Source organism: Telopea speciosissima, chromosome 11 (assembly GCF_018873765.1).
Source record: "Telopea speciosissima isolate NSW1024214 ecotype Mountain lineage chromosome 11, Tspe_v1, whole genome shotgun sequence".
NCBI lineage: Eukaryota > Viridiplantae > Streptophyta > Magnoliopsida > Proteales > Proteaceae > Telopea > Telopea speciosissima.
The window spans coordinates 7,055,696-7,127,784 of record NC_057926.1 but is presented as its reverse complement, the minus strand read 5'-3'; the positions used below and the strand labels follow the sequence as shown (position 1 = coordinate 7,127,784).

The 72,089-nt window shown below is 39.2% G+C and overlaps 4 protein-coding genes across 6 annotated transcripts in view; all 4 read right to left on the bottom strand.

Moving 5' to 3' along the window:
- The window catches only part of LOC122644725 (cystathionine beta-lyase, chloroplastic), a 17,604-nt gene extending 12,027 nt beyond the window's left edge, over positions 1–5,577 (bottom strand). The window contains exons 1-3 of the mRNA XM_043838119.1: positions 5,518–5,577; positions 5,250–5,421; positions 5,053–5,165 (exon numbers count right to left, since the gene is read on the bottom strand). Coding sequence (XP_043694054.1) covers positions 5,053–5,165; positions 5,250–5,421; positions 5,518–5,577 — 345 coding nt within the window. The remainder of the gene's footprint in view (positions 1–5,052; positions 5,166–5,249; positions 5,422–5,517) is intronic.
- A 6,662-nt stretch (positions 5,578–12,239) lies between these two features.
- LOC122644594 (F-box/FBD/LRR-repeat protein At1g13570-like) lies at positions 12,240–14,590 on the bottom strand. Of its 3 annotated transcripts, none has more exons than XM_043837973.1 (4): positions 14,550–14,590; positions 14,383–14,463; positions 12,771–13,818; positions 12,240–12,691 (listed from the first exon to the last, which is right to left on the bottom strand). In XM_043837973.1, the coding sequence occupies exons 1-4, from the start codon at positions 14,558–14,560 to the stop codon at positions 12,401–12,403; spliced, it is 1,431 nt and encodes a 476-aa protein (XP_043693908.1). In that variant the 5' UTR covers positions 14,561–14,590; the 3' UTR covers positions 12,240–12,400. The 3 variants fall into 3 exon arrangements, with proteins under 3 accessions (XP_043693908.1, XP_043693909.1, XP_043693907.1); XM_043837974.1 differs by having other exon boundaries at positions 12,771–12,926; positions 13,011–13,818; positions 14,383–14,578; XM_043837972.1 differs by having other exon boundaries at positions 14,383–14,583.
- Positions 14,591–28,535: 13,945 nt separating this feature from the next.
- LOC122645509 lies at positions 28,536–29,240 on the bottom strand. The gene has a single exon (XM_043838819.1). It carries the CDS (start codon positions 29,143–29,145, stop codon positions 28,789–28,791), a length of 357 nt encoding a protein of 118 aa, XP_043694754.1. The 5' UTR covers positions 29,146–29,240; the 3' UTR covers positions 28,536–28,788.
- Positions 29,241–38,532: 9,292 nt separating this feature from the next.
- LOC122646470 (DNA replication complex GINS protein PSF3-like) lies at positions 38,533–41,637 on the bottom strand. Its single transcript, XM_043840032.1, has 6 exons — positions 41,513–41,637; positions 41,345–41,416; positions 41,171–41,271; positions 40,566–40,658; positions 38,832–38,971; positions 38,533–38,734 (listed from the first exon to the last, which is right to left on the bottom strand). Exons 1-6 carry the CDS (start codon positions 41,555–41,557, stop codon positions 38,625–38,627), a joined length of 561 nt encoding a protein of 186 aa, XP_043695967.1. The 5' UTR covers positions 41,558–41,637; the 3' UTR covers positions 38,533–38,624.
- Positions 41,638–72,089: the final 30,452 nt, after the last annotated feature.

The following is a 72,089-nucleotide window of genomic DNA, read 5'->3' as shown; positions in this document are numbered from 1 at the left end:
TTAAAAAAGAAAGAGACCAATATACCCCAAGTCCTCCCACCCTTCCAGTTACCCCATTTCCCAAATCTCTCACGAACCTTCTCACGCTGCTATCTCCTCGACCCCCCACCCTTCATCTCCGGTCGTCATCTCATCGACCTTCCATCCTTGCATCTCGGGTCACTGCTGCTAACCACCCGAGACCCTACGAGAGCCCATGGAGTTTCTCTCACGCTCATGGAGTGTCTCTGCTCTAGAAGTCTCCAAAGCTCTCTCCCCTCCTTGCATGCTCTCTAAGACTGCCAGCGGTGTTGGTTCCATACCTGAAGATCTCTTGCGAGACTGAAGAGTCTGCTACTGCTGCCTTAAACCCTTTCTCTTTTGCTTCTTCTGCAACTTCCCAGCTCGTCATGGAGAGGATAATGTCTCAATGTCGGTCTCCAGAAAATGTTGCTACTCCGCTAAGTTTCAACTTTGATCTGACTTTCATGTCTTTAACCCTTTCATTCTCGTGTCGGGCTTTCTTTTCTCTTTTCTTTGTGTCTTGATTACAACATTGATTACTGAGCTTTATAGCGTTTCTGTTTCCTGTATTAGCTTGTCCATAATGACTGAAGTTTAGTGGGCTCTACATGTTTGAATTCCATTTTCTCAAGGATATGTTTCTGCAGGAAATCCGTTCTTTGTCTTGATTTCACCATCTACCTCTGTGGCTCTATTTTGTTTCTTCCTTTGTTTCTCGTGTTTATGTCCCCAAATGTGGTTGTGAGAAGCGTATTCCCTGCAAATACCAGAATGAGGCTACTAAATCAGATTTACTATATCCTATTCTCGAGTTATCCAATCTTGTGCTTTCGTAATTTTTGTTCTCCAGCTGTTTCAAGCTTTGTTCTCTTTCAAAAATCGTATAAAAAATAGAGAAAAATAATTTTTTTTGCCTTATTTTATTCTCAATCGACAGGTGTCTTTTTCTTTTTTAACTTTTCTGTTTTATTTATTTATTTTTGTTTCCATTTTTTAGGTTTCTGTTAGAAATTGAAAATAGTTGAGTAGATGAAATATCTCTGTTTGTAATCTGTAAATTAAGCTCTCATGGTTTCTGGGTATTTCACTTGTGTTCGGCAGCAGGAAGTGTCGCCTCTTACATCGCGGGGAGGCTCTCTCACAGTAGCGGACCTTTGAACGGCTCACTGACGGATAGCCCACCAATCTCACCATCTGACATCGACGACCTTAAGGTCCGTTGTCTCATTCTGTGGCCATGGTGACTGGAGATGAAGGGTGGGGGTGGAGCTGATAGCAACCATGAGGAGATAGTAGAGGCTATTTTCGTCTTTAAGCTTTTAATTTGGGCAATATTGTCCTAGAAAAATGGTTAAATGAGTATTAACGTCTAAAACTAAACAGGAGTTAGTTTAATGGACTAATTTACATGCTTTCGATAGATGAGAGGGTGTGTTTGAAAGGTTTGGAAGATGAGGGGGTGTACATGAAAACGGGCCATAGTTGAGGGGGTGTCCCTATATTTTCCCCATAAATATATATATATACATATATATACATAGAGAGAGAGAGAGAGAGAGAAAAGAGGGAAGAAGGAAGGAATGGCAAAGAGAAGCATAGAGCAGTCGTGGCTCCTCTCTGCTCTCATGGAGGACGCCGAAGAGCTCGCAAGTCAGGGGCTCGATATTATTCATTTGTTACTCTCAGATTTATTTCCAGAATTTCTGATTTTTTGTGTTCTAGATGCCCAGTTCACTCCGGAAAACAAAAACATTTCTGTTCCTTTTTTGCTCCTGTGGAACAGAAGAACACTGGGAAACTCCCACGGAGTGTAACCAAACGGAGCCTAAATTTCTATCTGTTTATATTGAAACTTATCCCAACAATTGACTGGTTTTCAGAAGTTTGACTGCAATATAAACTCTCATTGACTTATCTGTAGATTAATGCAAATTAACTTATCCACTCAAAATTGTGGATCACTCTAATTCTTCACACCCTAGCAAGGTGCTTTACAAATCAAGAATGCAAGTGCAAGTAAATGAGCATGAGCTAGGGAATGGATTCAATGGCGCTTAAGGTGCACTTTGCACTTCAAGTACTTCTCATACTGCCACATGTAGGAGCAGCATAGTTGTCACGCTGTCACAGCGATCCAAGTCGGTGGAGGAGTGTCTGATCGATATATCGACATGTCACCCGCGGCGAACATGTCGACCATGTTTTATTTTCTCTATTTTTAATGTCATTTAGTATGCTATAATATATACCCTATAACATCAAAAACCAACATGAAAGTGTACTACTAATCTACTATGGTTTAATTCATGAAAGTGTAATATCCATTAGTGTATATGAATTATGAAACCATGGATTAGCCTATCAAATAATTGATAGCAATAGTCTTGCTGATAATAAAGTTGAAAAATCAAATGATAGGCTACAAAAGTAACAAAACAAAAAACAAATTAAAAGAACATAATTTATATTGAGTGGAATCAGTGAATAAACCTAATAAACAGCCCATGTAAACATTAAAAAAAAAAAATTGCTGATGTGAATATGTGCTTGCTGCTGTTGTGTGTGTGTGGTGGACTACTGGCTGTAATAAATCCCTTCCCCCCCCCCTCTCTGTGTCTCTCGACTCTCTCCCTGTCTCTGTGTGTGAAAAAAAAAAACACCCTTCTCTGTGACTGTGCAAGCCTGCAACTGCAAGGCAAGAAGAAGAAAAAAGAAAAAAAAAACGAGAGGTCTGTGACTGTGTGCAAGCCTGCAACTGCAAGCAAGAAGAACTGAAGAAGAAGAATTGAAGAAGAAAATGACGATAAGTGAGAAGAACTGAATTGAAGAAGAAAAGTAAGAAGAACTTTGAAGGAGAGAGTTGCCGGAGGACTGGGAGGAGGAGAAGAAGAATAACCAAATAAAAAAATAAAAATTACTAACCTGCTTGAAGAGGTTGCAGGAGGGGTTCGAAGAAGTGAAGAACTAAGGGTGTCAATTTGGAACTAGAACCGAAACCGAAACCACCCGCGTAAAACCGTATCAAACCATACTGTTGCAAAAACAGTACGGTACGATATAATCAAACGGTATTGACCACGGTAGAGTACGGTATCGATATTGGGTATAATAGCGTTGGCATGTACCGAAACCGTACCATTTTGGGGGGTATCATTGTAAAATTAAACTCCTAACAGTCCTAACTCCTAAGACCCTAAATCCTAAAATCCCTAATTCCTTTCACGCTTTCAGACTTTCAGTTCAACTTCAATCGTTTCGACTTCCCTTTCTCCTTTACGGTTACAGCTTTGCCCTTCCTGCCGTTCTTGGCTAAGCTTCCTTGCGACGCCCAGAGCAGCACTTCGGCAGAGCGGCCAGAGCCTCCTCGAGTTTCGACTGAGCAATGACTCCAGCGAGCCTCCTCGAACTCTCAAAGTAACGAGATCTCTTCAGATTGTTCCGAGTTCAAATCCCTCTCTGGCTATCTGCTACTGGATTTCTAGATTCTCAGGTAAATCATCATTGATCTCCCATCTCCGGCCATCTCCGACTTCCCTTTCCCCTTTACCCTTCTAAACTGGAAATGGTGGTTTCTATTTCTCCTTCATCGATTAAGTTCTTATTTTTCAGTTTTTCTGTTGTCGTTTTGGTTGTGTTAGTGAGTGCATCAAGGTTCGATGACCACCGAACTGGGCACTGAACCATTTCATTTACAAAGAAGAAGAGCTTAAGCTTAAGCTTGATAATTATTCTGGTTAGTTCCCTTTTTTTCTAAACTATATTTTAGTTTCGTCCTTGAATGTCCAATCATTTGTACATTCGTTCTTATACTTCGAGTGTTTGATCGTGTCTCTAGTGTCCCACATTGTCTCTATTGTTTTCTGATGATCTTCTTTTACTCATTTCCGGTTCTCTGTTTCATCTTCTTTCACGTTTGCTCCGCTTTATACCCTTTTTTGTACCATATGCGTACCATTTTATATACCGTTTGTATACCGTACCGAAACCGTACTATAACGGTATTGAAAATAGGACTCCTAAACGGTATGGTACGGTATCGGTATTGGGTACCTATTTTTGGTACCGTACTGTATTACCGAAACCGTACCAGTTGACAATCCTATGAAGAACTCTCTCCTTTCTGCCGAGAGTTGCCAAAACTGAAGCCGAGAGTTGCCGGAACTACGTCTCTATGTCTCACGAACTCTCTCCTCTTTGACTCTTTCTCGATCTCTCTTTGCGATTTCTATTTCTCCCAAATCCCAATTAGTGTTTCAAAATTAGGGTATATTGTATTGTTTAATGTTTTTTTTTTTTTTTTTTATGTTAATGTGTATTGCAGATGTAATTTGAAAAGTTACACCTCCAATACACATTAAGGAAAAAGCATTTAAGCTCTTAAATGGTTAAAAACAATAAATTTTTAAAAACATAAGTTTTATACTCTCAATCACAAATATCAACCAATATAGCCATATATCGTGGTATGGCGTCCATGGCGACACCATGGAGGCTATGTCGATATTTGTACCTCAAGCATATTGGAGGTCGATATGCACACTTCTCCAGCGCCAGGACGCCATGGCGACGCCAGGATGCCATAACAACTATGAGGAGCAGTAAATCTCTTTTGCAGAATTGGGACACATTAATGGTCCTCAACCAGTTCAGTAGCAACTAGCAAATGAGGGGCTAGGGAGCTGGTCAAGTTTCTTGCTTCTAGGTACAGTTCCAATCATACAAATCCAGACATCCACAAGGAGTAACACAAATATGTGAGCTGAATTAACTCTAGGAATATGTGCAGCATGCTATAATCTCTAAAAAAAAAGGCTTCAGGACAAGTTCTAGACTTAATTATCTGAGAAAAGAATTAAACTCAGATGGCTGAGAGTTGTAAAACATAGAACACAGAGAAGAAAAAGATACCCACACACACACACACACCGTTATTGTCCTTCCAAAAAAATTTCTTGGTAGCTGGAAGTAGATTATTTTACCAGCATTCAATAAGCAATATGATCAAAGCATCAGTCTATAACAGTATATGCATATGTTCCTCTGTTTTACCTGCTTAAATGTAGCTGTCTGGTAAAGAGGAGTACTGACTGCAGCATAAGGATCGAATTCACTCTGAATATTCATCAACAAAGTCGAAATGCTGGGCTCCTTCACTTTCACATCTACATGCAAAATGAAACATTTAACAACAAATATGCCAAAAAACAAATGAAAGAAAAACCAAGCGCCATCTGCAAAACACAAACCATCAAAGCATGCAGCAACGCCTTCGACCAAAGCAGATGTGCTGACATCCATTTCTCTCTCTCTAGAGCAGCGCAATTCGAATCGCTTAGCATCCAACAATCCGTTTTTTTTCTCAGGTAATAGTCTGCCAACCCTAAAGCTCGGCCGAGAAAACAATAGAAGCCCCAAACCCTATTACAGCACCAGAAACAGTGAAAAACAATACACTAAAACAAAAAATTATGAAATAGAAGACTAAAATTGAGGTTGAAAGAGAGGTGTACTTACGTTCTCGTTAAGATCAGAGCGGGAGGCATAGAAGGAAGGGTTAAAGGCGGAAGCAGCCATTTACCAATTGAAGAGCAAGGGATTTGTTCTCTGCTGTTAAGAAAAAGAGGAAATGAAGCAATGAGAAATTTCGGCAAGCTGCGAGAGAGATTAATATGAGAAAGAGACTCGTAAGTGTAATCGTTCGTTTGGTTGCTTCAATTTGGGAAGAATTTGGTGCGAACACGGACCGCGATCCTGAATTTGAGACTTTCTATACCAAAAATATTCGTGCTTGGATGGCGGCTCAGGATCAGCCTCATGAAAACCTTTATATTCCCTGAGGATGTTCTACCCCGTGGAAACGCTCTTTAATGGAACTCTCTCTCCGTTACAAGTAACTATCCACTGATGACCGAACTGAAGAGTCACTGGACTCAGTCCACCACACACACGTGGACAAGTCGACTTTATAACTCCTCCACGTTTTGAGCATTTGATTCCGTATCAAGCGCTCACGTGGTGATTGCATCTCTGACCGTAATTGGATTAGCCGTTGAGGATTGGACAGGTCAGATCCCACCCTAATATATGTTCCAGTCCAATGGTAAATGTGTGGGCACAGTTCCTTTATGGGCGTTTATATGGAAGCACTACTACATTTTCTTAATCATGCTGAAATTACATAAATATCCTTTAAGACTTCTTAATTACATGTCAGTCCCTTTGTGTCACCAATTGCCCCCATTTGGATGTTTGTAACAATTTTTTTTATGAACAAAACCTTAAACGCTGGTTGTTCTTGTGTGTCCATCCACCTCACCATTCTTATCCTTACACCTTCGCTTTCCTTTTGTATACATTTTTTTGTTGTCTTTCCCATATAAGTAAATAATAGATTAAAAAGATTATTTGTATATGATTCTCTATTGAGATATTGATGTAGCTCCAGATAGGTAAAGGTCCTACTAGAGGCCAATTATCCAAGATCCAATGACAAAGGACCAAAGGGGCTGCTGGTTCTGTAGTTCCAATAGAGCATAATAGAGTTTTAGGTCAAATTCTAGGGTTAGGATTAGGGTAATGGGGATGTGTCTTATATGATAAAGTTAGACAGGTTTAGGGGAGTCTAATGAACTAGGTTTTATTGGTTTTGGAAGAGTAGAAGTAGTTTAGATGTAATTGGACAGCAACTAGGGTTAGGGTTTTGGGAAATAGGGAAATAATGGAATCTAGGGTTTAGAGGTGGAGTTAGGGTAAAGGCTCTAGGTCGAGTGTGGGTAGGGTGGAGGGGAATATATGCTGAAAATTACAGCTAAATCAGATGATTAAATCTGGAGTTATGGAGGTTTTCTAATAGAAGTAGGAGAGAGGGATAAAACTATAATTTCAAACAATTGGCTGGGTGGATGGTGCTGAAATTTGAATCGAGTCTCACTTAGGGATTTGAGGAAGATTTGTTCAAATTTTTAACAAGTTCTAATAGTTAGATTTGGCTGGGCAGAATTCTCACAAAAATCACCTTGCATGTGACCTTCTAGAAGAAAAGAAGAATAGTTGTAGGTTCTAGGGTTCTGATGGATCTATGGTGTTAATGGTGGATGAGGAAAGTAGCAATGGTTGAGTATTGGCAATGGGGATTGATGGGGCCGGGTTTAGAGGATTAGGAGAAGAAGGGTGATTGTTGAAACTATAAGTACCTAAAAATTAAAGGGACTTCTGTCTATGTCCCCTCCCTAATGGAATCTCATCTCATCTCATCAATTAAAGGGACTTCTGTCTATGCATGGCCACATCTTTGCTCTCTGCCTATGCCTGTGCATTTTGCATTTTGCATTTTCGCGAGCAATAAAGGAGAGATATTGGGATTGAGCTCCTCTCTTGCGTGGGACGATGTGCGATGTACGACTGGGAAGGCCTCGATCCACATGCCATTGCACCGGGATGTGTGTCGATCATGTGAATCGGAGCTCTCTAGCCGCATGATGTGCACTAGAGAGAAGCCGAATATTGGGGGTAGAGCATGTTCAACAGCCGCATATCCTACACTGACAGAATCATTACATTTGGAATAACGCTTAATGTGTTTATTCCTTGGTTGATGGAATCTTGTAAGTCGGCAATTACGAGCTAATGAGCTATGCTTACTTTCATGTATAAATGTTTATTTATCAAAACAAATTAATTAGTTTTAATGGATTCCATTTTGCTTTTTATTGTTAATCTTTGGGTTTTTTATAATTACCATTCCAAAAATTTTGATATTTACTATTACCCCCTTAAAAACTTTCAAATAACTATTACCGTCCCCTATTGCATACTAATAACTAATTGGCCTCCACCGTTACATTTCCGTAAGGAAGAGGGTTAATCGTGACAGTGTGCCGTTGTCACGGAATTTCTAAGACCAAAATACCCTTTTGGGGTGGTAATTGTAAAAAAAAAAAAAACCACCCCATCACCGTCCCTTCTCCTCGTCCTCCCTCCTCTTCTTCCTCCTCTCCAACCCCAAACCTTGTTTTCTCCACTTGAGGTCCTAATCTAGAAAAAAAGAGCAAGAATCAGAAAAAATATATGGGATGAAGACGAATTTCATACCTGTAATACAGAGAAAAGCAGAGAAAGAACAAAACTGTGAAGCACCATGGAAACGTAGATAGTACCCACCATTCAGCCAATGAATCCCAGCGTACAACTTCTATTCAGAGAATCATTGACCACTACCACCAACAACCACTGAAGGTTTTAGTTTTTTTTACACATTTTTTCATACCCAAGCATCTCTCACTGAGTCACTGCTGATATTGTCACAAAACATCTGTGACAAAATAGAGAAGCTGGAAAATTTAGTTTGCTCCTTGATCAGCCAGGACTTCTCTCAAGTTCTTTACAACTCCCCCCCCCCCCCCCTTTTAATTTTATCATTTCAACAATGATTGAGATTTCATAGAAACTACAGGTATTTAGTTGCCAAAAATCCACAAATCATGAACGGCTAAAGTAATTTTTAACAAAATGTGGCTGAAGGTTCATCCAGATGCATAGAAGATCTGCAAAATGGAAAGTTACTGCAGGAGGAACAGTGACCGAATTATAAAAAACACATTCTTTTCGATTTCCTTAAGGCCATTACCTTCTTTTCTGTATAAGGTTTCCTTGATCGTTGGACTACAGTTGGGTTAGGCTCAAAGGTATGACTTCTGCTCGAGTTGAGCATCCCGGATTTCAAACAGGGGGGGAGTTGTGATTCAAATCGAGTCTTCTAAGTAAAATCAACAACGCCAAAATAGCATCAATTCATATGAACTGATAAATATCAAATTATTAGCTTCATAAGAAGGGCAGAGTAACTTTGGTGAGCTTCCCCTCTACTCACGACATGAGTTTTTCGTTTTTTGTTCCTCATCTCGGTGAGACCCCTTGGACAGCTCAACCGTTGCCTAATAACAAAAGAGGTCGACAAGTTTAGTCGCGAATGCCGCCCAATACCCAGCGTAGATGGGTAGCCCCACTCTATGGTTAAAGGCTTAAAGCTAAATGTGCCATTTTTCCCTAATTTGAAGAAATTGGCAGCATGATTTGACATTCACATATGGTGATGATGTTTGGAAAATTAGGTTACAACAGCAGATTGAGAATTTCAGATAATACTGAAACTCAGTGAAGGCTGGGGGGTGAGTCTAGTAAAGACGACCTCTTCCGCAGTCCCAACTCCAACGGAGTAAGGTCAAGCATTGATAAAGGAAACGAAAACAGGGAAAGTTATTAGGGTGTCTGTTACCTTTGTGGAATCGACAGTGATGGGGAAAGAGGGATCAAGGGAAGCGCTGATAGCGGTGGCAACAGAGTCGTGGGAGCGGAAGGCGATGAAGCCAAGACTACCATGGTTTGGGGTTGCGGAGGAGAAAACAAGGTTTGGGGTTGCAGAGGAGGAAGAAGAAGAAGGAGAAGGAGGAGGAGGAGAAGGGACGGTGATGGGGTGGTTTTTTTTTTTTTACAATTACCACCCCAAAATGGCATTTTGGTCCTAGAAAATCCGTGACAACGGCACACTGTCACGACTAACCTCTCCATTACGAAAATGTAACGGTGGGGGTCAATTAGTTATTAGTATGCAACAGGGGAGGGTAATAGTTGTTTGAAAGTTTTTAGGGGGATAATAGTAGATATCAAAGTTTTTGGGGTGGTAATTGTAAAATTCAATTCTATTGTGAACAAGAACATTGTTTGTTCAAAATCGATAAATTGAGGCTCCGTTTGGTTGCAAGGGGAATTAAAGGGAAGGGAAGTGAAATTTTCATACTTAAAAAAGAAATTTTCGTAATCATCACCCCATAGTGACAATATCACTAACTCCAAATTATTCCATAGTTGGTGATTAAATTTCACTTTATTTTGCATCCAATTCCCTTTGGTTTAAAATGTAAAATAAATATTACATGTAAAATATATCATTACTAAATATGGTAAGAAGTTTAAGTAGTTTATACAATCAAATGGTGTGATGATTACGAAAAAGTACAAAAGTTTCATTTTTAGGTTTGAAAATTTTCCTTTCCCTTCCCTTTAATTCTCCTTGCAACCAAACAAAGCGTGAACATCTCTTCTTCCTGCGGGTACTGACCAACTTGGGCCATTACTCTACATATGACAACAGGCAGGCCCAAATTTTCAATTATTTGATTCGATTCAAAATACAGAATGCAAAAATCAAAACTAAACCGAGAATAGAAACAAATTTTCAATACCAAAATCGATTCATTTCGGCTCATATTGATTTAGGTCATATATAGGTAATTTGGGCAACTTTTTATATTTTCACCAAAAAAAAAAAAAAATCTCCTCATTTGTTTTGGTCGTTATCCACCAAACTTTTTTCAAACATTAACAAGGAATAGAATTTATCATCTGCGTTGATTGAAATATTAAAAATATATATATAATTTACCCAATTCCTTTTTTGGTTCAAAATAAGTAATTCAATTCGATTCAACGATTTTAATACTGAAACCAAGAAGAAGCCAAAGAATGGCATTTTGTATAGTTTGAAGTTCAAATTCATGTTCAGAGTGAAACCTCTTAGAATTTTAGGACTTGGGTGATTTGAGGCGCTGGCCTCATGGGGTTCAAACCGTACTTCATCATTTTCCCAACCAAGCTCCGTTTGAGTTCCACTCCTAAACTTTTGTGCTTGGCTTAGGGTTGTGGTTAATTGTAGTAAAATGGCATTTGATATAATTAATTACGTATAAATTTAATGGCTAAAACTTCAGTGGATATGGTTAGAGAATTGGGGAAGAGAAGAGAAGAAATGGAGGGTGGTTTTCAAAATCTGCAACAGAGAAAGAGGAGAGTGACAGGTCACATGCATGCCTAGTGTTAGAGAGCATCATCAGGGTGCCTTTTTCGGTAATCTACCCTTTAATGAGTGAGATCTTTCAACTTTCAGTTTTAAGGAATACACCAAATTCTAAGTAACTCACCTAACCCACCCCACCCCACATCTCTAAAATGGAAAGTTTAACACAATTAGGGACTTATTGAGAACTTTTTTTTTTTTTTGGGGGGGAGGGGAATAAGAAATAGGGCGCATGACCTCTATCCGGGAGCACATCTGCACCCAAACACATGGGGCAGGACAGGCAGGATTTTGGACATTCAGGGGAGTCAAGCAGGTCATTTCGCCCACCCCATGTGTTTGGGTGCACCTTGGGCCCCCGATGCAGAGAACTTTTATCCCTATAAGAATAGGGTTGATGTTCTCTATGCCGCAGCATAAGCTACTGTGCCCAGACACATGGGATGGGTATTTCTGCCATTCAGGGGGCAAAGCGGTCATTTTGCCACCTTCCATGTGTCTGGGCACAGCCTGCTTCCTCGGCAGAGAGAACATTTGGCCATAAGAACATGCATTATACCAGAAAAAACCATTACAAAATTAACATCTCATATATAACAGTATAAAATAAGAATTAAGTATTGTGTAACTGAAAGAAATCAGTACAAAATTAACATCTCATATATAATAGTATAAAATTTGGCAACTTGAGAAATCTCATACCTTCAGGTACTCTTAATTTACTAGCTACCTGAAATATTAGCACAGATTTCTAATCAAGAAGGATAAGCCTTGTTATTCAGTTATCTCCTATCAAATCATGTTAGAAAATGTTTATATTAGTTAGAAAGAAAGTTCCCTATGAGGGTCTGTATCACCCACACCCAGACAAATAGAGGGTGAAATGACTGCCCCACCCTATGAAAGGTGAAAATCCTGCCACCCATAATGTCAACATGCGCACTCCCATTGGCCCTGTGCGCAGGGGCCATGCTCCCCCCACAGAGAACACCGACTCTATTAATTATTATCACTGTTATCCTGTTGTTTTAACACCCCTGAAATGCCCTTGAAGTGTTCAAGATGAAAGGATATCCTGTTGTTTTAACACCCCTGAATTGCCTTTGAAGTGTTCAAGATGAAAGGTTATCCTGTTGTTTTAACACACCTCTCTCTCTCTCTCTCCCTCCTTCCCTACCTACCTACAAGAAAACTTTCTTTCCAAGTAGCATACCTGTTAGACTAAATGGAGGGGTGTCATACTCCGAAAGTCCATGTCTAAAGGGAGAAAACTAATTATGTGAAATTATTTAGAAAGCAAATGCAAATTTTGTAGCAAACATATAATGAGCAAAAAAGGTGAGACAGATGAATGTCGTCATTGCCAAATCACTAGGATCACAAAGAACTATGAAAATCAAGCCTTGGTCACTCGTTTCAATTGGCAACATGAATGATCTTCAACATACACATTTGACCACAGACACACCTAATGCTAAGACACTTAAAAAAAGGGCGGGGTGGCTTGAACGGAGCTCAAGTGTTAATCAACTTGGATCACTTCTATCAAGTTTCAGGGTCCAAGCACACAACTTCTGCTAGTGGCGAAGCTCTTTCGAATTGAAGCAACTGTTTTAACAATAATTCTTCAATGCCGTTTTTTCTAGGAATAATATTCATCGTCTCAAGCACTGGCGAATTGGCAAGGATAAATCTAATGAGTACCAATTCAATTTCCATGCCAAAGAGTTTAGAAAATTTCACAACCCGAAGTTTGTTGAATGTAGACTTCAACTGATCCTTTGCTTTTTGCAGATCCATGACAGGAACAATTGCAGAATCCCTATTATGCCAGAGCTGGAGGATTGGAAAAGTTTATGAGAGCAAAGAACCATAGGAAGGCAAAATGAAAAAGAATGGTGCTCAAGTAAGTTACCAAGATTTCAAGCTCTTGCAAATTAGGGGAGCTATTAAGTAAATATATAGCAACTAAAATCTCTTTCATATCCTTCGCATTTAATGGTAAGGATATGCTCTTCAAATGATCATAAGTAGAAGGAAGCCTCCTAGGCACATCATCAACAGCTAAAGACTGTAATAGAATGAAAGCAAAAGTAAATGTAAAAGATTGTGTGCCAATTGCTGAGTAAATATGAAAATCACAAGGTTTTATTACCTGTAGAAACCAGCCTCCCATGACAAGCTTTTGAATACCGAGTAGAGAGCCAAGAATGTTGCTAATATTGCAGGTTCTCCGTTGGTCAGGACGAGCCACAGTTGTTGCATAAAATCTTGCATAATCTAAAAGTCTCAAATCTTTGAGGCACATAGCAATGAATTCTCCATAGATATGCAAGTACTTGAGTTTTGGATTGCTAAGTTCAATAAGAATAGGACCATCGATATCAATCAATGTCAACCTTTCTAGTTGAGGGCAGGTAGAAACCAAACATTTCAATGTCGGATCAGAGAGTGTAACTTTTTGAAAAACCAGACTTGTGAGACAGCTAAAGCCTTTGAAGCTTACAGGAGGCACAATTACACAACCAACCAGTTTTAGATGAATCAGTTGTCTAAAGGAGAATAAACGTGGAGGAACAATATGACGCTCGGATTTAGAAACCTGAAGTTCAAATTTTGTCAAAGAATTTGATGAGAGGTAAAGAATCCAACTTTCTATCTCTGGACAGGTTTGCAACTGCGAACTACAGATCTTGAATGTCAGAATTGGGCCTCTATGAAGTAGGAGAACATGATTGATAATTTTCACAAGTTTATTATGATGAAGTGAACCATTAGAAACTGGTATACATTCATCATTGAATATGAGATGTGGAATTGAAATCCATTTGTATCTCCACTTAGTCGATAGGACACTGGTCCTCACGACATCTCTCATTGACAAACGTGAAAAGATGTTTTCTAGTATACTTTCTGGCAGATTATTCAACATGTCTTGAGTTGAACAAGGACCCATTTCCATCCTGCAGTGGTTAATAGTTTGATAAACACTTTGTAATTGAAACCAGATTTCTGATATCATAAAAGACTACATAAAACCAACGAAAGCTTCTACTCCTATCAACAGTACAGCTATTGCAATTTATGACAGAAATGCATATTATTACCAAACAGGAACAATAGCCCCATAAAGCTACACTGAAATAGCTAAAATTAATTCATCTCCCTAAAGAATGAGACTTGAAATCCTTCTCTTTGTTTACAGGACCCCAGTAGTCATATTGTAATCTAAAATCTGATTTTGGAGCCCAGCTCACGCATGATCAGTCACATTAAGAATCCAGAATCTGAATTTAGAGACCATCTCTGGCTCAACCCTGTTTGTAGGACCAATTGCCACTTCATTGATTCAGAATAGATTTTAATCTCTTCAATTCTTACTTTAACAAGTACATAATCCCACATCCTTAAACAACCTGGGACTTCTAACAAAGAGGATAAAAGGAGAATCAACTGAAAACGAGAAGAAGAAGAAGAACAGGAACGAAAAGAACCCCCAAAAGTACCGGAGACAGATAGAATTGAACCTGAACGGAAAGCACGGAATGAACCCTAAAATGTACCGGAAACAGAAAGGATCAATCCTGGACGAAATAGCTGCACTTTCCCTGCAATATACCATCAAAAAGAAGAATATTTTAGTTTATTTAGTAGTTCTAAGAAAAAGAAAGACCTATAGTTGAAGTGATCCTACCAGTTACCCATGATCGTCTTCACTGTAAGAAGTGTAAGCTTCCTCCTTGTCCTCAGAACCCAACCAAGAACACTGTGAGTGAAACCAAAATGTAATCAAGCATATAGACTTTATGTCGTGCTTTCCCTTTCAACTCTTCAAAAAAGTCTTGATGTGTTGACTGAGAAAAGAAACAATGGAAAATTACATGATTAGCTACTTTTGGGTTTTCATTTAAAAAACTGTCCACCTTATATTTGAATTAACAAAAATAGATAAAAACAAGTTAAGGTTTATAAAACTGGATAAAATAGTGTCTCTCCCTCCAACATTTACTTTTTTAGACATTTTTATCCCTGTCAGTGCCTTCTTGCCTAGGCATCTTCCGTTCCTTGCAACCCTACCCTTGTCCCAGCTACCGCCATTCTCTGCTACCCCAAGTAATAGAAGGAAAAAAAAGAGATTTTTTCAGAAGGAAGGAGAGTCACTGTTTTGTCTAATTTTGTAAAACTAAACTTATTTTTGTCTATTTTGGCTAACTCAAACATTGGGTGGACAATTTTGTAAATGAAAACCCAAAAATAGCTAATCATGTAATTTTCCCAAAAAATAAATCTGTCAAACGGTTTTTGAATGGCCAAATGGGTTTAGAATCAATTCATTTATTAGGTCCAAAAGAAATAAAAAATTGGGCTATGGTTTTTGAACCGCCAAATGGGCTTAAAATCAACCCATGGTTTTTATCTATTTTTGTTAATTCAAACATAGGGTGGACAGTTTTGTAAATGAAAATCCAAAAGTAGCTAATCATGTAATTTTCCTTTTTTTTTTTAAATATGTATATCCCAAGGAGAGTTATCTCTCAATTGTTAAGTGTTTGTCTTTGCTATAGACTAATTATTTCTTCAATGCCCTTGCCAGGAAGGGTTTGGATTGGAACCATAGTTAGTAAATACTCATACGAAGAAAAAAATGTGGATTTTAAATAATGAATTGTAGGTTTTTTTTTTCTTGCGAGAGCATTTTGTCAGTTTACCCCTTGTTTTTAATGTTGTTAATCCTACACTGACAGAATGGGGGGCATGTGTTAACTTTTAAGAGCCTCAGGGGGCACGTAGAATTTTCCAAAATTGAGAAGTGTTTTTGTAATTATGTAATACCTCAGGAGAGGTATGTGAAAATTTCCCTAATTTTAATTGTAATTTATTACAAATGCCTATATTTTCTCAAATTGCATAGATGTAATAACATTTTCATAATTAGTCTAATGGCATTTTGTAATTTTTGGTTATTGAGTAATGGATAGTAATGGCATTTACGAAATGAGTTAATTATGATGGCAATGACATTTCTATAAATATTGATAGCAGTGTTAAGAAATTGTTCCGAAACAGAAACGCCATTGTTGTTATTTTTTTGTTCTGGAATAGGTTTTCCAAATGCTAATCTAGAGCCAAAGAGCACAATTCCAAAACAAACTGGCAAAGAACAGCATTACTAGAACAGAAACATTACCAAACGCAGCCTGAATGACTAAGCATGACTGAAGTTGTTCTATGTTTAGAAATTAAAAAATGGGAAAAAGAACCCTACCTAGTCACGTGCGTCGCACGGCTCCTACGTCTAGACACAGGGCTGCGCAAAATAACTGCCGTGCCCTTGGGGAATTTCGGTTTTCCATGGGGATGTGGCAACCATTTCACGTGGCCCTGTGTCTAGACGCAAGACCTAGACTCCACATGCGACCAGGTAGCATTCTTTTCCCCTTAAAAAATTAGAAGGTCCAAGATTGCATAATCTGTGTTTTTTTTTTTTTTTTTTTTTTAGATTTAGCTAGTGCATGATTTCCAAACCTTATCCTATGGATCGATGTGGTCTAAATTGGGCTACAAAATATGCAATTCCCCTATTCGTGTAGATGTTGCCCTGAGGTTGAAAAAAGAAACAAAAAATGAATTCTCATCTAAGGCTTGAGATAAGAATAAAACTGTAAACTGTTTACCAGGTAAGAAACTGTTTTGCAAATAGAGAAAACCGAGATTAGAGAAGATAAGCTGAAAACTGTTTATTACAGATTGACCCTAAATAAGGTAATAACTAAAAGATTACAGAACAGTACATAGAAACCGAACTTAATTAGCTTTGCCTAATTTAGATAAGAATGTTTGTAAAATGTTGACTTTTCGTCCATTTCTTAAAGAATTGGGAGGCAATTAGAGATGACCTGCTGGGTCTTTGAGATGAGGATGGCAGGGTGTCACCACTCATAATATAGAGAAATCCTTCATGCCAGCTTTCCACCCTCCTCTCTCAAGTCCCAATTGCAATTACTGAGATTGTTGAGAGCTATTAGAAGGTTTGGTTTTGTAAGAAAATTATAGAATTAAGTGCAGAGAAAGGCATATGTGCAATGGCTACCACAATCAAGTCTACTTTTGCCAATTCTATATCTTCCCATGATGAAGCTCTCATCCAACAAATCAAGAACAAGCAGCATGGCACAAAGTTTAGAGATTTCAACTTCAAACCTTTGATGCATTTGGTGCAGGACATCTTCCATCATTCACTCTTCTCTTCTTCTGGATCTGTATGTGCCTTTTCTTTCTTTCTTTCTTTCTTTTTGGATTAATTTTAAAGAATGAACCAAACATTTTTGTTTTTTAAACTCTCATGTTAAAGATTGGGCAAGAAGAGTCGAGTTCTGGGAGCACAAACCCAATTGAGAAACTTGAGTTGCAGAGTCACCTTCGTAATACAATTCACAGGCTAGCTTGGGAGGTAAATTTAAATAGATAAACCCTAAAACTTGTTCTTGTAAGCCCTGCAACCTCGATTGGGATCCTCTAGCATTAATGCTGATTTATAATTTGATATCAGTACTAAGTACTAAATGATCATACATTTAAGATGGAAATTGCAGATAACATGCAAATGTAGACACAGAAAAGATGTGCATGAAACAACACTAGTCTTATTGGATTTGCTAAATGAATACTCATGGGAGGGGAAGATAGTACTCATATTAAGTGCATTTGCCATGACATATGGAGAGTTTTGGGTCACTGCAGCACAACCAATATTATTTCCTGGAAACCCTCTTCTGCAATCACTTAGTATACTCAAGCAACCCCCTTGCCTCATCAAGCTAATTACACAAACTACATCATCATCATCATCATCATCGTCACCAGTAGCAGCAGTAAACCAAATAACGTCGCGTTTTGAAGCCCTACAGATTTTAGTAGAACAAATGTTGGATGTAGCCAATTACATTATGGAGCTGAAAGAACACAAAGTTCATCATAATGTAGATGAAATGTCTACAGAAGAAGCTGTTCAGCTTGCATCTTACCTGATCATTGCAAGTGTGGTTACCTGCATCTCTTCTAACATGGCATTGCTTAAGATCAGTACTGATCAGCAGTAAGTATTCCCTCAACCTTCCTTCCTTCCATCTTTAAAAGATTTTATTTATATATAACATAATATATTTGTTGTAAGTTAATATTTATGCCTCCAGATCATACAGCACCAGTTTAGAAACTGATATCCAACTATTCAAGAAGTTCCACAACATGCTGGCTCCTGTTCATGAGTATCTACATGAACAACTTTACAATACTACAGATCATCACAAAGGTTTGAATAGCTACTTATACTACTAATAAAAAATTCCGAATTTATTTATACAGTTATTTTTGCTTTAGGTTGGGAAACATTCAATCCACCCAAATGAAAATTAAATAAAACTGACCAATGGACCGATAACACCGATTGAAACCAACCGTTTGGATCAAAACCGAAAAAATCCAATAATTTTTTTTTTCTTTTTTATATATGAAGAACCAAAGCTATTAGTTTCGGTTTGGCTTTTGTAGACCGAACACTTAATCGGTCCAGTTTCAGCTTGATCTACTATAATGTAAAAAATATCTATATTAAAAAAAAAAAATAACAAATGGACCAAACCATTTTGCACCTCTAAATGTGTTTTAGAAGATTCCCTCCATAGAGGAAGAAAAAACCAAAAGCTTCAATGGGAATTCCTTAATTGTAAGAATCACACAGTTAAACAGAATCTGTGTTGAAACTTGAAAGGGGGCAAACAAAAGATAAATTATTCAAATCCATATTGAAAAAAAAAATCTAGACTCATTCATTGTTACCACAGAAAGAAGGAATTGAAAATTTCCAGAGAAATGATTACTTACCCCCTTTATGCTTTTCAGTTATTTGAAACTGTGATTCCTTCTACTTTGTTAAATAAAATTTATTTCAGAGTTATCAGTCTTATAGTTCCAATTCTGTCCAGGCAATGGAGATAAACAAAGTGCTCTAAGACCTCATGACAATTCAAAGAAAGCAAAGACCAATGATACTGTTCTATATCATGCACGGCGACAACTGCCTCATGCACCACTTCAACAGCCCCATGCACCACTTCAACAGCCCCGCTGGAGATTTTGACGAATTCTGTGTTCACCAAAACTCACTGGCCACCCTTTCTTCTTTTTTTTTTTTTTTTGGTGCTCTTAGATGAATTACATCTATGACTTCATGGAAATTTCATGGGCATATAAGCTAATGAAATTAGTACAGGTTACTGGTGTTATAGTTTTGGAATGTATTGGCAGCTTATACCCAATTCATTTAATGGTTTATATGGACACAGAAAGGCAACTGTCATACCTTCGCTATTCTATCAGTTTTTAAGCTCCACACTTCTACCAACTGCACTAGGTACTAGGCAATAACTTTGCTAAGAGGTTCTCCTACTAAACATTTTCTTGAATATAGTTTCAAGTCTGGCCAAGCTACAGCAGGTCATCTGGGGTTGGCTTGAAACCATGAACCTTGTACGCATTCAAGGTTGTGCTAAATCACCATCCAGACACCAAACCTACGTTAGGCCTAATCTTTTTCTTGTCAAGGTAAAGCAACATTCTGGAGCTGGTGTTATACATGACAAAACTGCCTGTCTTAGGAAAGCAAAGTCCATCCTTGGCTCTGCAGTGAAACTCTTTGCTTCTTTTAGTTAATTAAGGTTTAATCTTAGGAAGAGAAGCAAATCAGTTCCAATAGTTTATTATATTTTGTTCTGCTTCTTTGCTATTGAGATCACCATCTATCCAGTTATAAGGGCGATTTACAGTGCAAAAATGTGAGAAACATGCTACAATGCATGTCCTTTCCCCACCAAGAAACACAAAATTTCTAACCACTTGCCATGTGACAAAGATGGATGTGGGTTGGTCCACATGATAGATGACTGCACCCATCTCATAAGTCAAATTTAATTTGAGCCCAGAATAAGCAATAGTAGTTAAAAGTGAGATACCATTTTCAGAATGATTGGATAATTCAAATCTAGTGGCCACTTTGTAATCTGATCACCTTGGGCTTTCCTTTGATGTAAACATGGAAAATAAAATTAAGACAGACTTCAGTAAAATATATTTGGATGCTTGAGTGCTCTCCCATAAATGTTACCCAAGTTGATTGCCCGAGACTTCTTTAACAACAAATGGGAACTTTTGTTTTGGGGTGAATACAAATTGGAACTTAAAAACAATTATGAAATGTGAATGTATATTCTTAAAAAAAAAACTCAATCTGAGTTCTCAGACTTACAATCAGAGAGAAATTTATCAGATTTTAAAGATTATTAATTAGGAAGAAGGGTAATGCCATGCAATTTACCCAGAACCCCTTCCACCATGCCAACCAGAAATTGGCTGCAAAGACAAGGAAAAGTGAGGAGTTGCCTAAAATGCAATGAAACTACCTGCAACCATGAAGCCTCCAACTTGAACCATGAAAAAACAGATTGGAAACCATAATCCATGATATTAACTCCCCCCCCAAAAAAAAAAAATTTCTGGTAGTAATAATACTCCATTAATCCGAAACAACCAAGGCCTGAAACATGAAACCCGGAAAAGGCTATCCCCACTCCTGTTTTTGCTAGTTACAGAGAAAGATCCTATATCTGAAATAACTTTCATGCAATGAAATGGACTCTCTAAGTCCTGGAACTAACAAATCAGAATTGGAGGTAGCTGTTCCAATTCAGAGCGAGCAATATGGTTGACATAGGACACCAATTTTTGACATACCATCAATCCATAGCATCCTCCACCAATTCAACAGTAAAATGACCAAATCAACCGTCCACGTGGCAGAATAAACTGCCAGACCAAAACATTTTACACAATAAAACAGATGGGCCTGTGGTAAGAATAAAATGATCTTTAAAAAGAGATAGGCAGACACTTCTTCTCTATAATGTTACGCAGTCTGATATCCAGAGAATAGGAATAACAGATGCAAATAGGCTCAAGGGTTTACTGTTATATGCTATACTAACAGCACTAAATAATGAAAAAGAAGTTCAGGTATGTAAACAGAATAGGAAATTAATATAGAGAAAATCGGATCTAGTTTGAGTAACAGATTACAGAATAGCTAAATAGATCTGATAAATAACCAATCCAAGGAAAGACTATGTGATATGTTGTCCCAAGGTTATATATCTTAAAGTGTTCGCTACTAAAAATAGAATTGGGTATTTTGTTCACATGATTGACACGTCCTATATTTTTGAAATGTGATTCAAAGATATAGATATGAGTATTCATATTGCATGTGTATCAAACTGAGTAATTTGAGAATCTTGAATGGATTACCGTCAAATGTTTTAAGTAACAAGATTCTTTATGATAGTGTTGGTTCCCATACTTGAGAGGTCTTTATCGTTGCAGTTGCACCTTATGCATTTTGGTGTATCAAAGGTTGATGCCTACACTGGCTATACCAGTTTGGATTCGCCTACCTGGTCTGCCGTTTCATCTCTAGGCCAGTAAAGCTTTGAGCCTGATAGGTAATGCCATTGGCACCCCAATCTACTCTGACTGTCTTAACCAATCCAAGGAAAGACTATCATTTGCAAGAATCTGTATTGAGATCCAAGCTTCATCAGAGTTATAGCACACTATCTCCATTTGTCAAGAGGATGGGGCTAGTTTTGACCAAGAAGTTGTCTTTGAAGGAGGACTCCTCATTGTGCTTCCTGCATCTCTTTTTTCCATTCCACTGGCCAATGTAGAAGCTTTGACTCATCCCCTCCTCTGAGGCGTGGAAGTTCAAAGGCTGGCACCACCATTGGGGTCTGTCCTCTAGGCTCTGCTTACTTACATTGGCCGGCCGTGCATGGCATTCTGTCGTTTCTGGTGGGGGTTACGGCCTTGGGGGGAGGAAGGCCTCCCTATTGTTGAGGGTCCTCACAAGTCTTCGGATGCTGGCAGGTGGCTGTGCAGGGTGGCAACCTCAATACTTTCCCTTCTCATGTTAATTTGGTTGTCGGCGCCTCTACCCCCAAGAGTCGATCCTATTTAGTGAATGATCCTTCTGATTCCCCCAGTTTGCCGCCTCCCATCTTCATAGGTGGTGTGCCCCATGCAAATCAATTTGACGTGTTGGCATCCCTTGAGTCAGACAAGGTTGGAGAAAGGGCCCCTGACCATTTGAGTGGGCTTGATTGTAAGTCACTTGTGCCAGCCCAGGTCTCTAGGGGAGACTCTGGATCGAATTATCCCACTCATACCTTACCCAATAAGAGACGCAAAACGTGTCGCCCCAAAAGCCAAGTGCCTGAGCCGTTGTCTCCCACGTACCTTGTTCCATCTCTTGAGGTGGCACCAGGCTGTGTTGTGGGCGAAGAAACTTCTGTTGTGGTTGCTCCTCAGGAGTTACCATCGTGGCCAACTCCATTGCTAGTCTTGATTTTGTCGTAGATTTAGTGGATGCTAGGGATGTGTCGAGCCTTTTTGAGGAAGAGTCTGGTGATTCTTCTCTTCCTCCCTCCTCCACAAGGTAGTCCCATATCAAGTGTTTGTTCCAAGAATCCTTGAGCAGTGAGGACGAGTTGTCTTACCCACCAGAAACCTTCCATCTTGAGCCCCAGGTCCTTAAAGGTTGTGTGCCCTCCTCTCTGCGCCCCTTCCCCCCCCCCCCCAAACCCTCCCTGGCAGTGGTTCGGCATCCTTCACTTGTGCACTCTCTCCTTCCTCCTCAGTCCAAGGGCAGAGCCAGCACCCTCTGCTACATCTGCTGACCTATGTACTCCTTCCTTCAACCAGGACTCTACTCAAAGTCGTGAACGTAGGAGTACTCACCAGCAATCACCTCGTGACTGTCCCTCAGGTAGGTCTCCAAGAGCCCGATTCTCCTCCTCAATCTTTGTTTGTCTTATGAATAAATTTGTGGATTGGAATACAAGGGGATTAAACACCTCACATAAGCAAGCTGAGGTTAAGAATCTCCTCAGCCAATCGCATGCTTCTCTTTGTGTGTTAATTGAGACTAGGGTTAAGGCCAGCTTTGCCCCTCAAGTCATTTCTCGGTTAGCCCCAGGATGGAAATTCTGCAACAACTATTCTTTGCATCGAATGGCAAGTTATGGTGCACATGGGACCCCTCCAAGGTCCTGGTTATTTTGATTTCTTCCACTTCCCAACTTATCCGTTTGTGGGTTTCTGATGTTGAAGAAACCTCTAGTTGCTACTTGACTAATGTTTATGATTCTAATCATACTAATGAGCGAGCTGTCTTGTGGACTGATTTTTGTGACCTCGTTGTTCATTCGAAGATAATGTTTGGGTGGGCATTGGCTGGCGACTTCAACATTGTTCACTTTGTTCATGAGAAATCCGAGGAGCTCCCATTGATGTAGATGAGGTTAGGGGGTATAACTGCTGTCTTGATGATGTGGGTGTATCGGATCTGAAATGGTGAGGCTGCAAATTCACTTGGACTATAAGAGGAATGGTGATTCAATGGTGGCCTGTAAGCAACCTTTGCCTCTTCGGGCATCTCTGATCATTTTCCTATTATCCTCCAAGTAAAGCCTTATGTGTTTGCAGGTCCCAAGCTCTTCAAGTTCTTTGACATGTGGGCTACTCATGAGAACTTTCTTTAGGTTGTGAGGGATGCTTGGGAGAAGCTTGTTCTTCAAAATCACTCTCCCCTCCTTGCCTTTGCTCATAATTTAAGGGAGGTGAAGTATGCTCTCAAAACTTGGAATAGTTCCTCGTTTGCTAACATTACTGGCTCCGTTAATTGCTGTAAATTGGATCTTGAGTCAGTCTAGAGGCAGCTCCATGCTAACTTAGGGAATTCATATTTGATCGAGGAGGAGAGATCCCTTTCCTTTAGCTTTTGTGATCTTCTTCACTGGGAAGAAAGCTTCTACAAGCAGAAATCTAATGTTATCTGGCTTCAGTTGGGCGATTCCAACTCCTCCTCCTTCAACAGATCCTTAAGGGTGAGACAGAATGCCTCTTCTATCAATTTCCTTAAATGCAGAAGTGGCCAGCTAACTGAGAACATGGAAGAGAAAAGAAATGGTGGATTACCACATGGGTATCTTCAGTCCCTCTTACTTACCTATTAGGGTTTACCCTCCCTCTGGTCTACTTGATAAAGTTCTTTTTGAGGACTCTCTTGGGCTCCTCGCCTCCATTCCGGATAACGAAGAGATAATTGCAGGAATCAGAGCTCACAAAACCAACAAAGCCCCTAGTCCTGACAGATTCAGTATGGGTTTCTTCACTTCTGCCTGGGAGATCATTAAGGACAACCTTGTTCAGGCTATTCGGAGCTTTTTTGAGGGCCCCAATCAAGTCAAGAAGGTAAATTAAAGTTTCGTATATCTTGTAAATCAAACTTTCTAATGTCTTGTCCCTAAAGTGGAGGGTGTCTGTTCTACTGCTGACTTCCATCCTATTGCTCAGCGTAACCTTTTATACAAGTTTGTCACCAAAATCTTAGCTAATCGGCTGAAGAAAGTTGTTGCAGAGCTGGTTAGTCCTAATCAGTCTGCATTCATTGAAAGGAGATGCATTTCTGATAATATCCCTCTGTGCACTGAGCTGATTAGGGGTTTTGACAGAAAATCTCACCCCTTGGCTGCCTTGCTGAAGCTAGACATCCATACGGCCTTTGATTCGGTCATGTGGGACTTCATCAAGGATATTTTGTATATGATGCACTTCCCCCCGAAATTTGTGAATTGGGTGTATTGGTGCATCTCTTCTGCTCAGTATTCGGTGTTGATTAATGGCAATGTTGTGGGGTTCTTTGCTGGTACGGGGGCATTCATCAGGATTGCCCCTTATCCCCCTTCTTATTCACTCTTGTCATGGAGATCATGTCACGCAAGCTCCGCATCCTTGTCGACTAGAAGATTGTGGATACTTCCCACAAATGAAAAGCTCTCAAGTTATCCCACCTTGCTTTTGCAGACGACCTTGTTATTTTCTCCAACGCAAAACTCTCCTCCCTCTCTACAATTTGAATGTTGTTAACTTTTTTAGTGCTACGTCTGACCTCTCAATGAATAGGTCAATACTAGATTTGGTATTATTTCTATTTCTATTTCAATTTCAGTTTGATTTCATGAAATAGTCAACAAATAGATTTTTGGTCAAGAAATTGAAATTGTTTTGGTTGCATCAATATGAAATATTTAAGAATAAGAAATCCTTTTGGTAGTTCAATTTATGAGAATAAATTCTCTATATTTCTTTGGGAGAGGGTGGGGGGGCAAAGGCAGGTGCAGGGCTGGGAAGGGGGTGGCGGTGGCGGTGGTGGTGGTGATGGTGGTGGTGATGGTGAAATTGGTGGTGACAGCGAGGTGGGTCATGGTGGTGGTGAGACCATTAGGAAAAGAAGAACGGTTGTGTTTTATTTTTAACATGAAATTACTGCTTTGCCCATCAAATTAACCACGTGGTCATTAAAGAGCAAGAGTGAAATCAATTTCAATTTCAAAATTGAAACAGCTCCTCAGCTATTGAAGAATTTCTATTCTATTTGATTTCTATTTCATTGAAATAAGGTGCAAAAATCAAACCAAACAATTTTTGAAATAGAAATCATACCAAATCAGGCGCCAGTCTGCTCTATTCTTGGTTGGAGCGTCTGATGAGATACAGGAGCATTTATGTTCCTTAACTGCGATCTCCCTAGGTCATTTCCCCATCAAGTACCTATGCCTTCCTCTCATCGCCTCCAAGCTATCGGCCGACCACTGCACTCCTACTCTTGATCCTCTTTGTAAGAAGCTCCAGCTTTGGAAAGCTAGACAGTTATCATATGCAGGCAGAGCGGAACTTGTTCAGGCAGTTAGCAATCTTCTTACATCTATTGGTCTGGGGTTTTTGGTCTGCCTCCATTATTAAGCAGCTAGAATCCCTACAATGAGTGCATTCTTATAGAACTATGGAAGGGCAGTGACAATAACGGGTTCCTTCATAACTATCAGCTGGGACTCTGTGTAAGCCTAAATCTGGGGGAGGGCTTGGACTTTTCAGATTAAAGGAGTTTTGTTTATCGGGTGTTCTTAAACTGGTTTAGAAGATTGCCTCCAGACATCCGAGCATCTGCTCAGACTGGATCTATGCTTGGTCCCTTAAGGAGGACTCTATTTGGTCAGTCTCTTGTACCTCTGATTCCTCTTGGATCTAGAAGAAGATGCTTAAGCACAGGCAGCTTGTGAGAGATGTGATCAAGTCCAATATGGATGATGGTGCTAACACCCTTCTTTGGCTTGATCCTTGGCATCCCCATGGAGTTCTCAATTCTTATGGCGATTGTATCAAGTATGATGTTGGCTCTGATCGCATGACTACGGTGTCTTCCATCATGGTTGGCGAGCACTGGAATCCTGGTCCCTCCCCCTGCCCACTTTTGTGGGATGCTTGATCAGCCCTCCCAAGTATCCGCAAAAGGCTTGTAGATAGTGGTGATTTGGTGAGTTGGATTGCTTACAACTCAGGTCTCTTCTCTTCCCTTTCTGCTTGGGAGTTGGTCCGTTCTCATTGCCCTTAGGTTCCTTAGTCTGTAGTTGTTTGGTTCCCTGGCCATCTTGCCTGGCACAGATTTATGACTTGGCATGCACTATCCCATGACTTACTGACCCAGCCGTTCCTTTTTTTTTGGGGGGGGGGGGGACTTTGGGGGGGGGGATATCCTATCTAACTACCCAATGGGACTTTAACTAAACCTGCAAGAGACACGAGGAAGTAGGGGGAAAGGGGGTGCCTTATGGCACAGTTGAAGATAGGAGAATCAAACCCATGACCTCCAGGGAACCTGTACTCTATTTGCAAGGCACCAATCAACTGAGCAAGCCCTTCTTCACTCTAAGCTTATTTCATCATCCTCCTCATGTGTCATATAATGGTATAGAGACTGATGTGCACCTGTTCTTTGAGTGTCCCATTCTCGTTCCATTTGGATGAGGATTGTTAGGATGTGTTGGCCGATTCCTAGAAGCATCCTCAGTTTGGAACAGGAATGGATATGGGTTAAGTCATCCTTCAATAAATCGTGTTGTGACCTTGCTGGCAAGCTTTCTTTTTGCACCTCAGTTTACCATGTTTGGTATGAAAGAAACCTTAGAAGACGGACTAACAAATCAAAAACTCAGCAGCAAATAAGGGACTCCATTGGTTTTTAGATTCATGAGAAATTGGGTTCTTCCTTAGCTGCTGTTCCTGACAACAGCAGAACCAGCCTTATTGCTTCTTGGGCATTATGTTATGTTTCCTTGCCCTCTTCTCCCCCTCCTTGGGTGGCTTCTCTGTATTCCTTGAGCTTTAAAAGGGCGTACCCAGTGCACGAGGCTCCCGCCACTTCGGGATCTGAGGAGGGTCACAATGTATGCAACCTTAACCCTGCTTTCACAAAGAGGCTGTTTCCAGACTCAAACTTGTGACCACTTGGTCACAATGGAGCAACATGATTTTCATGCTAGATATTGCAATGGAAGTGTGTAGACTGACTACATTTTATCAGAACAAAAAACCCATCAAGAACTTTCAGAAAATTATAGCAGGTCCAGACAAAAAGTTTGTAATAGCATGCATAAAAGAGAAAAGCAACTACAACTCAGCTTGAACTTTCAGAAACCCCAGAAGACTAATCGTCAAGACCTTGGCAATAATCCTTTCAAGTTCAAACAGAAAATATAAGGGCCTCCTTTAACATTTCCTTCTGACACTGACATGTTTTATTGCTAGGATGTGTCGGGCTGTCCTATGGAAAAGTACTGTTTAAAATCTTGGCCTAGTTGCATCAAGCAGGTTAAAAACTGAAACAGAATGAAGAAGTTGAATATTGAATAAGGAGAAAGAAACATATAACTAGAACATCATAAAAGGATCCAGATTCTACAGCCCCAAGGAGGGCGGAAAAAGATAAAGCTACCCAAGATACGGTTATAATTTGGACTTGACCTAGAGCAGTAAATGAGAATAGAGTAGAATAAGCAATAATGTAAGCATGCCAAAATAATGTTCACTGGTCCGAAAAAATCAGGATGACTTGTCAAAGAATTGAAAGATTGCTAACCACAGAGAACAAGAAACCCCTGATGTGTTGTGGATGGAAGCATCCACCCATTGTTCTTATTCTGACTATCATGGTGTAGAGTTGCATGAGCAAGTTCCTCCATGGTGAAAACTAGAAATGTACACAATGAAGCTCAATTGACTATACTTCTCTCTGAATCCCCTCATAGGCACGCTGTCAATGAACAGCTTGCAGATAAACCAGCCATAATCTTCAATATGTTCTTTTCTTAATAAAGGCGTTAAAGAATCCAAAAGGCCATCAAAATCCTCTTCCATGTTAAAACAAGGGGATTAATTGGAGATTTCACCAGCCTCATCAATCATATTTCATAATTGGGACAACTTCCTCTTTATACACTACCTCTTATACTTATGCAGAATAGAGAATGGTATCACAAGAATCTCAGTTAAGCACATTCCTTGTTTCCACTGAATACGGGGAAAGAATTATAAATCCCCTCAGTTAAAATTAAGCAAAACCTAAAAACATGCCCTTGTTTCCATGGGAGACAATTTAGAATCATAAATCCCCTCATGGATCAATAACATAAAGGAAAACAAAATTAAATATAAGAGCATAAATAAACTGAGTGAAAATAATTGTGCTTTCTCTTAAAACTCTCAAGTTGAACATCTTGATAATCAACCATAGAGGAACCAATAAAAAGCATCAAGTGTCACCAATTCAAAATTTGGTATCTTTATTGAACTACAATTATTCCAGATACTATAACACAAAATTCACAGTTGCCCGACCATGATCGATAGAACAGCTCCAAACCCATAAAAGGAAACAATAAAACACGAAAAGGATGGATCCGATTAACTATACCCGAAATAACCAATCACTCAGATTCATCAGCAGCGGAGGCGAGAGCAATCTTCTGGTTCTCAAGGCGTTCGAGGGCTTTATTGTGAGCCCAAGTCTCGATGGTGAAATCGGGCTTAGCATTGAGACCGACACCGAGAATGACGACGGTGAGGAAACCAGTGATATAGTAAGGAAGCTCCCAGTCCTCCCATTTCCTGGACTGCCCAGGTGGAAGTGGGGTTCTGTTGAAGAGGTAACCGTTGGGTTGCTCTTGGTGACCTGGGCTCGTCCACCTACTCACACCTTCTCCGCCTCCTCTCTTACGCAGCGATGAGCTGAGACGGCTTCTCAGCGTTCCTGCAGCGGCAGCGAAGCCTTTCAAAGATGACATGTTCGTTGAAATTTCTCTACCACTTCGCAGTTGAAGACAGCAACAGAGAAGAGATTGGAGAAGCGCAATGCGAGCTTTGTATGGTCAATTTGTCCGGGAGACGGATTTTCGACTGTTTCCAAATAAAAACAGGGGTAGTTTAGAGAGATTGATTAATATGGTTCGCAATCTCGGATTGGATCGGCTGGATTGGATCGGTATCTTCCATGGCCGATCCCGAATCTTGACTCATTCGATACCCCATCCAATGGTACGGCCAAAAGGGCAAAAAATAAGGGTAAATTTCTTGGACACCCCCTGTAGGTTAGTCGAATGGCATGGACACCTCAAAAACTATCAAAATATCACTGAAACCCCTTATAGTATGACTTTATTTCTACTTAGTCCACTCTATTAGGTCTGTACAGTTAAGTAACTGTTAACTCTTTTTTAATGGCAAAAATACCCTTACCACATGGTGAACTTCCCATAATACCCTTAAGGTTAAAACCCCAAATACAAACACCATTCTCTTCATCGTCTTTGATGGCCTGAAGGCGGAAGAAGCAAGAACAGGAAGGGGGCTTCTCTGCAAGGCACCATTTTTTCTTTGATTTTCATACTTTGAAGGTGGAAGAAGTAAGAACAGCAAGAGCGGTATCTGTTTCCCCCTTCAATCTGTCCTATTCGTTTCATCTACATCAAAAAATTCTAACCTCTAGGGTTTTGAATAGGTATGAAATCCCAGACATTCAAGCTTGAGAATCGGTGAAGTCCAGACATGTTTTTTCACCTTCTTTTTTATCCATATGCAGCATTCATAAGAGCTGCAAAAGTTGGACCAAATTTCATGGGATGTAGATTGTTGTCTTTGGATCCCTCCTCTTTCTCGTTATGAAGCTGGCCTCTTTCTCCTCTCCGACATCACACCCTTTCTTTGAAGTTGGTGTATCTGGAGAAGCCCAGGAGCTCTGACAAGCTTCAACATTTGAATTAGGTGAACCAGCAGCAACATGACTCTTATTCTCCATAGAGTCTACTGAGTTCCTGTCATCACTTAAGCTGATTGTTGATGAACTAAAAAATCCAGAATTTTGGTTGCTTCCATTTGGAGAAATGGATTCACCATAATTCTCATCTGAAGAATTTACAGTCATGTCATAGTCATCCACTAACTGAGTACAAGCACCAAGATGAAGAAAAGAAGCATGAATTTACAGTCATGTCATAGTCATCCAAATGGAGATAGAGGGACTTCTCTGGGCTTCTTGAGATATTTGTTTGTCAAGCCAGGAACATACACAACATTTGTATCTATGACAAACAAGATGTGTATGCAAAATTCTCACTCACTTACAGCCCAAACAAGACCCTTTCAACTAGAATTATAATGGAGGTGGCAAGAACCCTGAATTCAATGACAACTTAAGGATCAAAATAATCCAACTGGATGCAGTCCTTAAATGTGAGATTTGGATGCCCAGCAAAGCCAGGAATTACATGGAAGACCAGTTGTTGGGATTTACTCTGGTACCAATATCATTGGTGGCAGGGTAGGGAAAGGTGACCCAAGATATCACCCTCTCCTCTGCTGACCTCTTCCATTCTCCGATCGGAACTGTCAAACCGACTCTGTTTCTCGACACATATCTCTGCCTGTGAATTCATTTGTGAAGTCCTCTGATTCAGTGGCTAATTCATCTATAAGTTCAGAAGTTGTGCCGTCGGAGATGGAGTTGCCGCAGTTGATCACTTGATTGTCGCTGGAGCTGGAGTTGGCGCAGGTGAAGGTCGCCCAAGATCGCAATGCCACAGTTCTCCAAGGGTATGAAGAGGGAAGAAGATGTAATAAGGGAAGAAGATGTAATAAGAGGGTTTGATTTAAATAACTAAGGAGGTTAAAATGAATATTTCAACTTTGGATGGTAAGGGTATGTATGGCAACCATTCTGTTTCAAAAAAATTGGTTCAGAGTCAGAATTGATTTTGTTTTTCTATTTTTGGATATTTTGGAGTAATTCTGTACCAACAAATGTTGTATGGTAAACTTGGTAAAAAATTGTTTCTACTATTACCAAGAAACAAAAACATGTTTGATATTTTGATAGGTTTTGGGGAGTCTGTGCTACATATAATCTGTCCATGAAATTTACCCAAAAATAATAAAAATCAATTTCTTGTTAAAAAACAGAGGTAAACTTATCTTATCCGAACCGATTTTGACTGATCCAAATTGATATCGATACGGTTTTGACCTTGACCGATCCTAGGATTAAGAACCATGGATCGACGGTTAGCATCCCAAATATATTGTGGTACATGCATTTATGTAGCACCCTTATAGGTCGCTTGCATTTAGGGTTAAATGGCTAGGGGTGTCAATTGGTCAGGCTTGGCTGGTTTAAGTCCAACCTAATCGGGCCCCACCAATGTAAGGCCTTGCACTATTACCGTATCGTTTAGTTAATCAAGAACTTTATAGACTAGATATTGACACGTGTATATTCAGTTAACTGATTACGGTCTGTGCTCGGGGTTAAATTAATTAGGCTACTCGGTCTTTAAATGGGCTAATTGGGCTATTAACTATAACCGTTCATAAACGAGTTGTTCAAGCTATAAACAAACTATCTTGGTATAAACAAACTATCTTGGTTAGTTACTGGTGTCAGATGGTCCCAGTCGGACGTCCATCGAGCTACAACTAAGTACCATGAACGCCTTAATAATAATCAGTCTAAGCCCAACACCAGACCGTTTACTAACCTATCGGGCCTACCAACGCGAGCCAGCTTTCAACACCCCTAATAAAACCAATGCTCAATCCAAAGGAACTAAGTACAGAACTGCAAATTTAAGGCCTGACCCAACTAGTTCTGAAACATGATAACTTTCACTACAAATTGCAAAGATGGAAAAACTACTAAAAGACTACTTAGTTTAAAAGATTTTTTTTTTTTTGGTACACAACCTCAAGAAAAAAAAATGACTAATTGAAAGAAAAGTTTTATCACTCCCTTAACTTGACCTATATTTACTCAAACTCTCCTACTCCAAACTTCTTTTCTAATTCTCCTAGCAATAAAAAAGGGGCCCAGGGCATGAGGCTCCAGCCACTGTGGGGTCTGGGGAGGGTCATAATGTACATAGCCTTACCCTGCTTTTTGCAGAGAGGCTATTTCAAGAATAATCATCACAATAAAGTCAATAGGCATAGGAAGAGGGCTATGTGATTAGGTGGTTGAGCAACGAAGGAGGGAATAATGCTCAGATGCGAGGGAGGGGCTCTATGATTAAGTGGCCAAGCAACATGGAGGGTCGGTGCTCAGACAAAAGGGAGGGGCTTTGCAATCAAGTGGTCGAGTAGTGGTGGTCAAGTAGTGGTGGCACAGGGGGAGAGGTAGTGCTCTGAACCTACTCATATTAGCATCAAAACTTCCATAACTTATAGCACTCATGATTTCCTTTTTCTGTTGTTCATATTTTGATCATTGATTGGTATTGTGCAATGGCAACACAGAAACCTTAGGGATCCTTGGTAGAGGTAGAAGACATCATTCTTTGGATGAGTTTCTTAAATATCTCTTGTGGATTCAATGGAGGATGATTCTAGAATCGTGTACTTGAGAGATCACTAAAACCTTCCCAACCCATAACTTGACACTTACACAGAGAATTGGGGTAGACTAGACATCAAGTCTTGGAGTTAATTTAGCACCCCTTCTTCGAAGAAGGGGCACTAGTTATATGTCATAGACCCTAAATCTAGGTAGTGAATCCCTATCACATCACAACATATCCCACCGGGTGTATTGGATTTTTTTATCTCGTATTCTTACATCCAACAAGTAACTAAATTAGTTAAGTAATCTACAATTGAAAAAATAATATATAACATTTTAATTAATCAATCCAATTACAACTCAACTAATTTAAAAGAAGGGAAAGAGAACACTACATGGTCGCGTGTGGCGCACGGCTCCTACGCCTAGCCACAAGGCCGCATGAAATGACCACCGTGCCACCATGAAAAGGCAAAAATCCTTGAGGGTGTAATGGTCATTTTGCACTGCCCTGTATCTAAGCATAGGAGTTGCATGCTACATGCAACCAAGTAGCATTCTTTTCCCCTTAAAATAATTAAGTAGGTTTCTTTGTCAGAAATATTCTCCTCTCTGTGAGTGAAGTTCTCTCCTCCTTGTGAGTGTAGTTTTTTGTGTAAGGTGGTCTTTCATCTGGCAACAGCAGCAAAGTTGCCGCTCCTTCATAGATGAAATATCAAAGCGAGTTGCACGTCCCACATCACCTAGCACAGATTCCCTTCAAGAAGCTCGCATCAACTGCAACCACTTGGTTGTGTGGGTTTAGTCCCACGTCGGGTGTGTGTTGTGTATATTTTTTTGGTTGAAAGAAAATTTATTGATCAAAAGAGTCATTACAAGCAGTAGCATCTGCATTATAGGGCTGCAGAAGCCACGGAGAGGTAAGACGCCAAACTATCGGAGACTCAACCGATAGAGCCAACCTGGCCAAGGAGTCCGCTACAGAGTTGGAGGATCTTGGAACATAAGAAAAGTTGCAAGAAACAAAACAGTTTTGCAAATGAAAAATATCCTGACATATGCTATTGATCTCGACCTCCAAATATGATTTAGAGCATAATTGGTTAATCAGATTAGAGCAATCCGACTCAACCAGAACCTAATTGAAACAACACGAAGTAGCATGGAGCAGTCCAGATCTAATAGCAGAAGCCTCCCCAATAAGAGCAGATTCACAGTGTAACCTATAGGAGTAAGCCGAAACAGGAAGGCCAAGATGATTTTGAAGAATAATACCAATACCTCCTCTCTTTGACTGCTTACACCAAGCAGCATCACAGTTTATTTTGATAACATTTGAAGGAGGAGGATGCCATTGAGTTCTGATCATCCTTAAAGGATTTGAAGTGCTGTCCATGATAGGAGGGGAACTCTTAGAACTGCTTTTTGTAGCTGCAGAGAATTCATGATAATCTTTTGGGATTGGTGTGTGGTTTGTGTGATTACACTTTCATAAAAAAAAAAGAAGGGGTGTGTGGGTTAGTCCCACATCGGGTGTGTGAGTGTGATGTGTGTTGTGTATATCTGCCATTCCACGGTCCTAACAGTGGTTAACCTTTTGGGATTGGTGTGTGAAACCCACTATTGCAACCACTTGGAAATGACGTCTCCTATGCCCCATTCCAATGCTAGAAAATAGACCCAAATCTCATCATTTTATTACTTTTGCCTAGTTTACACGATTCTTAACTAGGTTTTATGAAGTTTTGACTCAACTGAGTCATAATCCAGTTTTCTAATTATGGTTTGAAGATCATAAACTATCTTTCTTTGGTTCAATTTTTATTTAAATTTTCAATGAATTATTTTAAATTTTCAAGCTATTGAGGAGTTATGTCATGATTTTTATCAAACAATCGCTCATATACGATTGGGATGTGACTTCGCTCGTGCAACATGGTTTGGGTGCTCCTTGGGTATATCTCTACCAACAGATGATGAACCTATTCTATGGCGGTGGATTAATTAAAAAGAGGATTCGATGAGATTTCTCTTGTCATGCCTCTTTCATCTGTTGGACATTGTGGAAGGCTAGAAATGATCAAGTTTTTTGTCACAAAAACCGATTACCTGAAGAAGTTATTGCTGCCTCAAACAAAGCAATCCTAGAGTTAAGGATTTGCACCTGTATGCCGTTATACCTTTATATATGAGGGCATTTTTAACAAAATGTTGGTATATCTTCATTTATGACGACATTTGTAAAAAATGCCGCAATAGCTCAACCCAAAGGGCCTCCGTTGCACCAATTTCTTGTAGTGGTTCATGGTTTCCTTATCTCCACCGGCTTTACAACATTCTTCTCAACCCTCCCATCCACCGAGCATTACTGGATGGATTGCTTCGGAACCAGGTACAATTAAGATCAACTGTGATGCAAGTCTGATTCCAAATACATCAACCAGCGGTTTGGGATTGATTTGTCGGGATTTTAAAGGCACTCCTCTTCTTGCTGTGTCAATTCTAGAGAAGTCCTCTATTGTGGTAGTAGGTGAGGTCATTTTATAGTGCTCTTTTGCATGCACTATTTGAAGATTTTGAGAAGGTGTCTCTTGAGTCAAATTGCAAGGATGTAGTTTCTTACCTGCAGAACGGAGTTGCTACTTCCCCTCCACATCTGAGATTTATTTTGGAGTATATCAAGCATCTGTCAAACTATTTTGCTAGTTGTATTTTCACTTATGTTCCAAGGGAGATTAACAACTTGGCTGATTCCCTAGCAAAGAGGGCCATATCGACGACGTGTACGATAGTGTGGCCTATTTCCGATGCATGGTTCCGAGATCTTTGTTCATTTCAGCGATGAGTTTCTCACATTATCCTCAATAAAATTTCTCTTACCCAAAAAAAAAAAACTTTCGATCCTTGTTCATCTATGTTATTCCAATCCGATTCAAATCATATTGGAATAAAACCAGTTTTGCCTGGAATGGCAAAAATTGGGGGAATCTTAACATGAATATTTTGATTTGAAACGGTAGAAATCGGGATTCCTGATCTGATTCATCGATTTTTGAAACCCTGCTGGCAACATCTAACCCCCTCTTCACAAACCCTTGCCCACCCCCCTTTGCATTCCCACATTCATCACATGATAAAGAACTTCACCAATTAAGGATGAGAATGGGTAGTAGTTATCTAGGGGCAAAAAAGGGTTTTCCTCTGAATGCATTTGTAAAGGTTCATGAACTCTAATCATGGAATTGCAGAGAAATGTGTCATCCTTGTGACATTGATGATCAAATACACAATGAGCATGGTGGATTACAGCCAATGGGTTAGGTTTTCCAACACTAACTGCAATTGAGGAACACACATCAATGGTGAGAAGAGAAGATGAGTGTTTGTTTCAAAGGCATTTCTAAGCATACCCCACAAATGCCAGGTAGCCTCCCTTGGTTCCTGAAAGTAAGAACCCCACCTTGAACTTGACAAGCCCTAGGATGGGCTATTCAATCCGTAAGCTGGGTCAAAGTTGAGATTTTCTGGCCCAAGACACTTCATTTGGTCACTCTAGAGGGTATCCACGACAGTGAGGAATGTTATATTCAAATCAACGGAAGTTTGTGTTGGTTTTACTTTGATTTGGAGATTCAAAAGTTGATTTTCTTCAAATCCCTTCGTTACTCAAGTGTGGAAAAATTATTATCTGTAGGAGGAACTACACTTGTGGTTCTCAGATAACCTATGTTATGGGAAGAGATCTCAAACTTGAATGCAAAGGTAAAATACCCAATCCAAATTCCACTACCTATTCGGGTAACCAGGTTGGTGCATGGTTTTAGTGCACGGTATCAGAACGGGTATCGATGACCTACAAAATCGATACGATACCGATATAGTATTGGCTGGATCGGCTATATTAGAGAAAAATATCCCTGAATTTCTTTAAAAAATGAGTTTTCTGACCATTTTACCCCTTGTCCGTACCGTGCTACAGATACAGTATCGACATCGGCGACTAGTAAAACCGATACGTATCACCCGATACGGACCATACTCATGCAAGATATAAAAAGCTTGTCATCCAAAGGTAATAAGATCAGCACAAGGGGAAGGAGCCCTTTTATCCAATTTTTTCTCAAGCAGTAAAGAACTTGCATTGGCAGAATGAACAGATTCTTGAAACAAAAGTAAAATTACTATGGTACCCCTTGTATAGGATAATGAATGCAACCAACAACAGGATCAACGTCAACCTCTGCCAATTAGGATTGTGATTCAACCAGAAACGATCCGAATCAACCTGAACCCTAAAACCCATCCTAGATCAGCCAGCAATTCGGATTGGCAGGAATTGGGATCAGGCTAGTCCACCTACTTGCCACAAGGCAGGGTAACTGGCAATTCCAAACGTTGGACCATGGTTTGAGGTATCGGATCGGATTGGCCGATTTTGACTGGATCTGATTGGTATCGGCCAAAACCGATCCCGATACCAATCCGATCCAGCTGTACGGACATGGATAAAAATGTAAAAAAAACTAATTTTTTTTTTATAAGAAAACAAGGACAAAAGTGTCTATCTGCCCGAGTTTGGGCGACCCTAATCCGTATCAGCCAATCCGATCCGATCCAGCCGATACCAAGATCACCCCTAAAATCTAAAGCCTTATGTACTGAGTCTAATAAGTTGATCTAAATCATCTAACAGTTTGCAAGGTAATTCAAATTGCTTGCCTAGTGTTTTATCCAGTTGGGAACCACTTCCACTACGAATGATCTGATTGCTAAAAATGCTTTGGCTGATAAAACAGTATCTGAATTTCTACTCCTTAATCCTTAGTTCAAACCATAATTATTTTATGAGATGGTACTTAAATCAATTAAAATGATCAAAATATCACAAGCTACAAGCATGGTTCAAGATTTTAGAAATCTCGACACTACCGAGACGAAATGGCCATACGAAATGAAAAAAATACAAATTTTAATGAAATTTCAAGAAATTTCAAAATTTACATGAAAATTGTAGATGACTACACTCGTTTCTTTTTCGAAACTATACCGTGGTCCACGTATGTCCTTCAGACAGAGAGCAATGGATATCGACTCCAACGGAGCATGAATGGGATCGATCTAAGAAGGCATATCAATTATTATTAGGATTTGTTTTATGACAGTTGTGAGTCTTGTGCGTTGTGAGTTGTGACTTTGTGTATTAACTATTGAGTATTGAACTAATGACTTTTATAGAGTTTATGAGTTATGACTTATGAACTTATGCATTTATGACTTTATGAGTTTAAAGTTTAAACTAAAGGTTACACTTGACTTTATTTTTGATTCATTATTTTGTTCAAATTTTTTATTATGTCTTTTAATGCTTATACAATGTGTATTTAACTATTTATACATTAGGGGCCGACCGTATACTGTCAATCAAGGGTGCAAACCCAAAACACCACTTTGAGTTCACTTTTTTGCAATATGAAAGTTTAGATATATTTATTTAGCTTAAATAGGAGTGTACATGAAATATCAGGTCTTAATATAGCCAAAAATCCATCGAGATGGACTGTCGAAATATGGCAGAAAAAATACCAAATTTCGACGAAATTTCGAAAATCTCAACCTACCCGAAATGGTAAGACGAGACAAGATCTTGAACCTTGGCTACAAGTTAATAATAAAAGGATAACTAAAGCCGGGAAAATAACTCACTCAATAACTAGAAAAGGGGGATAAGTGTAGGGAAAAAAGGAGAGAATAAAAACACATGACCAAATGAGCACCATCAAGTTTGTATTAGTATTATTGTTGGTGTTTTCCATTGCTACATTCTTACACTGGAGAGGACATAAACTAATTAATGCCACAACAAATATTAGGATTCCTGTTTCACCACAACTTGTTGGCAAAGGGATTGAGATATAGAATGGCAGCCAGAGGTAGCATCTAATTAGCAGGTTTTCTCTTTATTCCAAGAATGGATGCACTTTCAAATCTGGGCCCACCTATCCGCCATTTCTTGAACGCTGCCATTGAAGATCGGGCTGCTTCATACACTTCAAAAGGCACAACAATGATTTCAATGGTTCATTAATAATCCATTGTGAAGAGAAAAAGAAAAAGAACAAAGAATCAAACATGTTGAAATCTCACAATGAGTTTCTTCTTTTGTAAGAAGAGCCGAAAACTTGGGAGCCACCGCAAATGCTGCACTGTGGGCCTTGCTCAAAACTTCCTTATACCTACTAGAAAATGTATACAAGAGGAAGGACCCAATGGTTGTGTCACCAACCCTAACCATTACAAAGAATTTCTTTAGAACCAGTCCTTCACTTGCAGCAGCAGATGCTATCATAGGAAATAATTGAATTGAAAAATAAAGTAATTATTTGAACTAATCTCAACTTAACTATGCCGTATCCCAACTAATAAGGGTCAACCACATGAATCCAGTTTCACTACTCAACTCAATTCAGGGTAAAGTTTAAATTAGCCTATGAAAAAGAAATTACTTGAAGGAGAAAGAAACATTCAGGCATGCCACTGGCCAAAGCACTATCCACAGACATGCATTCAGTCTTTCCAGTCTCTAGCCAAAAATGCTCATAAAATAATGCACATCCAGAAGATTTAGAGAGGTGAAAGCAGACGTCATGCTTGTGGACAATCAAAGTACAAGAAAAAAAAAAAAACTATATTCCTCGTCTGGCATCACCTTTTTATGTATTTAACAAAAAGACTCAACAGTTCTGAACAATTAGGCACTCGTTTGACCAACTGATCAAAAAAGAAGAAAAATAAATCCTTCTTAAAGCATGCCTTTAAAGTATGTACCTGTAAAGTAAACTAATTAAATGAAAGTTGATATCCTTAATCAACCTAAAATACCAGAATCCACACCATAACCCACATTAAGAAAGAGGAAATTCAGTGAGTGATGTGTGTTTGAAATGTGCTCCCTCTTCTCTCTCCTCACCTCCCTCCTCCCCCCAATTGTGACTCATTCTTTCCCTCTTCTCTCTCCCCTTCAATTCTCTCCAGTTCCTCTCTATCAAATCCCCTTTAATATTCCACTGGCTGTTGCAGAAAAGACCACCAGATCATCTCTTGCAAGTTACACTCTAGTTCTTATTTTCTATCACTTCATCTCTTCTATTTGTGTTCTCCTTATTCTCTGCTTCAATCTCTGATGAGAACATATGCTTCTCCCTCTGTTTCTGATCTGCTCTTCTATTCCTTCAGACCTGATATCTAATCTAATCTGCATATCTTCCTTTTGTTTCTATTGTAAGCCCAATTCTAATGCTTGAAAGCTAACAGAATTCACATCTTTCTAACTAGATTGATTAGGAGGGCCAACAAACTTGTCCAAACACCAATCAGAAGCGCATGTTTCAGTTGGTCAGAGCATCCACTTGACCAGCATCTTAGGTTAATTTTCTGATCTATTCCCATTAAATGGCCCCACTTTATATGGCATTCTGGTTCAATTTCTACACGATGTTTTTTTTTTCTTTTTTGGATAACTCACTATAATAATACACAATCTTTTCTCATAAAACCAAAAGCAACAAAGGGGGGGGGGGGGGGGGGGGGGGGGCACCACTAAAAAGAATGGAGCAAGGTATAATCTACATTACATTCAAAACCAAAAATGGAATGTCTGAATTCTCTAGGCATAAATACAAAGGGCATTGAATGCCATTGGTCTACCATGAATGGGCGATCACAAATGCCTTGCAGTGAACAACAAAATGATAATTGCACAAGTGGAACTACTCCCACAGTGTAAAGGGGCACATAAATCTGTCAGACAAATATATTTAGTACATCTTTAACAACTTAAAATATGCACATGAGAAATTCTAAGGAGGGTAGGGAACTTACAGGGGTGCAATCTTGCACCCAAGTTCATAGAAGTAGGGGCACCTATTCCTGAGATCAACACATGCAGCATCAGCCTGGACTTCCTTCCTTGTTCTGGCGGTTACAAAAACAAATTACTGATAGACAATATAAAATCTAATTCATTTCTTTCCAGAAAAGCATGCATCAGTGCTGGGAAAACCTGTTCTAGATATCTAAACAAAAAATAGGGCACCACTGTAAGGTAGTAGGAACCAACCAATTTATAGGCACCACCTTACGAGATATTATAGGACTAAAATTGATCTGAATAGGGTTATAACAGTTGATTTTGTTCTTTTGCTTGGTTGGATGATTAAGATGATGAGCCAGAAGAAAAAATATTTACATACTAATGGTTAGAAGGACAGAATCAAGTCATGCTGAGCCAGAAGAAAAAAATGTTTACATACTAATGGTTAGAAAGACAGAATTAGGTCATCAAACAGCTGGTCCCAGCAGGTCAGAGTAGTGCATTGTTAACAATGCTGGTAGGAAAAGGTGTTTTTTCTTGTCATCCAGCACTGATGCAAGTAATATCTGTTTCTTTTACATCAAAATTCAATTAGAGGCACTACAAGTCTTACTTTTGATTGAAGCAAGCAAGCACATTCATAGCAACTGCCTGTCTAAGGTGCAACTCATGGGCTAGCCAGAACGGTAGCTCTACCTTTGAACCTTGTTCAACCTGTTTAGGGCAGACAACCAAACCATTAGAACACAATTAGTTTGCACAAGTTCAAGCTTTTCAAAGGACATACACTGTTTGTTTCTGCACTGGGATCAAGAAGTCCAACTCCATTAGCAGCCACTTGGAAAACAATTGAGATGATCTGCGAGCAAGTGCAAGTTAAAATGGGGCATCAGAATAGGGAAAATTATTAGTGTTTCAGATAACAAAATCAGCATGAAAATGCAAAGGCAATAACCTCCTCCTCCATGATAATGTTTTCAATGTTGTAATAATGAGCCATTATTATACAAAATCAGACAATTACTCTTGCTTGCTCCTTTTGTTTTGCTAAGTAAGCCCATCAAAGCATAACTCCAACTTCTTTCTTGCACAAGCATGCCTGCATAGGATAATCAAGGGTCACATTAGAACTTGTATAGCCGTACAATTCTCATAAACAGATAAGAAATTATAATTGGTACCTTAATTTAAATTTTACTTACTCTGAGAGAGAGATTAAATAAGTGAGTCCCCCCCCCCCCCTGTAGATACCAAATTTTGCTAGCCTAAGAAACTCTTCAGACAAATGACTGTCTGTGAGGTTATGACTTATGAAGGACTGTTCTACCCCCGTGATGATTCAGATGCTCGGGCCTTTTTTGTACCTACAACCCCTCCCCCCCCCCCCCAAAAAAAAAAAAAAAAAAAAAAAACCCACCCTATAAAGACCATAGACATTTATGGTATAACTCGAGGAAAATTTTAGAATGCTCCAGCTATGGAAGACTCTAAAGTCCCAACAAAAGCCATTCCAAAGATGTTCTGAATGCATGGATGAAAAACATAAGGTCCAGAAAAGTGAGGCAAACTTACGTCATGAAAAACTAAAGCTAACTTTCAAGGCATACCAAACTGGAGCAGATCCCAACCCTCCCTGCTACAAACTACCCACATAAACTTGTGTGAAGAAAAATAATGAAAAACATATTAGGGAATGGTACAAATTGACGTTCTCATCAAAATTTAGTCCTAGAATCTTTGTCTTGCTGAAGCAAAGGTCTATATTGTTCTCCTCTTTGGTCTGGGATACACTCCGCATACTAGTGGATCAATTTTATGAAGACAGTATTGACAATTATAATTTATCAAAGGGTGTAAGTATCCACGTAAGCAATACGAGCTAATTAACCATCTTGTAAGAGGCACACTCTTTAAAGAGTTCAAATTTAGGGCGGAATTTTTTTTTTCTCGTTTGCATTGTGGAAGAGTTGCAACTGAGATATTCCTGCTCTAATCAGGGCCTCGGGTCATAGGTGAGGCTAGATCCATAATATCACATGATTGGTGATCCCACAACTTATTTTACCTAGTATGATAGCATCATTGTTGTATTTGCAATGAATTAAGAGTCACAACATCTCCTTTCTTTCATGGTTTTATCATACATGATGTATCCCACAAGTTTGAATATTCAATGCATGTTTTTTGTTGGTGGAAGATAGCAGTTGACCGGGCAGTCAACCAGTCATCATCCGGCTGAAGGTCAGACAAAGTTTCCCAAGAGCATTGTTTCGACTGTTGGGAGGAGACAATTGACCAGCAACGGCTTTTTTTTCTACTGAAAAATCAGTTCGGGAGACACATCTCTTGGACTCTCTTGGATAGGCATGTCCAAGAGGCCTCCACACTATAATTAGAGGACATCCATGCCTTGTAAGATTGAGTTCACAATTATTCTCTTACTCTGTCTCTCACTATAATGTAAGGCTAGGTCCCTGGTGTCCTATCCTACATTAGGATAGGTACTGTTAACAGTAGGCTTTGAATGTAAGTCCAGCAACAGGGATACTCTAACATCAGGTCTACACTATGGACTGTAACAGCCTATTTGCATGTCTAAACACAGGTTGATAAAGGTTCAAAAAACTCTTGAACACACCAGGTTCCCAAATAGCAAGTAGCAAACTTGGATGGGAAGATTGATCCAGTCGAAGGCTGGACACCTTGGGTGGATGAACACTTCAAATTTCCCGCCAAAGTTAATGGGCTAGATGATGAGTTATGACAGGAATTCAGAAATAGTAAGAGTCAGAAATAGAAACACAGTAGTACAGTACCACAAAAATATCCAGCCATTGGATGTCTTCAAAACTACATTCAGAGGTAGGGTAGTACTAGGAAAGTAACATACCACAAGAAGGAAAACACCATGGAAGTTGCTGCCAGAAATACCCAGAACAGAAGGTGCCTCAGGTCTGGTCTTGCCTCCAATCTTCAGAGTATCGAATGGAAATGATGGCACCACTAAAAGGTTATAACAGCACTGCTGGAACCACCCCCGTAGACGGTCCCAATACTCTCCAATGAAACTCAGTAACAGTGAACCAAAATAGAAACAAAAGAGAAGATGGTAGAGAAGAAGAGGGGAATAAGAAGGATATGTAGGTATCTCACCAACCGCAGAGAAGGTATCCCACCTATCTCCACAGGGGCATCTCACCCAAGCTGTCTCTCATACAGTTGCATCTCACAGGTTTCAAAGCCAAGCTTTCCGTTTTTCCAGACTCAAATTGTGGGCACTGCATTGGCCTCTCCTTTTATTTATAATGAAGAAAACCATTACAAGAAAATAGTAATTCCCTATGGCTGTTGGAGAGTTACCAAAATTAAGTTGCATTAAAAAATAGGAACTCTAAAATAGTAACTGAAAACTAATTAATGTCTAGTAACTGAAATAGAAACTAAATAAAAATCCCAACATTGTCACTAATCCCTAAAATAGAAATTAAATAAAATTGTAATCAAATTTCTTCATAATCTTCTCCTTGCACAGCAGATTTGACAGCTCCATATCAGCTGGAAAATTTCCATGCAAGGACTGCTCTAAGGACCAACAAAAAGAGCGTCTCAGTGCATGAGGCTCCCGCTACTGCAGGGTATGGGAGGGTCTGCTCTAAGGACCAAATAATGGGCTGAAAACCTGACCCATTAAGTGGACCAAAAGCTTGATGGTTGGACTGGCTCGATGGGCTGGTCTGGATTCTGTTTTGGTCCTTTTCCTCTCCATGCTTCAATCTACATCAACTCTCCCCCGCTTAGAAAAAACCCGACCTCGAGTTTTAGACATTCGAACAATCACCTTGGTGTTATGAAAATCAAGCTTCACTCCATAACAGAACTCCGGCAATTCTTGAAAATGGGAAATGTAATCTTCTAGACTAGGAATCCGCTCTTCATAATATTTTAGTGGGATGATAAACTCTACATGTTTGTCTTCTAAATCGGAGATACAGGCAAGTTTCATTACCATAGAGCCCTTAACTTTGGGAACTTGCTCATCAAAGACTTGAGTTACATACTCCATCTCTTCAAGGAAAGCAACATGCTTGTTGATGATTTCTTGTGGCGTGTTCTTGACCACTACATCCTCTATCACCGTTTCAGTTGTCTACTTTGATGTATTCAACATAGACCTCTTTGGTTGGACCGTCTAATAGTTTCTCTTCCATCTTCAAAACTTCAATGGCTGCCACGGTAGCATCCCTTGGGGATGGAGGGCAGAGGTGACCAAACTTGGCTTCAAACTTTTGCTCAACAGCAGTCATGCGGTCTAATACATGCTTCAACTCCCTAAGAACATAATCATGAACCTTTTGGTTCTCGGGCATGTCAGAGAGATTTAATCCATTGTTGGCTCGGATACCAAAACAATGTAGAGCCAATTCCAAACTAGATTACTAGGAACTAATTCCACAACAGGATAACCCAATATCAATATCAGTACAATATATCACCCAATACAGCAATATAAAATAATAACACACCCAACAGTAGGTGAATCAGAAAGGTATTTTCACCCTTAAGGACCTCAGCAAAGGTTAAACAGCACTCTGGTTACAATTCAGCTACAGAGGAAACAAACAGGCCAAGTTCTGGTCTATTGGCAGCAAAGGAGTTAGGCTATTAACCAGAATAAGCAAGTTTCAGAATTAGTTAGTAACCTCCGCTGATGGGGTTGATCATCCAGTCGAGTGGAAGGTATTACCAGTTGATGAACTCCTCAAATTTACAGCCAGTTCTGATGGCTGGATTGAAAGTTATAGGGGGTCTCAAAATTAGAAAGTTAAAATCAATATAGCAACTTAAAACCAATAATCCAAATAAACCATTTCATGGAGTTGAAAATTCTATCAAAGGGAAAGGATGAAGCGTTGTTGATCTCCCAAAGTATAGGTTGCAGTTGATGGTTAGATCTGGAGATCTTTGACCTCGAAGTTGCTGAGGTAGAAATCCAGATCAGTAGAGCCGCAGGTCGGCAGGTGATCTTGAGGTCCAATAGGACAATATTCTAACGATCGACAGCAGCTAAGGAACCTTTGATTGAGTCTCAATTACGAAGAGAAATCTCAGAACAGTAAATAGAAATAGGGATATCGATTGAGAGAATAGGAGAAGAAGATGGGGGAATAGAAGAAGGGATAGGATAGTGGTTCGAGTCTCTCACTCTCACCTAGGCATCTCACCTCACTGTTTCACAGATCCATTAGCAAAAGCTATAGACTCAATCTTCATTAAACCATGGGGAGGGCTCCAATGGTCCATTACTGTTAAAATAAGACCCGCAGGGGTGCTTTTTTATTTTTTCCCCCTAACAGACTCTAATTAATGGAGTCGGTGGTATGGGCACAGTGATGTAATTAAATCTCCCATCTTTTATTATAAATAAAGAGGCTTGGATTTTCATTAACACATCCAAGCATTGAGCTCAAGTTCTTCTCCTGTTAACCAAGCACGTGGAGGTTGATAGGCACTTCATCAAGGAGATGCTAGAAGTAAGACTGATAAGTGCTCTCTTTGTGAAGTCTGCTGATCAATTGGCTGATGTATTCACTAAGGGGTTAAGTGGGAAAGTTTTTCATCCTATTTTAGTCAAGTTGCGCATGTTTGATATTTATGCTCCAACTTGAGGGGGATTGTTAAAAAACCTGTAGGGGTGTTTTTGTATTTTTCCCCCCTAACCGACTCTAATTAATGGAGTAGCTGGCGTGGGGGCAGTGATGTAATTAATTCTCTCTTCTTTACTATACATAAAGAGGCTTGGAATTAACACATCCAAGCATTGAGCTTAAGTTCTTCTCCTGTTAACAATTACATGTATGATGAAAGTTGCTAAAACCAAAAAGGAAACAAACAAGTTAGTAAGTCTCTCACAAAGAAATATTGAAAATATACCAAAAGCTAACTAAGATCTTAGCTATACGATCATGGTTCAAGATCTCGGTTTCCCAAATTTTCGAAAAGAACCCTATATGTACCATTATATCGACCAGGTTTCAATATATTTCGACAGTATTTTGGAAATTCGATCAGTTTCGATAAAAAATACCAAGTTTTGATCAATTTTAACCAAATTCAACAAGCCTGTTTCAACCAGTTTCGGTAGTTTTGACCAGCCCATGACATGTCGAGTTTTTCCCAAAAAATACCAAGTTTCAACCGAAACCTGGGAAATCTCGGTTTCCTGGCTGGTCGAAACCAGCCTCAGCACTGAGTTCTTGAACTTCGCCCACGATCTGATTTTGAGTGAACTAGTAACACCCAACCCATGGTTGGTTGGCCCAAAGGCCCATCGAACCAAGGCTCCCATTAAGTGTCAAAGGCCTGGTTCCTAAGGTTCTTGTGGCTATAGTTCTGGCCCAAGAACCTGTCTACAACACTATCTCCAACTCTCCTTTTAGTTTTGTTCCTTCCTTGAAACTATTTTACAAGTTTAGAAGTCTTCTCTCTTGATTTGTTGAGCACAACTCTTAGAGTCCCGACATGGCTCAATAATTGAGTGCAACATGTACTGGAAGGGCCTAGAGGGGCTGTTCCATATTGGAGATCAATTTGCAAAGGCTCAGTTTGCACCATAGGAGGTGTCTATGATCTTAAGGAGAGTGACCAGTGCACGACTCAGTCCCACTGTTATTTTCTCATGTTTTCAGATTTGTGATGCCATGTATGTTTGCTGTCATCCACAGTGGTTTGTCTACAGTACACATAAGTCTATTGCACTCTTTACTTATGGGTCTGTAGATTATAATCATACAACTGTATACCCATGTTATAGTGTTGAGAGTATCCATAAGCACCTGTGTTACAATGCTTATTAACATAATCTAAATTGCATGGTTTTAACTGATATCATAAATTTTTTTCTCGGTATTTTGTCCATGTATAAATATTATCGCTCCTTCAGGCCCTAACTCCACCGTCGTCTAGGTGGTCAATTTAAAAGTTCTTCTGGAAGTGTAGCATATATATATATATATATATATATATATATATATGTTAATTTATTGTTTTTGGGCATGGACACAAGAACTGCTCAGATTTCAAATTTAATTTCTTCACTCGTTTATTAGTCAACTAGGAGTTTCTATTAAGTTACTCTTATTTGAGTAACTTATGTGGATATCTATGGAATTGGGTATATTAAAAAATAATCAGCCTTCTAGGTTAATCAGTACAAGCATTCAAGGTCTTTCAAGAGTATAACTTCTAGATTCATCTATTTGCTCTGGATACATCACTAACAGAAGGTTTTGTGGAGTCCATGTAGGGGGTTATCCTCATTTATAATTGAACTTGTTAAAATATTTGAATGAAAATTTTCAGCCTAAATACCATCTGCTAAATTCCTATCAAATGCAAAAGGCCAAAATTCCTCTTAAGAGTTTTTTCAGGTGTCGTCAATTTGAGAAGTCCCTATTTCACATCTCTATAGATCAGGTTTGCTTAATTGATATTGATACACCTACATTTTAGTGGCCAAGGGTTGGACCCCCAGCTCCCACCACTTTGGCTGCATAAGAATGTTTGATATCTTCTAAGTGGAAAAATAAGAAAAAAAATATGCATATACGCATGCTGTAGAGATGGTTTCTGAGGTCAATGAAAGGATTGGCAGATCCTAAGTTTGCTCTGATGATGGTAAGAACTGGTGATATTGAGCGTTTCCAACATTAGAGAACCAGCGTAAGCATTTGATCAAAATGCTTAAGTCACTTGGGTTCAAATACTCATCATGAAATAATTAAAATAAGGGGAAAAGGGAACCTATTAAAAAACTGTTGTCCTTCAATTAGAGTTGTGTATCATAAACTATAAAACGTAGGGATAATATTATTTTGACTTAAAAATACAGCTAGTTAAGAAGCACAAATAGGAAGGGAATTTTATGTCAACAAATTATAAAAATAAAAGAAGTCTTTCTAAAGAAAAAGTGCATAGAAAAACATCATTTTTATTTGGGACAAAGATTTTTCAACATAATTTATCCATTATTTATATAAGATGATAACAATATTATGCCATACTTATTTACCATCCTTTTTTATCTGAATTATAAGCTTTTTAGCAGTGTTCAGAGTTTCTTGTTTTGTACTCTGATAGAGACATTAAATCCATGTGAGGTATAATCTTGAATACATGCAAGCAGTTGCCATTATCAGACAAAAAATTTATCCAAGGTTCCATCTCTCTAGTCTCTACAGAACTTAATAATTCACCTTCTGCTTCACAATAATAAGAGTTGACGCATCACCTCCATAACGGCATAACCCCATCCTATATTCCACTGAATGACTTACAAATCCATCTTTATCTTCAGTTTTTTTTTTCTCCAAATTAACTCATCCGTATCCAATCAAACCTCCTCAAAACCAACAAAATATTGAAAAGGACTTGGGTTCCCTTTGATTGCTATTTCCCAGTTTCTGCTATTTTTAGAAAGAAGTTTTTGAAACAATTGGCCAGAATGCAAAACCCTTTGATTGCTAATGTTTAAAATAAATTCTACAAAAAAAAAAATGTTGGATTGTTACAATGTGCTAAAATACATGCTACTATTTTGCATTAGAATTGTTCCATAAACTGAAAGTTGCTCCAACAGAGAACCATACACTTCGCATTAGAAGCCGATGAACTCAGAAGTTCTCATTCCAACAAGAACAAGAGACTTTGCATCAGCATCATTCCAAAAATTTTCAAAATGGTTTCATGCAATTGACAATACTCATGACCCCAAATACCCTTTATTAAACCATCTAGTCTCACACCACAAAGTCATAAGACCTGTTATAATCTACATCGAACCTAGCAGCCCTATACAACATATTTGTCTTATGCTTTTTTTTATTTGGATCTCAGAATATTGCTCAAGTATTTCTGGAATTGGGATTTCAACTTATATGAGTTATAGAAGAGAGCTATCTTCTCCCCTTTTGGTTCCAAAGAGCTAAAAGGAAAAATGGCAACAATATAAGGGTTTCACAGAGAAGTCAGAAGTAGAATAGAAGAGCATTAAAATAAATAAAAAAAAAAAGTAAATTAGTTCTTCCGGTCTTCCCCAGGAAGCCAAGAATAAAGAGTTCGTTTTGTTCTCCAAAATATTTTCTGTTCTCCGATAGCCAAGACCTTCTCAGCAAGCAGATACAGAGTAAATATGAGGCAAAAGGAATGCTGGTCAAACGAACAGAAAATTTTAGTAAAATACTCTGCATTTTGGGTCTCTTTTTACCAAAAATTCAATATAGATGAAGGTTCTATACCCCTGAAAGTAAAAGAAAAATACCAGAGAGGAATCATTCAGTCTGAACCAATTCAAAGCAGAAATATGTTGATCATAGATAATCAAGAAAAGATTGCCACATCAAAGAGCATAATTATATCCAAATGGTATCTATCCAGGAATTTGATGTTTTGAAATTTGAAGGAAATCAAAATAAACATCAAGACAGGTGAAGATGTAAAGTTGTGCATTAGAAACAAGGTTCTACTTTATATTACCTCTTCTCAGTTCACTCACACTGACGATGAAGGGAAGACATCTTTGACGGCAGAAGCTTCTGCAGTCAAATAATTAAGGGTATTCCTCAACGTTTCCTTTTCTCTCTTCAACTTCACCGCTGTGTCCACCAATTCCTATAGAGCCTGTTGTTCCCTGGGAGCCCCTTCAAAAGTAACTGTCACCGGAGTAAGCGAGTGACGATGTGCACTTGTGCAGAATGGAAGGAAGGAGACCGAGGGAAGGAGAGAATGACTGAGAGAGTGAGACTTCAGAGTTGAGAGCGTGCAGTCGAGGGATTTTTATCGTCTCAATTACACTTCAAGTGCACAACTAAGATGAAGACACGTGGCATAATGAATCTCACGGTTCAAATTAAATTGAACGATTTCACTTTCATTTCACACATTGCGATTTTTCCCTCCATTCTCTCTCTCCCTCTCTCCCGCCTCTCCTCTCTCACGAGTCACGACTACCTGACCAGACGACGGTGGAGGTGGTTTCCGTCACTGTAATCTGCATCCTCACACCGGCGCGGCAACCTCACGTCGACGAAGCACCCTCACAAACCTCTTTCTTTTTAAATCCCTAACTCCCTCTCTGCCATAGCTCCAGATTCGAATCGTTCTTCTTCTTCCTCGCACAAACGAAGCTATTGCCCCTGAAACTTCAGGTATGGGACTATTTCAATCAAAGAATCATGGTTTTCCCTAGCCCAAACCCAGCTTTGTTTTGATTTTGCAGACCAAACCCTATCTCCTCTCCGGCGACTCCTCTCCTCCAAGGCAGCGGCGGCGGCGACTACAGCGACTCCTCTCCATACTCTAGGTATCCCCATGACTCCTCTCCTTCGATCTCTGTTACCTTTACATTGCCTCTTGCCTCTTTGTCTGTGTTTTCTTTTTTGGGGAAGTTTACGAAACACCCCCTGAAAAAGGGTCGAAACTCAAATCACCCCTGAAATTTGAAAATACTCAGATCACCCTTCTACACTAACGGTATTAGTCTACTGTTAATTATTGTTGTAAAAAAACTATTTTAACCTTGTTTTAAAACTTTAGAATTAAATTTACAATACTACCCTGTCCCTCTTCTCCTTCCCCAAATCGCTAAACCAAGAATGAGAATGAAGCAATCCCATTTAGGGTTTTAATAACCATCACCGTGGTCTCTTGCGGCGACCGAACCAGAGGCCGGCGGCCAAGCTCAAACACGGCCAACGACCGTCAAGGTCCGACAGCCATAACCCCGGCCTCAGATGCCGGTGAAACCCAAAAAAAAAAACATCCCTAAACAACTTTTCCCCTGTTTGGTGAAGAAAACCCATTAAGGAACCTATCTGTGCAAGCCAAGATCAGAAAGATCTTCATGCCTGCTCTGAGCTTCACCATGACTGAAGGAAAGACCTTCGAAAGGGGTGGAATAAGTCTTAAGAAACCAACTAAATCTGATGGTCAGATTCAGATTAATTTCAGAAATCAAATCTGAAAAAAAAAACCCCCAAAAACAGGGTACCGCCATCATTACTGCTACAAAGATAGAAGAAGGGAAAGGAGGAGAAAAATATATAAAAAAACACGGAACAGAGAAGAGAAGAAGAATGAGAAGAAAAAAAAAAGCAGCGGCAGTGGGAGATTTGCTTTGATTTCATCTGAGGTGAATTTCGGTTTTTGGAAAAGAAAAAAAAAGTGGGGAACATCAAGGATGCTTTAGATTTACTTTGATTTCAAGGTGAATTACAGTTTGCTTGCAATTTTCCGCTGATCTAAGAGCCGATCTCATCAAGTTTTACTGATTACACCCAATATCTCCTGGAATGAAACCCACTTCTGAGATCTGTCAAACCTTTGAATCTCCAGTTTTTTGGCATATTAAACTCACCACCAAAATTCTCGGTAGAATGCTAAAGAGCAGAAAACCATTTTCTTCTCCACCCATCCACAACAGAGATAGTTTTAGGGTCCCAAGTTCGTGGGCTTTGATCGTAACAAGTCTGTTCATGCCTGTCTACTCTCCGGCGAAATTCAGAAATTAAAGCCGATGGTTGAAGAAGAAGGGTGCTTGAATAAGGGCGTGAGTGAAGGCAGACTCTTTGTCAGTGGTTTTCAAGTATATCTCGGCAAGCCATGTTTCAAATTCGTTGTCTTCCTTCACTCCGGCAAACTTCAGTTTTCGAGTTGCAGGTCATTTAGGAAGAGAGTGAAGAACGAGGAGAAAAACAATTTGAATATGAGGTTTTTCTCTGCAAGGGTAAAGGGTAATATTGTAGCTTTACATTGCACAAGGGTAGTTTAGGGTTTTAAGTAGCTGACTTCATGTTGGATTACTAACGGTAGGGTGTAATCTGAGTATTGGGTTCTAATATAGGGGGTGATTTGAGTATTTTCAAATTTCAAGGGGTGATCTGAGTTTCAATCCATTTTCAGGAGGTGTTTTGTAAATTTCTCTTCTTTTTTTTTTTGTCATAGTGTCGATTTGGAACTAAATCAATCAGTGATTATTTAGTGGATTCTGAGTGGTACTTTTGTGGATTCAGAAGTGAAGACCTGGTGGATTTCAAGTGAGGCTTTGGTGGATTCCTGTTCTGTTTTTAATTTTTTTTTCTTTCTTTTTTATGTATCCCTTTCTATCATTCAAGCAAGGTTCAGGTTAGATTTGTTAGTTTCTAAACCCGATGGCTATAGTGTTTTACCTGAAATTACAGTTTCAGATTTGCTTCCATCCTTGATTCTAGCTTCTGATTTGGTTATTGATTGTTTCTTGCCATACCTGAATGCAGTTTATCTCTTTCTCTGTTTTCAATCTCTTTTAAATTCAAAACTTTCCATCAATTTCTGATTTTTCCTGGTTCATGTCAATTTTTGTGTCGATTTGGTAGAAGATAGAACGTAAACTAGATAGAAATGTTAAACCTTTAAGACAAAGTTTAACTTTTATCAAATTAAGAAGGAAAATTGATTTAAAGTGGGACAGCAATTCTCTAGTTTGGAGGTCTTTATGTCATTGTGAAAAAGCATATAATAGATTTGGAAACTTGTCTATTTTGGCATCATCATCAGTAGCAATTTCAGTGTGACTTGCTATTGCTAACTGCTTCCATGTCCATGCATTAAGAAATGTCCTTAGAAAATGCCAGATTTTTTATTTTTATTATTTTTTTTTAAACCCGAACTTCTCTGGGACCCGGGCCGGCCCCGATGATTGCTATTAATTAGAACAAAATAACCACGAATACAAGAGGGGGGGGGGGACGTGCCCGCCTTACCCCTGACCCTTACAAAGAAAACACTCTTTAACACTCTTGCTCACACCCACCCAGGTTTACAAGGCCTTTTCTGAAATCTATCTCATGCTCTAATCATCGGGAGCCCCACTACGTCTTCACGAACTATCTTTCGCAGAGCGTGGGGTAATTGAGATTCTCCGTGGAAAACTTCATCTATTTTCCTCTCACAAGCAAAGTTTGCAAGGTAGTCCGCAGCCCTGTTCCCTTAGCGAAAGGTAAAGGAGATTTTCGGTTTAAGATTTTTTAACAAACCCAAAACTTCCTTGAACCAATACCATCCCCTCCAATTTCCATGACTTTCTTTCTCAACACAACAGATTGTGGTCATTGAATCTGAATTAGCATAGAACTCCCTGAATCCAAGGCTCTCACATAACCTTAGGCCATCTCTCAACGCCTTTAGTTCCGCAATGGCATTTTTTAGAAAATGCCAGATTCACGAGGCTGTACAAGAGAAAGAAAAGGGTCTGGATGCTTTAGGCAAGTTACTTATATGGACTGCCTCATCTTTCTTTCTTTATGATTTATCAGCTCTGAATCATTTTCAATACCTAACATTATAGTAATTGAAGATGATGGATCAAATTGTCAAGAACTATAAACACAGACCTGAACCCGGCTGTCTCTGCTCAGTGCTTACAAACTACACTTCCTCACTGTTTCCTCATGATGGTGCTTCCTTGTTAGAATTTTAGTAATGTACAGGGGAGGATCTATATGAGTTGAACCCAGTGCAATAATATTCATGAAGATATCTCTTTAACAACTTGAGTTTTATTTTGGGTCCTGAACACCATTTCTCATTCCATTTGATTGGGATCCATAAGAGCTAGGACCAGTCCAAGTTCCCTGCATTAAAGCCACCTTTGCCCTCTCTCTCTCTCTCTCTTTCCCCATATAACCCCCATCTAACCAAAAAAATTTACACTGATAGACACCTCATATAAAAACAACACACGGTAATAAAGTGTCTATTAAATGTGGAGTCTTGGAGAACTTGTTCTTATCATATTAACTGTGGTTTTATTCTGTTTGTTTGCAGGGATTGCTCTGTGAAATTGTTGAGGAATTCCCTGAAAGCCTTGCGAACCCATACTCAAAGAGGTTCTTGTGGGCAGAGATCACTCCAAGAGGGCCTACTTGGTCTTATGTGGATGACATGGTTCTTAGGGAGAATTATTACAAGCGTCCTATGAAGAAGAGTACTCCAAAGGGCTTGAAGCTTATTTTCTGGTTTCATAATTCTTAATATGGGCAGACCAATTCAGTCAATTGAAGAACTGTTATATGTATTTCATCTTGTAAAAACTTTTATAAATGGTTGATATGTGAGGATTGAGTTCCTTTTTTGTCTAGTTTGTCTGAAAATCCAAACTTTTATAATAAAAAAAAAAAGGGGTTCCTTTGACTTCTCTTTCTTGGGTTTTCTATTTCTAGTATGTTCTTCACTCTTTTGCTCATTCTGGGAGTTTGAAGTAGTAAAAGAGTTATGTTACTTAATATCAAGGCAAGGCCATGCTTGTACTAAGGGAAGCAGTATAGTTTATCCAAGGCAGCTTCTCTCTGCTTTTTTATTTTTCTTAATTTCAATGTTCTTACTAAAGCTTTCATGGAGGTATGTTGGCCTATTTCTGGAAATCAGATGATTAGGTTGTTCATCTTAATCTTGAAGGACTATTGGTGCATGTGAGTTTGGTTGATGAGAATATTTCTAGTTTGTTCATCTTAATCTTGAAGGACTATTGTTGGGGAGGATACTATTACTATGCTAGTTTGGAAGGATAAGGATACTATTACTATGCAAGTGGTTTTTTAGGATGCTTGAAATGTATTTATGTTTTATGTTTGCTGGCTTCCAATTTATCGAAAGACAAACATCATAAGTCAATACTTGGAAGTTGGGCAGAAATGATAAAATTCCAAGAAGTTGGAGGGGGAAAAAAACCCAAGTTATTTGTTGAATCTGTCACTTTATGGTTTAGCTTCTATTGTGGAACCTTTGTAAAAGCTAGGAGATATGATGCTTCTTTTCTTAAGCTTTGATGGGAACACAAATTCTTCTTCTTATATTATTAATTGGTATGGGCATAAATTGGAAAGATCTATGATGGATACTGGAAAGATAAATTTTTGAAATTTGTGGTTCTATCCAAAAGTTGACCCCTTTGGTTCCTGCTTTTTACTTTTTCATGAGCTTTATCTTTGGTGGTTGACAGCTCAATGAAGACAAAAGGACTTGAAGAGAGCTACAACAGTAGAGCAAAGAAATTGTAGAAGGAAAACTAGACTGTCCCAATCAAACCAAAAATTGAAGAGCCTGAACTAGCCAGGTTTAGGACCCTTTGACTGAAAAGAAAATGTAATGAATTGCACCTTGAATATTTTAGCATTTTGTTCTCTCCAACGATTCCATTGAAGTAACTACAATTGGTATCTTTTCGTTGCAACTAAAGCATTTATCAAAAAAGAAAAACAATTGCTAGTTCTGGAGCATTATCTAAGATAAGCCAAAATAGTCAAAGGAATGGAGCCCCATTCTAACTTTCTTCTCTATTCATTTTCATCCTACTGAGAGTTGAGAACCCAAATTCAAATTCATCAAAATCTTCTTCCTCTCCATTCTCTTCCACTAACTGGCTCAAAATCACTAGCATCTTCCTCAACTTCAGCAGGACCAATTGGTCTTACAAGGTAATCTGTTCTCATATCCTCATGTGTAATTAACATAACATAATGTCAGAAAACAAGACAACTAGAACACGAGATCAGGAATGCAACATAAGAAAAGTATGCACATTAAGAGGTGACAAAAAAAAAAGAGAGAAAGAAAAATATTCCAAACAAATCATCAGACTCCAAAAAGAAAACAAAATACATATATGTTAATATGGATGGATCGCATATGCCAAAAGAGAACCCTATATGGGCAGTGGTGTAGTTACTAATAAACCAGCAAATTAAACAGGGCAGCACACACAACCAAAAAAACCTATAAAATCCCAACCTATAAATAAAAAAATTAAGATTACCCACATGTATTTGAAATAACCCACACCGCAATTGGAATGGGAAAAAAATGTGCTTGAGGTATAGATAGTGGAAATCACATGCAAGGGATGCAGAGGAGATATATGAAGCTTCTTGGTTTCAGCTGTGATTGATCCTATGTAGTCTTCATTGTCGGCCATCTAGAAAATGCTTCCTCTAGTAGTCCATTAAATTATTTCCTAGCCTATAGTCCATTAAATTATTTACTGTCAGGCTATCAGCAGCGGTGGCGTAGTTAGTTAATTGCCTTCATTAAAAAAAAAAACCCAGAAGAAAACCTGATTTCTTCTTCTCTAAATCAAATATATATGTAGAAAACAGGGCCCTGTTTCAAATCAAATGAAAGATGTTAACCAAATCAAAACCCAGAAAAAATTCAATACATTGACATGAACATCCAACAGCACAACATTGTCTAGGAAATACCACTCTTGGCTAGATCATCAACCACATCATTTCCAAATCTTGGTCTAAGGGAATGAGATGTTCATCAGGGAAGCCAAAGCCCAAAACTCTATGAGATAGAGAATCTTCTAGCTCCTAGGGAGGTTAGCTCATAAATTGATTAACAAGTTTAGTAGTTAAACTCAACACATGAATATACTAAGTTTTCTTTTGATGCAAAGGGTTACATCATCTTTTCTTTGGAGAGGGAGGAGGATGAAGAGTCCCCCTAAAACAGAGAAGCCTAGTATAATTATATGTTATGCTGTAGATTCAGAATCATGGAAAGGCATGTATTTGAGAAGGTAGAAGATAAGAATTAAAGAAATAAGAAGAAAGATAAGAATTAAAGAAATAAGAAGGCATTACGAAAACCACTTGTACTACTCATTGAACATTGTTTTCACTGTCATTTGAGAAATTGTTCTTGATATGCAAATAAAATGCTAGTATCCAACTTTAACCTAACGAGTCACTCATCTAGCAATTGAGATCGAATATCAATTCAAGAGCTATTACTCACCCCAAAAGTGCAAACGTTCTCTATTATGAAATATGGCTGTTTTCATCACATGTCCCAAGTTGTTGGTCTAAGCAGGCAACCCAATATTTTGGATAACTTCTGAAATCTCTCAAATTCCAAGCCTCTCTGGTCATGCTCAAAACTACCCCAGCAATCTATGCAGCATCAGCTTGCCAACTTTAGTATGAGAATAATAGAAGCCCTTAAACTGCATAAACAAAGAGGATTTCATTTTCTTTTCCAATATCTAGGTGAATTAATCCAAGAACCTTCAATTGATATGAAAACTGGGATACAGTTCAGGTTTCACAGTCCAACAACCTTCAATTAAATTATGGGAAATTTACATATACGACCCCTGAGGTTTGGCGAAAGGATATTTTCACCCCCAATTTTGGAAAATTCTGCATACCCCCCTGAGGTTTGCAAACGGTAACAAATAAGTCCATTATGTCAGTTCATGACTAGCACTGTTAAAAATTAGACTTGAACTCACGGAATTGCCCTTACAAGAAAAAAAAAAAAAAAAAAAAATACTGCAACTCATCTTCCCCAATCGATTTTGGGGAAGATGAGTTGCGAAATGTGATCCTTATACATATCAAATGCATCTTTCAACTCTTTCATCCCATTACCGGCGTCTGCATCACCAATGGAACTTCCACGGTGGAAATCGGCAAATTATTTTGTCAATTATTAAGGAAATTTCATGAATCATTTAATCGTTTTATATGCAAGAAGAGCAAGGGATTAAAAATAAAAACCATGGGAACCTGCCACAAGTTCCCATGAGAAATCACGGGAATTACATTATCGATTCTCTATCCTTAGTTAGTCCTCAAGGATTTTCCCCTTCTTTATACCAATCGAAGCATCTGGCTTTCGACCAGGAGAAGCAAGATTTTTTATCCTAAACGTAATCTCCTCCGGAGAACTTTCAGAGCCTAGGGCATTGGAAGAGAAGTGATTACAAGTCGAGAAGGACATCTTCTTCTTCCTCTCCAGTGGTAACAACAACTTCTTCAAGCCTAACGATTGGAGCAACCTGAGCTCCTGTATCTTCGTCTTCACTGGCTGCAACTTCTATTGCCTCTTCCTCTCCCTCCTCTTTGTGCTCTGCCTCGTTACTCGCCATGATCACTGCAAAGAACAACACAGTGGAACTCGGGAAGAGAGATTCTGACTTTTGAGAGAATGAGAGATTGGGAGAGAGAATTGAAGGCAGAAGATGGGTTTTAAACCGTACAAACCCTATTCTTCCTAATAGCTACAGTTACTCCGTTCCTAAAAAATCCACTAACAGTTTCAATCCTACTTCCACCAACCCCTCTGTAACCTATTAAATTGGTAAAAATTGAAGACAGAAGTTATAAAACTTGAATCAGTGGAAAGAGAGAGATGTTGGAACTGTGAAGCTTCTAAAGCACAAGGAAACAGGGAAAGTTAAGTCTTCAATGCTTCTTTGAACCTAGTAAAAAATGGGTTTGGTGAGATTATCTGCTTTCAAACCAAACGATTTGGGGCACCATTGCGATTCGTGGAATTGAAATTAAGGCATCGTCTTATTCGGCTGCCACCGTATCATTTGTCCAATCTCGTCACTGCTGCAACTCAGAATTTCAGATTTGAGATCCCTCTTGTATGGTTTTGCAATAAAACTAGAATTTTATGATGGAAAAGTGCTTAGAGATGGTTAGGTACTCATCTTCCCCAAAATCGATTGGGGAAGATGAGTTGCAGGCCTGTTTTTTTTTTTTTTTTTTTTTCTTGTAAGGGCAATTCCATCAGTTCAAGTCTAATTTTTAACAGTGTTAGTCATGAACTGACGGAATGGACTTATTTGTTACCGTTTGCAAACCTCAAGGGGGTACGCAGAATTTTCCAAAACTGGGGGGTGAAAATATCCTTTCGTCAAACCTCAGGAGTGGTATGTGTAAATTTCCCTTAAATTATTTCCTAGCCTATAGTCCATCATTCATGAACATATCAGCCTGAATTTACAAATAAAGGAGGTCATGTGTTCATCTACTTGTGCTCAGTATATAATAGGGAAGAAAGACGACCGATGTATTATAAATTCAAGCAGTTTAAGTGACACAAATGGCTAAACTGGGAAGAGAGCAAGACAGAGCACCCACAAAAGGATTAGAAATCGATACAAAAATGACAAAAAAAAAAAAAAAAAAAAACACAAACACAAACAAAAACAGAGGCAATGTAAAGAAAAAAGAGATCGAAGGAAAGACCATGGGAGGGAAAGATGGCATGGGGATACCTAGAGTGGAGAGGAGTCGCCGTCTTCACCGCTGCCGCCTTGGAGGATAGGATTCTCTGCCATCGCCGCCTCCTTGGAGAGGAGTCACCGAAGAAGAGATAGGGTTTGGTCTACAATGTGGAGTTATGGCAGAGAGGGAGTTAGGGATTTAGAAAACACAATGAAGATGAACGCCGGCATGAGGAGAGGTTAGGTCAGGTCAGGTCGTTGTGAGAGAGGAGCTCCACCGTGGAGCACAAGAGCAGAGACGGGAGAGACGAAGAGAGAATGGAGGGAAACTTTTGAAAGATAAAATATCCTCTCTAATTTAGACCGTGAGATTCCACTATGCCACGTGTCCTCATCTTAGTTGTGCACTTGAAGTGTAATTGACGAAGGTGTAATTGAGACGATAAAATCTGCAGTCGAGAGCTTCAGAGCTGCCTCCAGAGGGATTTTACCTCTCAAGTGCGGTGCACTGCCACACTTGAGAATCCAACCGTACACTTAGTTAGCACTTGAGAAGATAAAAAGACGCCATTGCCATGTTTTAACGGTTGGATTCTCAAGTGTGGTGATAGGGCAATGCACCGCACTTGAGAGGATATAAATTCGTCTAGCACGGAAAATTATCCTCTCCAATTCCTTAAAGTTCAGCAGTGCGGTAATGCTAGGTGGAGATACCGACACGTGGCACCTCGAACACATGGCAGTGCTTAGATGTCTGAGTTGCCATGTGTCGGCATCTCCACTGCCGCACTGCCGAGCTTCAGGAATTGGAGAGGATAATCCAGAGAGGGATGAGGGTTTGTTTGGCTTTAGCCCTATGGGTATAGCCCCTTTTTTTTGTCTTTTTGCTTTTTTCGTTTGGTTGAAGATTAATAATAAATTAATAATTAACTATATTTTTATTATATATATAGGATCGGGCTCAGCCTTACCCAACCCTGCCAGGGCCAGGATATTACTAAACCTAATCCCACCCTTCGGGTTGAAAAACTAGGGTTAGTTTCGAACTGGGCTCATGGCGGGTTTGGGCCGATCAGGCTTTTGTCAATCCATAGTTTTCTAATGAGGAGGATCCTCAGAGAGGCAACCTCAGAGCATACTCACCGGATGACCAAAGAACTCAGATGACTAACCATTAGAGCAATGCTCTCTTAGACAAGGCAAAGAAGAGATTTAAGCTACCACTGGCTCTAATAACATTAAAGGGTTTGTATTCTTGTCTTTCAAAGGATGCCTTACAATGGAGAGGAGGGTTGCTATTTATAGCTACCCTATAGACACTATTACAACAAACCCTTAACTATTACAACTAACCACATGTATAACTATTACAATAACCACATGTGTAACTACCATTGGTAACTATTACAACTAACCAATGGTAACTACTACAACAACCATTAACTTAGTTACTATTACAACTACCACACCAAATTTTCAACTAATTACTATTACAGCTACCATACCATGATTACTTTTTCAAACCAAACCAAACTCAATTAGTGTCTGGACCAGACTCTAGAATTAAAGGAATATGTGCAAGCTTCCCCTTTTTCCCAGAACCAAGTCACTGCTTCAGGCAAAGAGTAGTACTTCCCCATTGAAATAGCCCAAGATCTCATCCGCCAGTGGATAACTCTTGGCTATACGCATCTTCACATTGGAGCCATTTAGATAGCTCTCACCTTTCTTGACACCCCTAGTCACAACTGTTTACATCACTATATGATCTTCTTTGTTTATATCTTAGATTTTTTTTCCCACATAAACACCATATAGAGTATAGACACTTTAGAAACATTAATCTCCACAAAAAAAAAAAAAAAGGGAAAAAAAATGTTACCTAGTTGCGTGGCCCTTGTACCTAGACATAGTGAGGCACGAAATGATCACCCTGCCTCCATGGAAAGGCAGAAACCTGCTCCTGTGATGCTTACATGCATGCTCCCATTGACCCCTGCATTGGCATAGGTGCCACACAATGACAGCGTTTGTACATGTAATGAACCTAAAACCCACCTCAAACATTTATAAATGATAAGTGCATAGGTGCTACCCAAAAAAATAAAAAATGCATGGGGCCACTATACAAAACACAAAACTGTCAAACACTCACTCAAAAGTCAGTCTCTCTCTAAGGATGTCAACGGATATTTAAAATCCGTATTTGATTGCGTTCGTATCCGTTTAGGAGAATCTGAATCCGTCCGAAAACTAGTCAGATACGAATATGTTAATCCCCCAATCCGATCAATTATTATCCGATTCGTTTAGCAATCTGACAGTAATAAAATGTCTGAAATATATTTTTGTGTCTGTCTATCCGATTAAGTTATCTTATTGGATTTTGTTTTCTTATTTTTATAATTTTATAAGTTATGATAATGTGATTTTTTTTCTAGATTTTCAATTGGTTTTATATATATTATTTTGGGTGCGTCTGTTTGTAATCAAGAAGGTTACAAATAGACTTTGTAACCATACATTTTTTGCCCCTATTAGATGATGTGTCTAAGGTTAAAAATGTCCATTTGTTGCTGCTTTTTCACTTGTGTTGCAGCTTCAAAGATGACGCCATTAAAGAGCTCCCGACCCCTCCTCTCTCCTCTCTCTCTCTCTCTCGTTGAAGACTTCGTTCAAATGGAGATTAGGACAGAGCCTCGGGCAAACAGTCCTCTGTCTCAGACATTAAAATCCTTTGTCATTTCATTTGCTTTTTTTCTTTTTTTTTAGAAGTCATTTCATTTGCTATGAAACAACAATGCATACATTTCCAAATAAGATTCTGAATTATGAGATTTTGGACTTTATAGAAAAATAGCTTTGACTGGATTCATTGAGAGGATGTTAGAAATAGGATTCTAGGCAATCGGTACAAGACTTGACAGAATCTGCTTGTATATAAATAAATAAATAAATAAATATATATATATATATATATATATATATATATATCCGAATGAAATATCAAAATAAATACAGAAATAAAACAACTTACAGTACAACGATGACTGTCTTCTTGTTTCTTCCAAAGCAGTAAACAGGAACACAAGTGGAGTCGTACAAAGAGTACTTTCCTTAAGGTGTGGAACACCCCTATATGTGCAGATCCGGGTTGACCTTGGTGTTCTACCTCTAAGATAAAATCACTTCAATCACAATTGGCAGCACCCAAAAGTGTTTACAATACGGAGTACCCGAAGGTAATTACTCAGTAATCAGAAAGGAAGAAGAAGAAGAAAGGAAACAAACAGAATGCAGAGAGCACACTGTTTGAAGAGCATAGGAAACACTTGCACGAATTGTATCTTTAGAAGTCCAAAGCCCATTTGTATTTATAGGCCCACCAGTACCTGTACGTATGGGATGTGTCTCTACACATCTGTACATAAACACCCCATATACAAACCCCTCTACGTATAGGTATGTGTACATACCAAGTCCTTACACACCATTTCGTATAAGGGTGCATGTGCATGTATTTCATCAAAAAGAATACATCATATGAACCCTCAACCACGGCCTCAACCACGGCCATGGCCCGGCTTGGCACCGCACGTGTGTGAAAAGCACCCTGGACCCCAACCTCACACATGGGACAAGGGAGATTTCCCTTAGAACCCTATGTCCCTTGTAAGCTACTTGAGCTCATATTAGCTCACTTTTCTACTTGTCCCTAAGCAATGTGGGACTAAACTTGAAGAGGTACTCAAGCCTTTCAAAGTTTCGTTACAAGTTTACATAAGAGGTCATTGGTTCAAACCACTATGCACACACATATACAAGTGTTTCCAACAAAATCAAAACAAAGTGGAGGGAAAGAGTTTTTCATATTTGAAACTTATATTTCAAAAAAGGAAAGTTTTGAAACTATTTTTTGAAAACATAAAACACAACAGGGGATGAAAGTGAAAAATCTTAAGATATGGAATCGTGAGATCAGAGGGATGAGTTGGGTTTATTAAAGCTAAAAACAACACTTTTACTATCCAGCTTTTTTTTTTTTTAAATGGAAAGGAAGAAAATTTGTTTAAATAAAGAGTTCAAAGTCATCGGTTACATCACACTTGATACATTGAGAACGTGTAGATTGTGCTAATTGATTTGCAATGTGAAAATTAGATCTTGGTTTTGTAATAATACAGACATCTTGAAACTTAAGCGGTTTTGACTTAATATCAAATAAGATTGAAAAAAGTTCCCATGACCAAGGGTGGTCAATGTGGTTCTCTAACCAATGAACCATCTCAATAGAATCTGTCCAAATTTCTATGCTTTGTCTTCCCAGTGAAATTGCACTGTTGAGTCCTTGTTGGATTCCTGTGGCTTCTGCTTCCTGGCTCCTGCACTGTTCTTGTACATCCAAAATCCATGGTTGCAGAAACAATATTATGAATTATTGCTGAGATTGGCTCCTCATGGGATGTGAATATTTTGAGTTCCTTTTCCCATTTGTGAAGGCTTCTTATAATGAATGTTAGATTTGGCTTTATTCCTTGAAAAATCATTTGGTTTCAAGCATTCCATAGGAAATGACCAGTGAGACTTGCCACACTTGATATGAGTTGTACCTGCTGTTTGGTGAGGTTCAGAATTAGAGAAGAAACAATATATCGAATATCATTATATTGTAGATGCTCTGTTCTCAAGCCTAATGATCCGGCAGCCCAGATTCTTTTTGAGAAGTCACAGGATAGAAATATGTGCCAATCAGTTTCTTCTTTTTGGTTGCAAAAGGTGCATTGACGATCGATATGGATGAATTGGCTTTTCTCTGAATACTTTCCATGCAAAGAGCTTGAATATTGTTGGATGAAGTTTGAGACTCCAAATGGTTTTCCAAAGTTTTTGAGAGCGGGGTTGTCTTTGGGTGATATAAAATGCTGATGTTTTTGTGGAAAATTTACTTGATTTATTGTAAATAGTAATTAAGAAATCAGGATGTGGATTTGCTGTTAGTGGAACTTTCAAAATAGCCTGAGTAATGGATCTTTATCACCTTCAGTTTGCTGACCGGCCCAGTTCCCCAGTTCCTCTAACAAAGGGGGGCTGAAATGACCTCTCTACCCATGCCCAAACACCCTGCCCGGGTGGGGTCCACCATCCCCCTATTAGAGGAACTGGGGAACTGGGTCGGTCAGCAAACTGGAGGTGATAATTTTCCCTGAGTAATGGGTGTAGGAAATAGGGATGAGATCAGCGCCTTGTTCCAAGTTTGGTTGATCATCAAATCACATACCATATTGTATGAGGTATGGGGTATGATGGAGTAAGGAATTCTATGATTATAGGCTCAGGATCCATGGACAATCCCAACAATTGGTCCACGCCCATTCCCAATTTTCCAACGTAGCATTCTAAATAAATCAGGTAAGATTGAGCAGATTCCATTCCATAGAACCTTGTTTTTCTTCGCTGATTGAGATTGATCACGAAAGAATTTGGGAAGTACTTTGCTTTCAAAATCTGTGTCCACAAAGAATTAGGCTGAGTGAGGATCTTCCATCCTCATTTCATTAAAAGCGCTTTGTTTTGAATCTTTGATGCCCTAAGGCCAAGACCTCCATCACATTTGGGAGAACAAATTGATGCGTAAGAAATTAGTGTTATAGTTTGTTTTCCTTCTTGTTTCCCCCTCCAAAAATTAGCATTAATTGTGTTTAATTGATTGCAAATAGAAGTTGGAAATGGAAAGCAAGACATAAGATAGGATGGCACAGAGTTCAACATAGATTTTATAAGGATGGTACGACCAACTTGGGAGAGAAGGTGGTTGTGCCAATCAGACAACTTGTTATTCTTTACACGTAGGACCATGTGGTTGAGCCATTTTTTTTGAAAGAGGAGGAAAGAGAGGGGTGCCGAGATATTTTGTATTGGAATCCATTTCTTTAATCCCCAACAATTTTTTTATTACATTTATATTTGTAGTAGATGTATTGCTACTAAAGAAAATGCTACTTTTAGCCAGATTTATTAGTTGTCTTGAGAGGTCTTCTAGCAAAGCAATGATGGATTTTATTGTAGAAATATCTTTAGGATTAGCTCAGCAAAAAAATAACGTGTCATCAGCAAAGGGGATAATGTTAGTTTTTTATGGGCTTAATTAATTATATACTAACCTATTGGTGTGGGTTCATGTGCATAAAAACCCGATTTGGGACCATTTTAAGGTTAATGGGGGTATACTAGTCCTTTTCATTTTGGGATGGACAACGATTAGGGCTTTGTATTATAAATATAGGGTTGGGGTCCCTGCAGTCTCTTAATCCCATTCTCTATTCTTCCCACTAAGAATTTGAAAGGTGTAAGTGAGATAAGAAGATTGTGTAAGACCCAAACCAAGGATTTTGTTCGTGTTCTTCTTGGGGAACTCTACCAGGTATTCAATTTTAGGGTTTCATGAAAACCCAAGATTTTCTAACACATAAAACTAGGACTGATCCTCAGAAGGAATGAATGAGACCAAAAACACCGAATTGATTTCTGTTCGCACTGCCGTTGCTTGCCTATGCTCCCCACTGCCACTTCAATCCTTGAAGTAATTTCCCTCCTTGCTAATTAATTTTAGTCGTGAATTGTGGTTGCTCCCAATGAATTACAGAACATATCGATCGAGTTTCATGCACGAGTTGGTTAAGAGAGCTGACAACACTACACAAGATAGTTAATGAGTTTGGATTGTTCTTGTTCTTTATTCTCTATCTTTGGCATTTTGCAAGATGGTGGAGTTTGGGGAGCATTTTGGTAGAGGATGGGGCTGATGGGTAAGAAGCAAAGAGCATGGCCATCGATGTATAAGATGGAAGCCGTAAAAGATTTGTTGAGGGAGAAGCCCGGGTGGGTCACCAACTTTTCAAGGGAAGAGTCAGAGCCGAAGAATGAGGGAGAGGAAGATGAAGAGGAGAGGAAAATGATGTGGATGATGAAAATACCAAAATAACATCATTTACAAAAAAGGATAAATAGTGTAGTAGTCAAAGAGTATAAAAAAGAGGTTACAACCATAGTTAGCAAAAACAGGAATAAAAACACGGAGTCTTACGGTATGAGTTTTAAACGGTAAAAAATTGCAAACGGATGGTCAAATAAAACAATAAAAAAAACAGAGAATGGTTAAAAATGGAAAACAGATGGTACGGGTTTTAAATGTTTATATTAAAAAAAAAGGCACTATTCTCATATAAATTGAGGGATTTTTATTTGAAATACATGCTTCTAATTTCAATGTCCATGCGTTGACCTTGAGCTGAAGGTGATGTCATAAAAAAATGTAGCCCTTCGAGTCATCTTTACGTCGGTGAAAGAATCAGGCTGATCAGAGTTCGGGAGAGAGAGATATAGTCAATTAAGTAAGCCATTGTTCAACTAGTCCAAGGTCTTAAAAAACGCCAAAAAAAGAGAACGTATTTTAAACGCATTTTAAGCGCATTTAAAATGGGAATGTTTGTTGTTTGCCATTTTCCCCCCTATGTTTGGGAACTATACTACAAAACGTGTTTAAAACAGTAAAAGACGGAAATGCATTTAAAAGTCCATTTTAAACAGGTTTTTGCTAACAGAAGTTACACAACCATCTATTGTAACCGGTTTGATTACAAACAGCTTTACCTTTCCTGCCCTATATGTCTAGGTGTAGCTTGCAGACAGATGCACTCCCGGACAGAGAACGTGCGTACATCTGCCCCTTGTTTTGAGGAGGACAGAGAGATAGACTCATTGGAGTGCTGGCGTAGGCCACACTCCCGGACATAAAACTACTTCCCTATATATATGGATGAAAGTTCCCTATAGGGGAGTGTGCACCCTGTGCCTAGACATAGATTGGGGCAAAATGACCTCCTCACCCCCATGAATGGCGGTAATGACCGCTCACACAATGTTGCAGCACACGCTCCCTTTCACCTCCGCTCACGTGTAGGGGCCACAATCCCCTATAGAGAACTCTTCCCCAATGCCACGTTAATGAGGTCATTTCATCTTACTGGTTAAACGTGATTAAGCCTTGAGACTTTTGGCATGTATTGGAAGTTGGAACTTTAAAGCACTCTTCTTCCTTTGCAGTTGATGTTCAGGCACATGAGAAACACTTGGATGCTACCTGGCATTGGATCTCTACAACAAATCACACTACCACGTTTCAGGTCAACATACAACACACAAGGGAGCATACTCTCAAGGCTTTTGTTCCACCTGATGATGCTATTGTAAACAAGTCTACTCCAACAATCACTATGCCAACCCCTTCTGAACCTTTTGGGTTCCATTTCTACTCACTCCAAACCATCAATATCACAAATCTTTTTTTTCTCTCCGAAGAACGACCCCAACTGTTCTATACATTCCCCTGCAAGTTAAAATCCAACCATCCCCCCTCCAGTTCAAACATTGGTATCCAATGTGGACCCTACTCCACAATTCCTCCTGGAAATCTCTGATGGATCTTTTGGAAAAAAAAAAAAAAGGATATACTTTATTGTCTACCCTGAATCCATCACCAGCTCCTTAATTTTTTCTCTAGAACCAAATCATCAAGATCTCTCCTTTCTTGTCTAAGAACCATTATAAAAGAAATTACTGTGGAAGAGGAGCCCCACCAGCCTTCCTCAACATCACATGGTGTGGAAGATGATGGAGAAGTAGTTCAAAGGGAGGCCTCAACCATTCCATTTTGGGTAATCCTATCCTTTTTTTATTTCTTTTTCCCTGTTTCATTTCTGACATTCTTTGCTATTTTTCTGTACATGCATTAGCTTATTTGAATTCAATAGGCGTGCTCTTATCCAAAATTTAACATTGATATTTTTCTCTCTCTTATTATTCTGCACATTGTTATATGATATATCTAATCCAGTTCCTGCTTTCTTGCCACTAATTATTTTGCAATACTCTTTTCTAATTTTTATTCTATTTATTACTGTTTCTTTCTTGCGTTTTTTACTTACCTTTTTTTAATTCAATATGAAAATACTATGCTGGAATGTTAGAGGACTATAGTATCCTCGGACCATTAGAGCCCTAAGGGGGCATATTTCTTCACTCAAGCCTGACAGTCTCCTGGAAACAAAAATTCACAACCTTGCTACACAACACTTACCACATTTTTTGAAATCCTTTCATGTTTTGGGTTTCATTCCAAGCTCAGGCTCTAGAGGCCTTAGTGGTGGTATGATTTGCCTTGGAAATTTAAACTTTAAAACATCCATAATCATTCATAATTCCAGACTTATTGCCATCAACTTTGAACAACATGGTTTTATAGAACCCTGGTGCCTTGTTGGTTTATATGCCCTTCCTTTTGTTGCAAATAGAGTGGGTTTTTGGAATGACCTCTCTTCCTTTCTATCCTCCTCCACTCTACCATGCGTTTTACTAGAAGGTTTCAACCAAATTCTTCATCCTGAGGAAAAGTTTGGAGGTCATATTTTTAATTCCCAAAACCCTACTGTTCTAGGACTATCCATCTCATCTCTACTTTTGGCTTCCATGATCTTCCCTTACAAGAATCAAGATTCACTTGGTCAAATAAAAGGAAACCATACGATCTTATAAAGGAAAAATTGGATAGATGTTTTGTAAATCCCACTTGGCTCAAACCGGGCTGAAGGTCTCGTCATAATCAAACCCAGGGCATTGATGAAAGCCCTTGGCTACCAAACGAGCCTTATAGCGCTCAATAGAGCCATCTGGATTCCGTTTAATGCGAAAGACCCATTTGCAACCGATCACATTCTGAGTGGAACAAGGCGGAACCAAAACCCATGTACCATTATTTATTAAAGCGTTGAACTCCTCTTGCATGGCTGTGCACCAATGTGGATCGCGAGAAGCCTGGGTATAACAGGTTGGAACCAAATCCATAGCATCAGTAGTGGTGGCCTGAAGATTCAGGCGAGTAGGTGGTGGCTTCAGCGAGCCAGTACAAGATCGAGTAATCATGCGAGAAGGCCCAGAAATGCGAGTTGCATTAGGAATAGGCTGATTGTGGGCCAATGGGCTATTCGCTGGAGGCCCAATTGCCCTTATAATGATAGTATTGGGATGGGGCACATTCTCATTAATAGTAGCTATTACATCTGGAGTTACATTACAATTTTCATTGACATGTGTAGGCATTTGAACATCAGCAGGTGGTGCATCAATAGGCGAATGAGTGCCCTCATTTGGGACAATGGAATCCCCAGCAGCTGCACATTGTGGTGGGACTTGAGCATTGGCGGCATTTGGTGGCAGCACATTACCATTAGCACAAGGATGCTGCTGAGAACCAGGTTGCAAGCCAGAGCATGGAAATATAATTGGTAACTCAGCAGGTAACCAAGAAGAAATAGGAATAGATGGAGGCTGTGTTGGAACCAAAGAGACATAGGGAAATTTATCTTCAACAAACTGAACATGTCTAGATATATAGATTTTGCGGGTGGCTGGATCATAGCAACGATACCCGAGATGAGTTAGAGAATATCCCAAAAATAAGCAAGGATGAGACCTAGGATCAAGCTTGGTTTTGGCATAAGGTCTTAACCATGGGTAACACCAGCATCCAAACACCCGAAGAAAAGCATAGTCTGGGGAGGTTCCAAACAAGTGCTGAAATGGTGAGTGCCCTCCAAGAATGAACAGTGGCAGTCTGTTAATCAAATAAACAGCCGTTTGAAAGGCTGCAGTCCAAAAAGATTGAGGCATTCCAGCCTGGAGTAGCATTGCCAGACCCGATTCAACAACATGGCGATGCTTTCTCTCAGCAACACCATTCTGCTTGGGTGTGTGTGGGCATGAAAATCGATGGGTAATTCCATGAGTAGCAAACAACTTGGAGAGTTTTAAAAACTCACCACCACCATCAGATTGAAAGGCCCTAATGGGGCGCTGAAAATAGGTTTCAACCAAGGATTTGAAACAAGAAAATACAGCAAGAACATCTGATTTTAGACACAGTGGATACAACCAATAGTATTTACTGTAATCATCGATGAATACAACGTAGTAACGACAATGATCAAAAGATGTAACAGGGGCAGGTCCCCAAATGTCACTATGAATCAAGTCTAAAGGACCAGCACTAATAGAAGTAGAAAGTGTAAACGGCAGTTTATGACTGCTAGAGCACCTACAAGCATTACATGGAGAGGCTTTACCAGTGAAGGGAACTGAGACAGAGGAAAGAATTTGCTGAACACGCTTGGATGATGGATGACCAAGTCTCCTATGCCAGTCAGTGAATGAAGCAGCAGCTGAAACAACAGGCCTTGATTCTACGGACTGTAAGACCGTGAGAGAAATGCAAAACAAGCCATTATTACTCCGGCCTTGGCAGAGCAGCTTGTGGGTCTGGCAGTCCTTGACAGTAAAAGAATTGGAAGAAAATTCAAAATAAACGTGGTTACCAGCACAAAACTTGGAAATGGAAAGAAGATTACAATGTATACTAGGCACAAACAAAACAGCAGAGAGTGAGAATATAAAACCAGGAGACATGACCATGGAAGAACCAAGGTGAGAAATAGGAAGAGAGCTGCCATTACCTACGATAACATTTTCAGTACCAGTGTAAGGTTCTGATATTGCTAAATTGGACAAATCTGCAGTGACATGGCTATTAGATCCACTATCCAGTAGCCAGAGATTGGAACCAGGAGAAAATGGCAAGATAGCAGAGGCAAAAGTAAAAGCAGAAGAACAAAATTTATTACCAAGATAGGTATGGTTGAATCGTTGAGGACATTGAGAGGCTAGATGGCCATCAAGACGGCAGATCTGGCAACTGATGTGTGGTGAGTTCGTGAATTCTACCGGTGGAACTGTGGAAGAACCTTGCTGGGAAGAGGAACCAGGATCAGAATAATTTGTTCGATTATGAGATGGACGATGATACCTATTCTGATCACCAGAGTCAGAATAATTTTGAGAAGCAGAGTAGCCTCGAGAACCAGAGGAGTAACCATTACGATCATTGGCCCCTTGTCGACGATCTGGATACCGTCCTTGGGACCAAGAAGAGCCTTGATGACCACAGAAACTTTGATTGCCACGATTGCCACGATTTGGAGAACCAATGCCATGAGAACGATCAACAGTGCCACGAGCAGCGACGTTCGCTGTTAAGATTCTGGCAGAAGAATTCAAAGCAGATGAGACCAAATACAGTTCTTGTGTAAGTAATAAGCCGAAAAGATCCAGGAATGTGATGGAATCTGCTCGAAGATGAACGGAAGTCGCAAAATCACGATATTCATCTCCCAAGCCTCGGAGTACTGCAAGAACCAGATCTTCGTTTGCAACAGGGTTATTTGTCGCCGCAAGAGCATCGACAATAGAGCGGACTTCAAGAAGGTACTCTGTGACAGTAGAAGTTCCTTTCTGAACTCGGAGAAGCCGATCTTTAAGATCCATAATCCGTGACCTAGACGCCAGGCTAAACACCCGAGAGAGAGTGTTC

What these genes read in the sequence shown, in the direction of transcription:
- LOC122644594 (XM_043837972.1), bottom strand. Translation starts at nt 14,477, where the DNA reads ATGGTATATTGCAGGGAAAGTGCAGCTATTTCGTCCAGGATTGATCCT. An exon ending in ATTCCGTGCTTTCCGTTCAG is followed by an intron (nt 13,819 to 14,382) that starts GTTCAATTCTAT and finishes TAACCACTGCAG; the next exon opens with GATGGAAATGGGTCCTTGTT. An exon ending in TGCAAGAGCTTGAAATCTTG is followed by an intron (nt 12,692 to 12,770) that starts GTAACTTACTTG and finishes CCAATCCTCCAG; the next exon opens with CTCTGGCATAATAGGGATTC.
- LOC122645509 (XM_043838819.1), bottom strand. Translation starts at nt 29,145, where the DNA reads ATGTCATCTTTGAAAGGCTTCGCTGCCGCTGCAGGAACGCTGAGAAGC.
- LOC122646470 (XM_043840032.1), bottom strand. Translation starts at nt 41,557, where the DNA reads ATGGCTCATTATTACAACATTGAAAACATTATCATGGAGGAGGAG. An exon ending in ACATTATCATGGAGGAGGAG is followed by an intron (nt 41,417 to 41,512) that starts GTTATTGCCTTT and finishes ACTTGCTCGCAG; the next exon opens with ATCATCTCAATTGTTTTCCA. An exon ending in CTTGCTTGCTTCAATCAAAA is followed by an intron (nt 40,659 to 41,170) that starts GTAAGACTTGTA and finishes TGTAACCGCCAG; the next exon opens with AACAAGGAAGGAAGTCCAGG.